The 72,089-nt window shown below is 44.1% G+C and overlaps 2 protein-coding genes across 3 annotated transcripts; one reads left to right on the top strand and one right to left on the bottom strand.

Annotated features, from left to right (window-relative positions):
• The first annotated feature begins 15,975 nt into the window (after nucleotides 1-15,975).
• Nucleotides 15,976-32,009, top strand: LOC308677233 (claudin-4-like). 2 transcript variants are annotated; one of them, XM_081343451.1, is made up of 3 exons: nucleotides 16,066-16,098; nucleotides 18,259-18,334; nucleotides 30,758-32,009. In XM_081343451.1, exon 3 carries the CDS (start codon nucleotides 30,776-30,778, stop codon nucleotides 31,418-31,420), a length of 645 nt encoding a protein of 214 aa, XP_081199577.1. In that variant the 5' UTR covers nucleotides 16,066-16,098; nucleotides 18,259-18,334; nucleotides 30,758-30,775; the 3' UTR covers nucleotides 31,421-32,009. The 2 variants fall into 2 exon arrangements, with proteins under 2 accessions (XP_081199576.1, XP_081199577.1); XM_081343450.1 differs by lacking the exon at nucleotides 18,259-18,334 and having other exon boundaries at nucleotides 15,976-16,098.
• An 18,147-nt stretch (nucleotides 32,010-50,156) lies between these two features.
• LOC308676963 (claudin-9-like) lies at nucleotides 50,157-50,877 on the bottom strand (the record flags this gene model as incomplete). Its single annotated transcript, XM_081343038.1, has 1 exon — nucleotides 50,157-50,877. Exon 1 carries the CDS (start codon nucleotides 50,811-50,813, stop codon nucleotides 50,157-50,159), a length of 657 nt encoding a protein of 218 aa, XP_081199164.1. The 5' UTR covers nucleotides 50,814-50,877.
• Between the last annotated feature and the right edge of the window lie 21,212 nt (nucleotides 50,878-72,089).

The following is a 72,089-nucleotide window of genomic DNA, read 5'->3' as shown; positions in this document are numbered from 1 at the left end:
AGTCTTTTCCCGCCCCCCTCCCTAACCCGACAAAGAACTTAGCTAGGAACTTAACCAGGGGCCTCTTGTTGGACTTGTGCTGGAGGCCCCTGACCCTGCCTGGCCATCTCTCAGAGGCCCAATGGTTGGGTCCGTCATCGAGATTCGATGTATTGTAGGCGGGACGCACCCAGGAGAGGGGGGAACTCCTGAGGGTGTGTAGGTCTGTGCTCGAATATTGGAGAAGCATAGAGTCACAGGTTTTTTTTTGGGAAGGCGGTCCCCTGGGTGGAGAATTGGAAGGAGGGTCGAGTTGGGTAGGTGGGTATCTGGACCGTCACCCAGCCACTGCCACTTGGCTGGGTGAACCCCAGAAGCAGGCCACTCCCCATCCTCTCACGATGGGTTGTGACTCTGTTTCCGGGGGTGGTCCAGGACCCACTCTGGGTGAAGCATACCCCATAGAGCTCTCACCTCTATGGGGCTGCAGGTGTAAGGTCAAGCCACTCTGCCACCATGGCTTGCACCCAGGCCCATCATGTCCTGTGGGGCGAGGGTGGGCAGGGGGGTTGAGAATTGGTAGAGGCAAGATGATGATGGCCTCGGTGGTCCAGTCGCCGCTGTCTCCACTGATCAGCTGCATCGTGGCGTCTTTTGGTTGAAGATCGGCACGGAGACATCGTCGGCACCCAGGGTGCGGGCCGGAGATGCCACGCCGCGTCTAGTAGTGCTGCCGTCGAGGGTTCTTGGCAAAGGTGGTCGACCGGGGTCTGGAGAAGCTTTCGCTGATGACGCTTTCGCTGCTGTTCCGTTGCATAGCTGCTCCCCTGATCCGGTGGTCCGCGGCGTCTCCTTGGTGTAGATCGGAAGTGCCGCCGCCTAGGGCTAGGTCAAGGTGGTCGAGGAAGGATGAGGCGCTGGCCCTCACTCAAGACGGCTGCAGCGGTTCAGGGGGTGGGCCGGAGACGCCAGGCCGTTGCTGCTAGCGCCGCTGTCAAAGGCCGCTCGGAGGTGGTCGATCGGGCCCGCATAGCCGGTCTGCGGCGTCTCCTTGATCCCATGGAGACGCCGCCGCTATTCAGGAGCAGGCCGGGAGGCCGAGGCAGAGCAGCGACTCCGGTCCTGCTCAGGGTGGCTGCAACGGCTGCCACTTCCGCCGCCCAGCTGATCCAGCTGATCCGCAGCGCCTTTCTTGATCTTCGGAGATGCCGCCGTTGCCCGGGGGCATATCAGGGAGCCGAGGAAGGGCAGAGATTTCGGCCTCACTCCAGATGGCTGCAGCAGCTGCAGCGGCTCAGGGGCGGGTCGGAGGCGCCACACCGCCACTGCCTCCGCTGGTGTTCAGGCCCGTGGGGAGACGTCCGACTAGGGCCCCGCGGAGCTCTCACCGTCGCCGTTGTTGCCGATGCCGCTGCCTCCGCCACCCAGCTGGTCCGCGGCGCCTCCGTTGATCGCTCGGAGACGCCGTCGTTGCCCGGAGTCGATCAGGGGGCCGGGGCAGAGCAGAGCTGCCGGCCCCTTTCGGATGGCTGCAATGGCTGTAGTGGCTTAGGGGGCGGGCCAGAGATGCCTCGCCACCACTGCCACCATCGCTGTTAGGCTCCTGGGAGAGATGATCCGACTGGGGGCTGGAGAGCTGTCGCCGCCGATGTTGTTGTCCTCGTTGTCGGCGCCTCCGCCGCACAGCTGATCTGCAGAGACGCCGCCCTCGCCTGGCAGTAGATCAAGCGGTTGGGGCAGGGCGGAGGCGTTGGCCCCATTTACAACGGCCGCCAACGGCCCTGTTCTGAACCAGCCCTCTTCTCGCAACCCCTAATTAAAAGAAGAGTCTGGAAAGCGTCCAAGGCTAAAAGGCTTCTGCCAAGATTTAATTACGCAGTTAACAAAAACACAAGAGCTTGTCTTCTCAAGCGGAAAAGTTGCTTTCAGCAACCAGCCCCTCCCCAAACACTTCTTTTATAGAGAGCTCAGGGCGTGGTCTCCCTGTGCCTCCTCCCGAGGAGTCCCATAGTCTTTCTTTGTTTGTCCCTGCTCGTCTGCCTCCTGCGTCGGGCGTCCTTGAACAGGGCCAGCTGTGGGTCATCATCCTCCGCACTCTCGGGCTCACACAGCTGAGAAGAGGTCCCCGGCTGAGGACTCTGCAAAGCCTCCAAATCATCATCAGCCGGTTCGTTTCCCTCCTCCCCCACATCTGAGTCCTCCGATACATCGGACCCGGCTGTCGGACCCACAGGCTGGCCCTGAGTCACAACAGGCCCAGGCGGTGGGGCAGAGATGTCCCGGAGCCCCTACAGCTGATTCGGGAGGCAGCGGGCGGCACAATTGCCCAGCTCATCTGCCCAAACTTCTGACCCCACCCCAGGGGTCCAATGACATCCCTGGGGGGCTCCTGGGGGGACGCCTTATCACTGGGGGCTACGGAGCTCTCCTCAGCACGTCCGCCATCTTTGGAGCCGGCAAAAAAAAAAAATTAGGGATATGATTTGCCAAATCAAACCCAAACAACATGACAGAGAAGAAAGTACACACACACACACACACACACACACACACGTATGTATATCAGTGAACTTTATTTCTAATTTTTTAGAGTGGCCACTATAACCAGAAAAGGATTGGCTTGACTTATTTTTGTGGTTTTAGTAGACATTCTGATATGCAGAAACTAACACATGCTTTTCATGAAAAGAAGATAAGCAGAATGATCACCTACAAATGCCTAGGACAGACCTAAGTGACAAACGTGCTCCAAAGTTAAAATATTGGGAATCCGATCAGAAATATTCAGGAATAGAGGAGGTAGATCATCATTTCAAAATTTCCTCAGGAAGTTTCCCACAAGCTACTGTCCCTCAGTTGTGTTGGATTTCAGCTCCAATTGTTTTTTCCAGGACGCATATTAATGGATGACGCTGGGAATCTGAAGTAAAAATAACCTTGTGGAGAACAGATTAGTAAAAGAATAATGAGCTTTGTTGTTGTATTATCCGCCTTGCTCTGGTTCACACATGCCCATTCATGTCACTTTCAATAATCTGATCCAATTCAGAAAAACTATGGCTTGTTTAATGTATTAAATAAGCTGAAACTGGTGGGTTTCATACAACTGACTATTAAACGTATTGTGCAAGACTGCCCACGATGTGGGTTCCTTAGAAGATCTGCATGAAGCAACACCAGAGGCAACAGCCTGGACAGCTGAATTGGACATCCAGTTATAAGACCACTGCTGTATCCTCATAGAAGTTACAGATATAATTACGTGGATTGTGTGCATACGTTTACTTCTCTTTGTCAAAATCTCACCATACACTAAATAAATAATACAACTCACGATTTTTTTAAACATGGTGTAGGGCACGGGTGTCAAACTCGCCATATCATGTGACGTGTCGTGACGTATCGCGACTCTTTTTGCATTGCTGGCAATGGGGTGGGTGCGGCTTCGGTATGATGAAACCGGCCCGCGGGCCAGCAGTTTGACACCCCTGGTTTAGGGTGACTGGCTTTCCCCCCACATATTTAAGGAAACAAAGCACATGATTGCTTAAGAATGTTTTGTGAAGCTATCCTATATTTTATATGGTTTCTTACGTCTGGTTTAGCATATTGTGCAATAGACACCACAGTAATTTGTATTTGATTTAATTGTAGGTGTGTTACCAGATCATAAAGAACAAATTTGCCACCAACCATAATTAATGAATGAGATAAGCAGTGTGTGTGTTCATGTTAACCAGCCAGAGTGCTTACTGTGATGTCAAACCTTGAGGAACCAAATCTATGAAGGGCAACCGGAGATAATTTTTATTTTATTTTAATCCCATTTATATCCCGCCCTTCTCCGAAGACTCAGGGCGGCTTACAATCTAAATCACAAATCAACGTGCTTAGCAATAGCCTTCATTCTATGCATATGCCTGCTTATTAAGGCTTTCGGGGGGCCCCCAAGCGGCATTATTACAAAGTCAGCTTATTGCCCCCAACAATCTGGGTCCTCATTTTACCTACCTCGGAAGGATGGAAGGCTGAGTCAACCTTGAGCCTGGTGGGACGTGAACCTGCACTAATTGCAGGCAGCTGGTGTTACTTAAGGAGGCATTAGCCCACTGCTCCACCAAGGCTCTTGGTGCTCCACCAAGGCTCTATCTAGAGGCTCAAGAGGAGAGGGTATAAGAGAGACTGTAACTTGAAATATCCAAGATGAAGAAATACAAATATTCCTGGATTTCCAGAATTGCTCAACTAGTCTGATCTACTATCCAGTTCTTGGTCGAAAATTTGTATTTCTCAAAGGACTGGATTTACTCTAGAGCAGACACAGATTTCTCATCTCTGCTGTTCTTCTCAAGTGGTCTTCTATAGGACTCTGTTACAGGTAGTCCTCGACTTATGACCAAAATTGACCCAACATTTTGGTTGCTAAGTGAGACATTTGTTAAGTGAGTTTTGCCCCATTTTACGACCTTTCTTGCCACAGTTGTTAAGTGAATCACTGCAATTGTTAAGTTAGTAACATGGTTGTTAAGTGACTCTGGTTTCCCTATTAATTTGGGGCACAGCAACCATCCTAAATGAGTCAGTTGCCAAGTGTCTGAATTTTGATCACCTGACTACAGGGATGCTACAACGGTTGTAAGTGTGAAAAATGGTCCTAATGGTCACTTTTATCAGTGTCGTCGTAACTTCAAATGGCCACTAAATGAACTCTTGTAAGTTGAGGACTACCTGTACTAAAGGACACGAATTAACCTGTGAAATGAAAGAGAGCTATGCTGTGTGTCTATGAAATGAAGAGGAGGAGAAAGGATGTAATTAGTGTGGTGTCCTTGTGTGAAAAAAAGGTTGAGGGATGCAGGCATGAAAGTGAAGTTGTATTTTTCATTATAAATGAAAGAGTTAAAATAGTTTTGTAGATCAGGGGTCTCCAACCCCCAGTCCATGGACAGGCACCAGTCCGCGCCATGCCAGCAAGCAGGCGGCACAAACAAGCAAAGCTCCATCCTCAGGATACCTGCAGTATTGAAAATCGCACCCCCTCTGGTCTGCAGAAAAACTTTTCTCCATGGCACTGGTCCCTGATACCCAAAAGGTTGGGAAACTCCGTTGTAGATTGTTTTCAATATTAATGAAAGTAGGAATTAACTGATGGCTGATGGTTTCCTGTTGTGCTGTAGGGTAGGGGCCCTAAACCCACGGCCCACTAACGGGCAGTGACTTATTCGGAACCGAGCCACATGAGAGGCGGGCCGGTGCGCACACATATGCAACTCCATTCGCACAAGCAGCAGGTCCACCACTCGCACGAGTGCTGCTCATGTGGCCCACTTTCCCTCTCCCTGCCCCAGCCAGGTTGCCAGGCCACAAAGTTTGCAGGCCGCTGCTTTAGGGAAAGGTAATAACAGAAGAACCAGGGATCAGTCTGAAGACAAAAACGTACAAGGTGATTGCTGGGGAGGAAACCTTCAGTTACATGATACGAATGGATCAGCGAGAACAAGATGAAAGAATACAAAAAGTGATCAAGAATGATATTTGTTTGAAGGGCCTCTGTTTAGGAAAAGATCTATTTCAAATATTCCATTTAAGCATGAGCCCATTCATAAGCATATGTGGAAAATTAATCAAAAAGCATAATTAGATTTTCTGCAATGAGAGGTTCTGGATGAAAATCATGGCTTTTTTATATTATTTAGTGCCGATCTAAAGAAAAAATAAATATGGAAATAGCGTGAGGATATGCACAAGGTGGATTGGTGTAGTAATGCTTCAAGCATCAAACTAGAAAACTGTCAGTTCCAGTTCTTCTTTAGGCACAAAGCCAGGTGGGTGATCTTGGGCCAGTCTCTCGCTCTCTCGCTCACTCTCAACTCTAGGAAGGAGGCAATGGCAAACTATTTCTGAAATCTCACCAAGATAACTTCAGGGACTTGCCTGACTTCAAGATACAAGAATCACTCACTCAAAAGAAACAAAAACAAAACTGAAAATCTGTTTTATTTTGGACCTGAAACCAGCACATTGTTTTCTGGAAATTCTGACAAACCATTCCAGATAGATTGCAGCTCGGCAGAAAGGAGACAAATCTTTGTCCCAGTTAATTAAATGGCTCGATTACTTTGTGATATGTATACCTATCATACAAATGTATTTAATTTTTAGGCATCATGGTATCACCTCTGGCTTATGGAAGGCTACATGTCTTATTTGTTTGTTTGTTTGTTTTAATCAGATTTATATACCGTAGCTGCCCATCTCAAAATACAACTCTCGTTTAAATACACATGCAAACATTGCTACCTGACAACTGAAGGAATGCCATTATTGTTCTCTTAAGCAAAGGGAAAGATCGTAAGAACGAATATAAAATCTACAAAGGAATCAGGTGGTTAAATGTACCTGGAAAGATCTGTGACAGAATGCTGATTGAAAAGATATGAGAGGAAACAGTGAAGAAATTTGAAGAGTGTAGTGGTACCTCGATACTCATCATTAATTGGTTAATTGCTTCTGAGAGGTGTGATGAATACAAAAAACAATGAGTACCAAACAATTTTTTCCCACGTCATAAGGCAGCCAACACTGACAAGTTCTAGCTTGTGCATTGAGTACCAAACAAAGGATGATTACAGGGACAAAATTTTCACTTCAAAATGCTTTGAGTACCAAATTCGATGAGTTTCAAACCAGTTGAGTATCAAGGTACCACTGTATGTATTTATACCAGGCAGGCTTTGCAGAACAATTGGTTCCAGGAGACACAAGGAGTATCAAAAACAATGAGTGAAAAACTCAATCTCCTGCTTGAGCAGGGGGCTTGGACTGGAAGATTTTCAGCCTCCCTTCCAGCTCTGTTCTCACTGAGGTCAGTAAAATGAGGACCCAGATTGTTGGGGGCGATATACAAACAATGCTTACATTGTAAACCACCCTGAGATTGCTATAAAGCTCTATGGGGCAACATATAAGTCTAAATGCTATTGTTATAGAGAAAAGGGTGGAGCTTAAATGGTGAAGCCATACCCAGCATCTTGCAGATTTGGATCCCCACTTGAAGATGCCACTTAATCACAAAGCAAAGATACGAATAGCTCAGGATGAAGGGGAAGACTAGCAAGAACATTGTCTGAAGGGAGTTTAAAGAATAAAAGGCATTCTTTTTTTATTGAAAAGTTTTACAATACATTTTATCAAAACAAAACCCCTCCCAACCCTCTCCCCTCCCACCCCCTTCCCACTCCCCAGCCCTCCCCAGCCCCTCCCTCCATTTCCCCTCCCCCCCCCCCCGACTTCCCAGAGCTGAGTACAGGGTATAAAAATACAAACAATCATAATCTACCTTATGCAAACAATCCTAGACTATTAAAACTATCGCACTTTAACTCATATAGATAAACTCCAAATGTATAAATATCAGATCAATAATTATTCAAATGCTGAATAATACTTTTTAATCCCATATTTACTCCGTAGTATCTTTCTGTTGCAAATAGTCTTTCAGGTGCACTAAAGTCTTTACCATATCCTCGATATTAAAAACTTTACAGTCCATTCTTCTATAATCAGTAGTTCTACCTCTTTACTAGAAATCTTACTGCCATAATTAAATTCAACATCCACTTGATATCCGCCACAATAGTGTCAATAAAAATACCCAATAAAAACAATTACAGGCAAAACAATTTTACATCAATCATTAAAAACTATTCTTCTTTCCAGCTGGGCTTTAAATTTCCATACTAAAACCAAGTTTATGCAATCTTTCCTTCTCCTAATATATTATACAGCTTCAAGTACCATACATTACTTTCCAAACTTAAATTTTTTTTTATATAGTCACCTCATTCTTATGTTTTCTATTACGTGTTTCATTAATGCCCATAAAAATATTACAAGTTAGAATAAAAGGCATTCTATGAGGAGCATATAGATGTGACGAAAGCAAACATGATTTGCAAGAATAGAAAAGGCCTGATGAGATACAATGGTGCTACTGTTTACTATTTCCCTTTCTTTTACTTATCTCATGCCTCTAGTTCCTTAGGCATACTTTTTATTGCTACTTCTGCTTATTACTACGTTTGCTTATCCCCCCAAAACAGTGCATTGTACATGGAACCTTGGTACTCATCGTCAATTGGTTCCAGGAGACACAATGAGTATTAAAAACAATGAGTGAAAAACTATTTTTTTCCCTTAAGGAATAATGTAGTTTAGCTTGTGTATCAACTACCAAACAAATGATGAGTACCAGGACAAAAATTTGGTGTCAAAATGCATTGAGCTCTAAATTCAATGAGTTTCAAAGCAGTTGAGTATCAAGGTATCACTGCATTTATCTTGTGTGTTTGTATAATTTAGATAGCACTTGGTATTAGTTTATTTATTTAACTCTGATTACCAGTTATACAAATTACTTTAAGTTTGCTGTGTTTGTAAGTGCTTAATTAGGATGGAAATACATTGCTTAAATGATAACAAGAACTTAGTATTACAATATTATAATACTCTTTAACTGTATGGTGCCAATATTTTTAATTAACATTCCAATTAAAAACAAAATGATGACATTATAATAGCACACCCATCACAGAATGTTTTGAATAGTGGTCAGCTCATCTGCCCCATATGTTTAGGACTGTGTACTTTTAAAAACTGAGAACAGCATTCAGGATATCTATGCCTAAAGAAATTGCACTATTTTGAGATGTTTGCAAGCAAGTAAGAGTTCATCGGCATGAAAAAAAACACAGAGAAGAATGACAGATACGCAAATTGTGGGTAAAGGTAAATAATCCAGGTAAAGCAATTCCATATTTTAAAATATAATAGCATACAACAGGGGTTTCAGGCTGCTGAATCTGATACAGATAGTACTTGACTTATGTCCATAATGCAGCCTGTCAATTACAGTCATGAGTCATAAAGGTCCTAAAACAGGTCACCAAGTAAATGCCAATTTCCAGCAAAAATGTCATAAATTGTAATCACGTGACCGTGGGTACTGCAAATGGCTATAAATTATCTAGACCCGTACCAATCGGGCTTCAGGCCTGGGTACAGCACGGAGATGGCATTGGTCGCGCTGGTGAATGATCTCTGGAGGGCTCGGGACAGAGGATACTCCTCTGTTCTAGTCCTATTAGACCTCTCAGCGGCTTTCGATACCATCGACCATGGTATCTTGCTGCGGCGTCTCAGGGGATTGGGAGTGGGAGGCACGGTTCTTCAGTGGTTCTCCTCCTATCTCCTGGGACGCTCGCAGTCGGTGTTGACAGGGGGGCAGAGGTCGACCGCGAGGCCTCTCGCTTGTGGAGTCCCTCAGGGGTCGGTCCTCTCGCCCCTTCTGTTCAACATCTACATGAAACCGCTGGGTGAGATCATTCGTGGTTTTGGAGTTGGGTATCATCAGTATGCTGATGATACCCAACTTTTCATTTCGACCCCAAACCACCCCAGTGATGCCCTCGACGTGATGTCCCCGTGCCTGGAGGCGGTCCGGGTCTGGATGGGGAGGAACAGGCTTCGTCTCAACCCTGACAAGACGGAGTGGCTGTGCGTACCGGCATCTCGGGATATTCAGGATATCCCACCCCTCATTATGGGGGGTGAGTCATTACCTCCTGTAGATAGGGCTCGCAACTTGGGAGTCCTCCTAGATTCACAGCTCTCTTTAGAAGACCATATTGTAGCTGTAACTAGGGGGGCGTTCGCCCAGGTTCGCCTGGTGCGCCAGTTGCGGCCCTATCTAGACCGGGATGCCTTGCGCACGGTCACTCATGCGCTCGTGACCTCTCGTCTTGATTACTGCAACGCTCTCTACATGGGGCTACCCTTGAAGACCACTCGGAGGCTCCAACTGGTACAGAATGCAGCCGCGAGAGTTGTATCGGGGGTTTCCCGATACTCCCGTGTTACACCTTTGCTCCGCGAGCTGCATTGGTTACCAGTTGTCTTCCGGGTGAGGTTCAAGGTGTTGGTAATGACCTACAAAGCCCTCCATGGCATGGGTCCAGAATACCTTGGGGAGCACCTGCAGCCGGCGTCAACTTCCCTCCGCCCAGTACGCTCCCACAGAGAGGGCCTCCTCAGGGTGCCGCCGGTCAAAGAATGCTGACTGGTGACCCCCAGGGGGAGAGCGTTCTCTGTGGGTGCACCGGATTTATGGAACCATCTTCCGGTAGAGCTCCGGATGGCACCCGATCTCCGCTCCTTCCGGCGCGACCTTAAAACCCATCTCTTTAAGGAAGCGGGCCTGGCCTGATGGGACGGGGTGGGATTGTTATTATGACTTTAATTTTAAATTTGTATTATCATGGGCATTGTTTAATCATGTTTTAATAATTTTAATTTTTGTATCTGTTTTTATGTACTGCCCTGTTAACCGCCCTGAGTCTCTTGAGAGAAGGGCGGTATATAAATTAAATTAATAAATAATAAATAAATAAATAAATAAATAAATAAATAAATAAATAAATAAATGCTGGCCAGTTTCCAAGCAGCCAAAATGCAGCCATATGACTGCAGGGGCGGGGGGGGAGGGGTGACATTGGAACTTTGGAACTGGGTCTTAAGTAGTTTTTTGGGGTCTGTTGTAATCTCTAAAGATTGCTAAGCAACTTTAGACTACCTATAGTTTTTTTTAAAAAAAAACTGCAGATCCCCTGACCTCTAGAGCAGTTTTTCTCAACTTTGGCAACTTGAAGGTGTGTGGACTTTCAACTTCATTCTGGCTGGGGGATTCTGGGAGCTGAAGTCCATCCATCTTCAAGTTGCCAAGGTTTAAAAAATACCACCTCTCTAGGGATAAAAAATTGTTTGCCTTTGAGTGAACTTTTTTTTTTGCCCTTATTCTCTCACAGAACCCATCAAATTTGTTTTCAGTTTTATGAAAACCAGTTTGAAAAACCCTGGGGTAGAAAGCCATTGTGAAGAAAGGATTTGGGTCAGCATTTCAGGACCACCAACCTGGTCAGTTTTCCAGGGAACCCTCCCCGAGGGATCATGATGGCTTTGTTTGTGATGCAAACTCAGGGGTATTATTTTTGCTATGGCAATTAATATGGACACATTCCACATGACCTTTTCTTCACAAACAAAATTTGATGTACTTAAAAATCTTGCCACAAAACAGAAAATAAAACTTGGTCTCAGGAACAATAGAAAAGCTGAAGTTAGCTACAGTATACCACAGTTCATGAGAAAAACAAAGTGTAGAGTTAAGGCAATGAACAGTTTAGGACTAACAACACATTACAAAAGAACATAATTCTCCTGTCATCTTTTATTACCCTTGATGGTGAACTATGAAAAAAATGCAAGTTATTTCAGTATCCTGAGGAACTTTAGTTGGTTTTTACCATTGCCCAAACGTACTGCGGGTGTTAGGAAATTTCCCTTTGTTGATTTTCTTTAGGATGCTGTTGTTAAACCACCAGACATACCACAGCTCATTCTCTGAACAGCTTTCACTTTTCTGTTCCTCCTCCTCATCCTCCTCCCTTTTCCCATCCCAGAAATGAAAGGGCAGGATCTCTTAGATGTATCCATTTGCAGCATCCATTGTCATGCCCCCAAAGGGGGCAGTTTTACACCCACCAGGGGGTTATTCAACTCCTCTGTGTGCATGCATGCTCTTGTGTATGTATGTGCACACTTATATGCACCCTTCCTTGTTCTTCAGATATCTAACCCCCAAGAAATTGACAGACTGGCTTGCATCCCGATCAAAGCCACAGTGCTACCTTTAACAAACCTAACTTTACCACAGATACCACAAATAAATTCATAAATAAAGGATCCAGTGTTGAATCAACATAACATTAAGACAGGATTTGCACATTCATTCCATGCTAAAGCCAAACAAAACCACGTTGTGGTTCAGCCGAATGAGGAAACACAATCACAATTGGTACCCCTAAAGTCCTTAGGCACTTCTCAAAGGAAGGGATACGTAATGTCACTCCCACGTCAAGAAAAGGAGCTTCACGTATGCTCAAAAGCATTTGAGTCATCAAGTGTCCACGTGTGTTTTAACCTGCATATAGCTCCTTGATCTGTTGTTTGTTCCTCCTGAAAAGGATTTGGACTCCCAGCCCCCAACCTTCTTGTTCACTTCCTTGTTGTCCCAGAAACTCAGGAATGTAGATCTCCAGTGGTCTCCAGGTTAACTCTTCTTTGTGTTCCTAAGCACACTTGAAGAATGAAGTCCCTTTGCAGTTCAAAAGAGCAAACTGCTGGGAACACAGCTATAGGATTGCTCTCATATTTTCAGAATCTGCTGCCTCAAATGAAGGCTTTACCTGCTTTGATGCCTTTTAAAGTTGGGGGGGCGGGGGGCTTCCAGCTACTTAAGGTAAAACTCCAGGTTTGAACTTCTAAGCACAAGTTTTTTTTAGGAACTATGGAGCCTTCCGGAAGGGCTTGATTGGCCATGGATGTTGGGTCAGATGGATTTTTGCCTGGTTTGGCAGAAGTTGTTTTTAGGTTCTTATAAAAGAGAAGGCGGAAGGGAAATTTCTTTCCCCCCCCCCAGAGGTTGCATTCCTTTGTGCAAACCTATGGAAAATGGCATACCAATAGGAGGGAGGAGTTACTGACACTGACCATTCACTTACCCCTTCATACTTCAGCACACATCCAGGCAAGACCTGCAAAAGATATTTTGCTGCCTGAAGCAAAAGCAAAGCACCCACTCACCCAACTCATACATAAAAGCTGACACCAACAGTCAAATCTTACTTTGACATAACAAGTGGGCTGCCCACGAGAAATCAGCTGGCTACCTGAGGGGACATTGAGAGGGCACAGGAGAGGCAGGCTACATTGCTTTGTCCCCCAATTTCTTATTCCAGGTCCCTGAACCCCCATTACAGGCAGTCCTCAACTTACGACAGTTCATTTACTGACTGTTCAAAGTTGCGACGACACTGAAGAAAGGTGACTTAGGAGCATTTTCCACAGTTACGACACTTGCAGCATCCCCGTGGTCATGTGACCCAAATTCAGATGCTTGGCAACTGGCTCATATTTATGACCATGGCTGTGTCCCAAGGAGATGGGATCAACTTTTGCGACCTTCTGACAAGCAGAGTCAGTGGGGAAGCCAGATTCACTTAACAGCTGGGAGACTAACTTCTCAACTGCAAGTGATTCACTTAACACCTGTGGCAAGAGAAAGTTGTAAAACCGGGCAAAACCCACTTAGCAAATGTCTCACTCAACAACAGAAATGCTGGGCTTAGTTGTGGTCGTAAGTTGAGGACCACCTGTATCGGTCAGTAAAAATAACTGTCCCACTTTGTCCAATGGTAAGGCCGGCACTGATGACTTTCATGCAAACATTGTTATTATAGAGAGTTTGAATTTGAAACACAAATCCATACCGTTGAAAACCGCCCCCCCCCCCGGCAACTCTCATATATACCTCTGTTCAGTCCTACCATGACTGAATAACAGTTCCTCTGAGCGCATGAAGAGAACAGGAACTATTAGAAATGCTGAATTCCAAATCTTTTCTGTGCGATGTTAACCTGAGATACAGCAGTAGCAATAATGTAGTGCCGTTTCTGGGCGGGAGTTGCTGGAGCCTTCAGATTAATTTTTGAGTCTGGGCAACTGCCTGGACAAAACTCTGCAGTTTTTCTTGGCAAGGCTTTTCAGAAGGGTTTCCCACTGGCTCCTTCCTAAATCTGAGAGAGATTGACTGGTCCAATGTCATCTCACTGGTTTTCTACTTAAGGCAGGACTTGAACTCACAGTCCCCCAGTTTCTATATCCTGATGTCTTAACTACTACATCAGTGATGGAGAACCTTTTAGAGACCCAGCGCCCAAACTGCAACCCAAAACCCACTTATTTATCACCGGGTGCCAGATGGGTGTGGCCACGGTGGTCATGGCAGACTGGGTGGGCAGGGCCAGGACGGCGGGGACCAGTCCCTCGCCATCTCTGGGACATGGCATGCATGCCCACAGAGAGGGCTCTGAGTGCCGCCTGTGGCACACATGCCATAGGTTCGCCACCACTGTACTACATCAAACTAGCTCTCTCCTTTTCTTTAATTCTTCTTTCTAAATGTTCTATCTGCGTTATCAAGGTTTTTTTGTTTGTTTTTCCCCCACAACCAGGACTTTTTTTCTCATAGAACGCTCAGAATGGAGTTCCGGCACCTTTTTTGGATGGAACCTTGTAGGGTAGGCAAGGCGGGTTGTATGACATGTGTAAGTTCCGGCACCTTTTTCTTTTACAAAAAAAGCACTGCCCACAACCATCCTGTAAAACAGGCCAATACTAGTACCCTCATACCGCAGACTGGAGAAACTGAGGCTGGAACAGTGACTTGCTTGTCTGTGTATTCAGGAACCTAATTTGAAGCCTTGGATAAGGGGGCAGAAGTCCTTCTCTCATCAGGTGTAGAAAGCAGTTTACCAAAACTCAATCCAAGGTCCTCTGACTGAAGGTCTCTTTGTCACTTTGTAAAAAAAATATACAGAAAGCTTTGCAAATAAATCAATGAAATAACAGGACAAAGTCCTGAGTGCCATTTATGGAATGAGTAAGGAGGAGAGGCATGTTAGTCTATGGTGACAAAAAGACAAAAAATATCAGGAGGTGCCAGTAGTACTTTTTTTCCAGCCAATAAACTTTATTAAGTGGTATTATAAGGGACGCGGCGTCTCAGTGGGTTAGGACGCTGAGCTTGTCGATCAGAAGATTGGCAGTTTGGCGGGTCGAATCCCAAGTGCCGCGTAACAGAGTGAGCGCCTGTTACTCGTCCCAGCTTCTGCCCACCTAGCAGTTCGAAAGTACGTAAAAATGCAAGTAGAAAAATAGGGACCACTACGGTGGGAAGGTAACAGCGTTCCATGCTCCTTTGGCGTCTAGTCATGCCGGCCACATGACCACGGAGACGTCCTCGGACAAGCGCTGGCTCTTCGGCTTTGAAACGGAGATGAGCACCGGTCCTTAGAGTCGGAAATGACTAGCACACACGTGCGGGGGAACCTTTACCTTTACCTTATAAGGTATTATGAGCTGCAATTCACATAAAGCTATACCTTTTATTAGCATTTGCTAGTTAGAAAAGGTGCTGCCGGACTTCTGATTTTATGGAGAGAAACACCCCTTCTGATTTAATGGGTAGATGATTAGATAGGTAGGTAGGTAGGTAGGTAGATAGATAGATAGATAGATAGATAGATAGATAGATAGATAGATAGATAGATAGATAGATAGATATGGGATGGGATGGGATGGGATGGGATAGACCGATGGCTGGGGTTGGACGGACGGATGGACAGAAAGACAAAGAGCAGAGGTCATCTCAAAGGAAGAGGAGCACTTCAAACCATTTTTAAATTTGTTGTTGTTGTTACTTGGGAAGTTGTGTCCGACCCATGGCGACCCCATGGACAACGTTCCTCCAGGCCTTCCTGTCCTCTACCATCTTCTGGAGTCCATTTAAGCTCACGCCTACTGCCTCAGTGACTCCATCCAGCCACCTCATTCTCTGTCGTCCCCTTCTTCTATTGCCCTCAATCTTTCCCATTTTTAAATGAGGACCATCAGAACCCCGGATCTTCAGAGTGGCCATATTAACCTCGTGCGTCCAGTCGTGGTTTGCTTAACCTCAGCTTATAAATAAAGGGAACTCGCTATGTTCCTGCAAAGAAAACAGAGGAAGTTCTGATTCAAGTGCGGATTCAGTTCCTAGAAACGTCCCTGCTGACTATTCACTTCTCCCTTTTAAATCTCTTCCTGCTAGGTTTTGACAAGTCACACTGAAACCCGGGATCTCGTCCTTCGACCCCAGTCAACATGAGAAAGCGCAATATTAGTCAAAGCGTGTTTGGATCTGGTTTCTCTCCAAACTGCCGGTCCTCCCCCTCCCCGCTCGCTTTGGGGTCTTTTTTTCTCCTCCCGCGTCCTGTCCCAAGTCGCCAGTTTCACCTGTCGGTGACGTCATCACGGGATGGGAGGGGTGTGGTCTGGGGAGGGATGAGGGGGACGAGAGGGATATATAGCCGGCCCCATATGGAAAACTGCGTGCCTTTTGTCCTTTGCAGCGTCGTATCCGGCTGTGGAAGCTAACCTGCAAGTTTACCTCCAACTGAACAGGTAAGAGTCGGGTCTTGATGAGGGAGACGGAATACTTGGCTTTTATGGTATAAACGGATGTATATGTATACACACACACACATACATATATATGAATGCATATATATATATATATATATCAAAGCTGAGTTTTATCAGTCTTGAAAACTTGTGGATCGGGGTGGTGTGTGTGTGTGTGTGTGTGTGTGTGTGTGTAGAAGTGGCGCCAAGACGTCTCTGCCGTGTCCTCAAATTTAAGAGGCTTTAGAGGAGACGGGTGAGACTCGAACCCGACACCTGGTTTTTTTGTTCTAGCTCAGACGAGCCTCGTGTTACTAGCGGAGCGTTTGGAACAACCTGCTGTTTTCAGAGCCAGGGAGCGCTCAGGCGCACCGGCGCCTAATGGACCTGGGTTGGTTTCTACGGATCCCAAATCTACTTTGCGGGATGGGGGGGGGTGCGGATTTAGCCGCAACTTCTAACCAGCTGTACTGATTACAGTGATCATTGATCTGCATTTATTTATTTGCTTCGTTGTCTATTGGATTTATACGACCTCCCACCCATCTCTAAATTCCTGACTTTGGGCGGCTAGCAATATTCAAGATAATAAAAAGTCTGCCGTAAAAAAAAAAAACACGCAGCCGCCGAGATTCGGGAATTGAAACTTGAAAGCGCTCTTCCTTCTATAGGGGGGGGGAACCACACCCGGTTTTAATCCCACCTACTGGATTTCGGACAACAGATCCCGATTATTATTATTTTTTTTCCTCTCTCCTATGCTTGGGTTCCTTTTCTTTCTTTTTCTTTTCTTTTCTTTTTTTCTTTTAAGCGGAACCTACCATAGCGTGGGAATAACGCTAGGAAGAAGAAGAAAACCTTTTTTTTTTGCCCCCTTTCCTTTTTTCCTTCCCGAGTAAGAAACGGCAGGTGTACAATATATATACATATATTCCCCCTTGGGAACCGTGCGGTGGGCAATTGCGTTTAGCCCTGTTCTCAACGCTCTCTTCTCTTTCCTTTTTTTGATGCGGGCGAGGATTGGGTGGCGCCCTGAAGTTTTGACGGCGCGCGTTAGTTTTTGCAGGAACCCCCCCCCTCTCCTCTTTCGCCCTAGAGATGGGGAGGAGGCGGGCGAGTTTCGGTTGAAGGGCACGGGGGGGGGAAAGCCCGCAGGGTGTCCCCGCCCTCTTGCCGTCACCTCCACCTAAGCCCAGCCCGAAATCGTGCGTGAATCACAGGGGGGGGGGACTTTTTGTTCTCTGGAGCGTAGCCGCTCGGTGACCGCGTGGTCCCTTTTGCCTGGAAAGTTGGGTTAGATGAACTGGTGAGATCGGGGTGACGGTTGGCGAAGGTTCCCTTCCCTCCCTAAAAAAAAAGGGAAAAAATGATGCCTAAAGCTAAGGATGAAATTTGAAGTGTTCATTTAGTTGCCTCCACACCACACAAGGCGCCAACAGGCACTCATTCTCATTCTCTTATTCTCATAACGTATTCCGAGTAAGACTATTCTGAGTAAGCAAAGGCCAGGCTCAATCAGCTACCTGCTGTAGTTGCACAACCTATTGGGGAAACCATGTCAGGTAGTTTGTTTGTTTGTTTGTTTGTTTGTTTGTTTAAAAAAAAGGGGGGGTGTTTGTTTAATTGAGTGAATTCTGGCTAAATGCGTCTTGCAACTGCGCTCCCCAGGGCCTGTTTCAAGTGAACTTAAAACATTCCTTTTCCATCAGGCTGACCTGGACTGACGATAGGGATTTTTAAAATCTTTTTAAATTTTAATTTATTAATTTTAATTATTTCATTGGGGCTGTTAGTTTAATTCTTTTTAACTTTTGCATTGCTGTATTTTTATTGTTGTTAGCCGCCCTGATAGGAGATAGGGCGGCATATAAGTCCCATAAATAAATAAATAAATAAATAAATAAATAAATAAATAAATAAATAAATAAATAATAGAACTGTAGACCTGGCTTCAGAAAGTGAATGTCTTTCTGAGACAGGTTGGGGAGGAACGCAAACTGAAACTCCAGGGAACAAATATTTCAGGCTCCTAATCAAAGAATCCAGAGATGTGTTTTGCAGTTATTTATTTATTTAGCGGATGGCAGATCATACATGGACTAAGCAGTGTATGTTAACCTCTCATCTAGATTAATAAAAACATTTTTGTCTGTTTTGCAGTTTCTCTGGTTCCTAGAGGGATTAGAAAAGAGAGGAGGCATAAGCTCTTATATGCTATACAGAAAAATTGCAACAGGTGAATTCCTATACATTCGTAGCTTTAAGCAATGGCACACCTGTCTGAATAGCCATCCTGCCTCTGAACCCTGAGCTAGATGGAAGACTTGGCCCAGGGCAGTAACTGTATAGCAGTAATGGTCTTCCCATCAGAAATATCATAGCCCCTCCTAACTGAACTAGACTTTCTTCTTGGATAAAGAATGGTGACCATCTCTCTTTGTTACAAGCAATGGCTACGAAGATGATTCTGACCAGGACTAGTTAAAACCAACTGAGATGGTTTCATCTGTTGAATGAGCTTTAGCCAATGAATGATATCCCATTCTACTTTTGAATTTTATCTTTTGAATTTTTTAACAATTGACCTTCCTCATAGATACAATGTGGAACTGATCCTGCTACCATGATGTAGAATGATATAATCTTGTAGCCTTAACTGAATTTTGCATTGACTATTAATTTGACTTCCTGAACTTGAGACACAATATGAAACAGCGATTAAGGGACTGGTCCATGGTTCAAGTCTCCATTTAAACACTAAGCACTGAATAACTAGTATGGCTAAGAAAAAGGTCGGGTATAAATATAATACAGTGGCAAAAGCAGTGATTGTGTTGACACAACACACTGAGGCACAAGTTAGCCAACCACTTTGTAGCATAGTATGTTGTGCAAATTGAAACCCATGTGATTAGTTTATGGCACAGTTCATGAATTCAAAAATGAGATTAATTTTGCCTAAATCATTGTTCAGTTAATTGTGAGTATAAGCATATTGTGAGAACACAGCCAGTGAGGAAGCTATCATCTTTTGGATGGACAGTATTCAGTCTCTTCTCAGATTAATAATGGGGAGCCATTTTGAACTCTATAACTTGATGTCTGCTTGCCTTTATACTTCTGTCTCATTTTCCATCTTCTTCGAAGACTACCTGTACATGAATACACAAATATAATTACTAGGAGGAACCACTTCAGTATATAAGCAGCCTGAACAGAAAGCAGAGCACAGTTAAGCAGCAGCATTAGCTCTGCTTAGGACTTGGATGGGGCTGTTAAGTAAACAGAAAAGCTCCTGGAAGAAAACTGAGGCAAATTTAATTTAATTTAATTTAATAATATTTCTATACCGCCCTTCTCCCTGAGGACTCAGGGCGGTTCACAGGGCAAGAGTAAAATACAAAATACAAATATTAAAAAGAAATTAAATGATTGCCCAATTTTAAAACAATTGATATACAATTATAAAACCCCAAAGATAAAATTAAGAATACAAAAAATAAAAAATCGCTTTTGTATCATTGCCCAGAAAACTGCATTTGCATTGCTGTCACAGAGTTGAGCTTGATCAGAGAGAAAACTTGACGATATCTTAATATATAAGAAACTTGTCTCCAGCATAAATTATTTTACAGATTTTAAGGGCTGCTTATGTGCATGGAAGCCTATAAACACTTTAGACCCTTATAGTCAGACCAAAGTATGCAGAAATTGGGAGGAAGACTCCACCACCACCACTTCCGATGAGGTGCAAGATACTGTCGGAGTACAGTGTGTCTCAACTTTGGCGTCTTGAGGTTGTGTGGAGTTCAACTTTTTCGAAATTCTCCAGCCAGCCATGAATTCTGAGAGTTGAATTCCATACATCTTCAAGCCGCCAAGGTTGAGAAATGCTGATCTGGTAAATAAGCAATATCACTGAAATGAAACAGTGCTGTTATTGGTCTTTTCACCCAGGGACTAAAAGCTTCAGTGGGAGCATGAGCCTTCAACGAGGCAATCCATTTGTGTTCTTTTTCTTTACCTCATAAAAAAAACAAACCCTGTTTTTAAAAAAGTCATTCCGCCCGTTTATTTGAGGCAACCTGATCTTGGAGTGCTGTTTGTCCTGCCTATGGATTGCAAAGCCTTGGAACAAAGAAAACAATGAGGAAAATCACCCAAACTAAAAAAAACACCAGGTGATTTTGCTCTAATAAAACATAAACATAGCCTGCTATACAGGGATGAAACAAATGGAGTTGACAATGTAGACGTTTGTTGCTGATAAAGGAGAATATTTGTAGCCGTTTGTTAGTTTAAACATTTCAGGGTTCAAGGATGTCTTATCTGTAGGCTTTCTTTAAATATGTACTGTTTGTCTTCATCCTACAGGAGTTTTATAAAAACAAAAAAGGTGATAACAGGTGGACATTTTAAGGTGGGAGTTATTTTTGTTTTCCAGCCTAAATCTCTCTTTTTTTTCTGTTTTCTCCACCTCACCTGATACTAATTTTACTGCCAAATGAATTAGGAGAACTACAGAAAGTGCTTCAAGCCCAGAATTAACTTGCTTGGATGGGGATGGGGAGCTTCTAGAAACCAACCCCATCCTGGTTCTTTCGCAATTTTATTATTTTAAGCATATGAAGAGTGTACTGTTCCAGATACAGTCCAACATGGCAGCTTTAAAGTAAAATAAAAATCTTCAGTGCTCCACTTCTGGGACCCTCTGTTCTGGACACTTGGACCAATACATTTCTAGGGATGTCATTTGCATAGGTTACCAGGAAGAATTTGCTTGTTATCCACTCTTAATCCCAGAAATTTCATCCATGTCTCTGTGTATTGTTTTCATAAAATCTTGGGTGAGTTTTTTGTTGCACAGGGAAGGGCTTTTGACTTGCAGGATCTTTTTTCTTATTTCTCTACATCCCTGATACCAATGTCAAAAGCAAAGCAAAACTCACAACAGCCAATGTGGAGAAGCAGAACAAAAGTATTCGGAGAACAAGCTCAGCCTTAATCAGGTTTTCCTTCACTTAGTGTCATCCTGAAATGTTCAGGATGATCTTAAGAATTACACCAAACATACACACCTTAAAGAGGTTAGAGGAATTATTCCCTGAAAATTCATATTTCTATATGAAAAATTAAAACCTGAGGCAAATCTAATTCTTTGTCTTCCCCTGCTCTTTGGTCTAGGTTTCAGCAGCCTGCAGTAGGGCAATTTGCCTGGAATTGATGAGGCTGGAGGGCTAAGGCTTGCTTTGTTTAACATTAGTTTTTGAATAAGCCCCCCAGTTGCCTGGATTCACAGTAATTACAGGCCCATCAGCCTGATTGACATTGTAGCAAAAATATATGCTAGGTACCTTTTGAACAGAATTGAAATCTGGGTAGAGGAAAACAATATCCTCACAGAAGAACAAGCAGGTTTTAGACAAAACAGATCTACTATTGATAACTGCTTTGTCTTGAACCATCTAATTGCCAAATATGCCTATAAGAGGAGACCCCTATTTGCTGCTTTCATAGACCTTACAGGAGCATTTGATATGGTAAATAGAGAAGTACTATGGAGTAAATTGACATCTCTTAAAATAGAACCCAGACTCCTGGCTTTGATTAAAGCCCTTTACACAAGTACCTGTTTGAGGGTGCAGTATGGGGTTAATGGGGCCCTGACTAACAGGATTCACACAAATAAAGGGATAAGGCAAGGGTGTATCCTGGCCCCATTATTATTTAATTTATACATCAATGACTTGCCAGGGTTAATGAAGGATACCATGGTACACCTGCCGATGATCCTAAATACTTACTGTAACAGTTTGCTTTATGCTGATATGATTTTATTATCATACTCACAAGTAGGATTACATAGGCTATTAAGAAGATTCAGCTCTTATTGCCAGGATAACTCCCTAATCATTAGCAAATCTAAATCAAAAATAATGGTGTATGGAAGAAACCATCAGAGACATAAGTGGCAATTAGATGGTGAACCAATTGAACAGGTTAACACCTTTGTATATTTGGGCATAACTTTTTCCAAGACTGGATCTTGGGCCTGCCATCATCAACGGAGTACATTTAGAGTAAAAGCCCATTTGAATTTACTGCTCAAACTAAAGAACCATAGTTACCCAGGGTCCCTAGCCCCATTAATCAAGGTTTATAAGGCTAAGGTTACCACAATGCTCTTGTATGGAGCAGAAATTTGGGGTCTTTATTCAACCACAGTCCTAGAACAAACACAGTCCCAGCATTTGAGATGTATTTTGGGTGTAGATTCAAGAACATCTGCTGCAGCAGTTAGAGCTGAATTGGGAATTCATACAATTCATGCATTATCTAAAATTAGAGCTTATAACTACTGGTAAAAAGTTAATGAAATGGAGACTGATAGACTCCCCAAGTTATGCCTACTAGAGCAAATAAAACTACAATCACAAATCTCCTGGATCACCAAACTAACAAATTTTGTAAGAAGCTGTGGCCTTCCTGTCTCTTGCATAACAGGAGAACAATCCAAAAAAGAGCTGCCCAAAGAATTATGGATATAGAAGCACAAAATGATATAGCTATCCTTGGTAAGGTGGGTAACTTGAAATGGCTGAGTAAATACAAACGTACTTTTCAAGTAGACAGTTATTTGAAGTTACAACTGCCAAAACATCTTAGGGAGATATTTACGTGAGTGAGATTCGAACAGCTTGACACAATGGTCAGATATGGGAGATTTCATGCTATACGCTACAATGAGCATCTCTGCATTTGCGGAGTGGCAGAGGTAGAAGACCTGGTTCACATCCTATTTGACTGTTGCCTGTATAAGAGGGTGAGAGACAAGTATCTTGGTCTATATACCAAATGAATGACCCATTGGGATCCCCATATCAAAACAACTTACCTTATGTCCGGCCAGAACTTGAAAATAACATTTAACGTAGCACAGTACTTAAACAAAATGGTTTGGTTGAGATCTGCATATGTGGGACTGATTGGGGTAGATTGCAAGGGTGACTCCAAAATATAATTTTATCAGATTTTATATCTTAAATCATTGTACACTACTCCCATTTCATTTTAAATTGTATTTTATTCTAATTCCATTTTAAATTGTATTTTATCAAATTCCATTTTAAATTGCTTTTATCAAATTTTAGTAACAATTTGTTGCTGGAACTTTGCACTTTGATATGGCCCAAGGGCTAATCATTAAAGACTTATTATTAGTAGTAGTACACTAAACCCAAACCAAGCCAATTATATATCAGGACATTTGGGTGAAAGAGGTTTTAGGGTTGAGGGAGCAGTTTGGAAGTCAAGGGCCAAACTTAAGCAGGATTGACTATTTTTAGGAAAGGAAATGGAGAAAGCTCCCGGCTGGGTGTGTCTCTCTTGTCTAATAGCCAGTTCAACAGTTGACAAATACCTGTTATTTCCTCTGCTTAATGTTGCCAACGAACTCCAGATGACTCCCATACAGCCCTGGGGGCAAGGGATGATGCAGTTACTGAGACAACTCACAATGCAACTATCTTTGACCTGTTGCATACAAAATGTGTACAGGGAAAGAAGCTAATTGCACAAGAGCCATTTATATAGATACCTGACTAATTGGAGGAAGATTTGAAAAGCTCCTATTCAAGATGAGATAAAGGGAAAAAAAGTGACTGGTCTGGTCTTGGAACAATTGTATGAGTGATGAGTGGGGGTAAACCTTGTATTTGAAGCCAAACCACTTCTTTCGCTTCCACCCTTAACCTGAGTCAGGCTTAGGCTGATTTTTTTCTGAGTCAAATGTCAACATCATTTTAAAAAAAAACAACAAATTTTCCTCCTTCAGGAAAAAGAAAGATTCAGCCACCTGACTATCTTCCCTGCCTATGTAAATAAATTATTCCAAGTTTGTTTGGCTTTTGTTTCCTATCACGTATGACTCTTGTCATGGTGATTTATATCATAAACTTAAAAGAAGTCACAATTTGTGTGTAATCCTAGTGATCTCTCCATTTTCTTCCATTAACAATTGCAGCAAGTGTTAATTACTATTTACCACTTGGTCAGTGATGATAGTAAAATATCCAAACGTCATATCTCAAATATTTAATTCTTCCTTTGCAGCAAACCTATGACCTACATAATTTGAGATCCTAATACTGTAGTGAAAAAACATTCCTTTCTGAATTACAATTGACCATGGTCTAGAATGTTGAAATTCTTATATCTAAGGAATTACAATTAATAAAGATGCTGGAGCAGGAGCAGAAAAACCTGAATCCTAATTCTCCCACGGGACGAAACTAATTGTGCAACTATGGGCCAATCACTCTTTGAGCCCTAGGAGGAAGATGATTGGAAACCACTTCTTAGCCAAAAAAAACATCAGATAGTGGGTGGACTTGAAAGACTAGTAAAAAACAGCAAAAATAACTTCTAAGCTCAATCAAAATTAGTAAAAGAAAGTGCATAAGAGAAAGATATTTTACTTTTCCAAAAGAATTCATCAAGCAGGACGTTTTTGAAAATCAGGAGATTCTAAACTCTTGAAAGTATACTTATAGCTATTTGGTAATTTGGACATCATTCTGAGACAGTATGATTCATGGGGAAAGTGTGAGCACAGCCTTGAAGAATTTAACAGATACTTGGCAAAATGACAAAATTAGCTTTTCAAATCATCAGCTGTAGGACATAATGCCAATTCAGAGAAAGGAGAATGATACTGTGATGGGAAACCCTTATATTCACATAACACCCTAAGTCCTTTCACGATCTGGCTTTTAAACACATTTTAGTTTGCAATTGGCCTGGCTGGGTGGTGGAAGAATTTTTAAAAAGCAGCATTTGTGGCTAGGGTGCAATTACAGATTCATTTGCAAATTAAAGAGGAGGTGAATTGTTAAATTGGAGCACAGGGTTTGCTCAAAGAATGGTAGAACAATCACTTTGCATGGCATGTGATCAACCCAACCCCCCCAAATTTTGCAGTCTTACTGTAGAGTGAAAAGTCTAAGCCTTAATTAGTAGTGGTTAAAATGTTGACCTTTAACTGGGAAAACTAAGTTCAAATCCCACTTGACTCAGCCATTAATCTCTGCCATTGTTAGATTTACTTTTGGATCGAGGGCCACAGGAGGTGACTGTTAAATTTTCAGGAATTTTGAGAGCAGTAATTCTGAGCCACAAAGCCTAGAGTGCCAGTCAGCTGTTTGGTGACTTGCAGCCTAGTGGTGGCAATGGAGCCCACTGAGCCAACTGTTATACGTTTCTTAGCACACCACTGTTCATATCCCTCCTTTCCTTTGGCAGCACAAGCAGCATTATGCATAGTGTGCCCTCCCCCAATTTTCTGCATAACAACAACCCAGTGAGGTAGGTTGGGCTGAGTGATGGAGTGAATTTCCATGCTGAGGTGGGAGAACTTGAACCTGGGACTTTCTAATCCATGGTTTGCGAATGCCATTGTGGCTTTATGTGGCTAAGACTATTTATTTACAGTTGCTACCCGAGTGGCTCCAGGTGGTATACTGTACACATCTACCCCCAAGCCCCAATAACACAATTAACATAAATAAACACCCAGAAACAATGATGAAACACATGCACAACTAACAACATGGGGGTCGAATGCAGCCGCTGGATATTCCAACATGGTCTTGTCTCACTTAACATCTTTTCTTAAGTTACAGATGCCAGAAACTGCATCTTGAGGTCTTTTACATATAAAATGTACTCCCTGTGAATGAGAATGGTTCCTCTCTCGAGGGCATATTGTTCGAATGGGACTTCTTCTACTAATGCTGAGAAAAATTCATTTAATGGTTCGGTTGCCATAGAAAAGTTTATCAAGTATGTTTTCCAGGCTTGCTAAATGCCTACATTTAGGCATTTAAAAGCTATCCAGCTTTTAACCAGAAGTGACTGGATCTTGAGTTGATCTCCAGAGAGCAAGGCAAGAACTCTCCAGTTCCTTATTTAATTTAGATGTCCTATTCCACAGGAGGAAAAACCAATCTGCAATTTGGTGAACAAAATGCAATCTGAAATTTGGTGAATACAGGTAGTCCTCAGCTTACAACAGTTTATTTAATGACCATTGTTACAGCACTGAAAAAAAGTGACCTATGACCATTTTAGACACACATGACCATTGCAGTCACGTGACTTGCATTCGGATGCTTGACAACCGGTTCATATTTATGACCGTTGCAGTGTCCCAAAGTCACGTGATCATCATTTGCAGCCTTCTGACAAGCAAAATCAGTGGGGAAGGCCAGATTCACTTCACAACCGTTATTACGTGGTTCACTCAACAAATGTGGCAAGAAAGGTGGTAAAATGGGACAAGACTCACTTAACAAATTTCTCACTTAGCAACATAAATTCCGGGCTCAGTTGTGGTTGTAAGTTGAGGACAACCTGTAAATACTATTTTTTTTTAAAAAAAAAGAGAGTGCCTCCCCCTCCCTCTAATTACTTAAGCCCCTGTCAAGGGTAAGCAACCGGATGAGTGAGAGATTCTTAGTTTGCTTGGGAAACAGGTTATATAATGCACCCAGCTAATCCTTAACCAACTGGGGGTGGGGGCTTGGCCAGGGAAAACCTGCTCTGCAAGAGGGAGCCTGTAACCTCAGCACAATGGGCTCTGTAACTTCCACACCGGTTGGCTCTGATGATCTCATCCGTACCTTTTTGTTTGTCTGTTGTCTGTTCGTGTTTGCTTCCATTCGAGGACGTGTATTGACAGTCTGAAGTATAGATTTGCTGTCTTCAGTTTTACTATGTTTGTATAGAGCAGTGTTTTTCAACCTCAGCCATTTTAAAATTAGGTGGACTTCACCTCCCAGAAACTACCACCACCACCACCCCAGCATACATTTATTTATTTATTTATTTATTTAATTAGTTTTATATACCGCCCTATTCCCGAAGGACTCAGGGCGGTTTACAGGGCAAAATTTAAAAGACAATATAAAAGTTAAAATAGAGATAGAATTAAAATGAATTAAATTAATTAATAGCCCAACGAATTAAAACAAAGTTTAAAAACTTAAGTCCAGGCCAGATAGATAAAAAAACCAGGTTTTCAGGTCCCGGCGAAACGAACGAAGGTTGGGGGCGGTCCGGAGTTCCACAGGCAGATCATTCCATAGGGCAGGTGTGCCCACAGAGAACGCCCTCCCTCTGGGGATCACCCGCTGGCACTCCCTGACCGGCGGCACCCTAAGGAGGCCCTCCCTATGGGAGCGCACAGGACGATGGGAAGTTGATGCTGGCAGCAGGTGCTCCCTAAGATAATCCAGGCCCATGCCATTTAGGGCTTTATAGGTCATCACCAGCACCTTGAATCTCATCCTGGGGAATAGAATAAAGTAGAGCTGGAAGGGGCCCCTACTCAAGCAGGAGACCCTATACCATTTCAGACAAGTTATTGTCCAGTCCTGTCTTAAAAACCTCCAGTGATGAATCACCCATAATGTCTCAAGGCAAGTTGTTCCACTGGTTAACTGTCCTCACTGTCAGCAAGTTTCTCTTTTAATTCCAGGTGGCTTCTCTCCTTGATTAGTTTCCATCCATTGTTTCTTGTCTTGCCTTTTGGTGCTTTGGAAAGTAGGTTTACCCCCTCCTCTTTGTGGCAGCCCCTCAGATACTGGAATACTGGTGTCATGTCCCCCCCTAGTCCTTCTTTTCTCTAGACTGGCGAAACCCAAATCCTGCAACCATTCTTTATATGTTTTGGTCTCCAGGCCTTTAATCATCATAGTTGCTCTTCTTTGCACTTTTTCCAAAGTCTCAACATCTTTTTTATAATGTAGCGACCAAAACTGGATGCAGTATTCCAGATATGGTCTTTGTTGTTGTTAGCTGCGAAGTCGTGTCCGACCCATCGCGACCCTATGGACAACGTTCCTCCAGGCCTTCCTGTCCTCTACCATCTTCTGGAGTCCATTTAAGCTCACGCCTACTGCTTCAGTGACTCCATCCAGCCACCTCATTCTCTGTCGTCCCCTTCTTCTATTGCCCTCAATCTTTCCCAGCATTAGGCTCTTCTCCAGTGAGTCCTTTCTTCTCATTAGATGGCCAAAGTATTTGAGTTTTAGCTTCAGGATCTCGCCTTCTAAAGAGCAGTCAGGGTCCTCTAGGACTGACCGGTTTGATCGCCTTGCAGTCCAAGGGACTCGCAGGAGTCTTCTACAGCACCATAGTTCAAAGGCTTCAATTCTTTGGCGCTCAGCCTTTCTTATGGTCCAGCTTTCACTGCCATACATTGCACCTGGGAAGACCATAGCCTTGACTATACGCACTTTTGTTGACAGGGTGATGTCTTTGCTTTTTAGTGTGCTGTCTAGATTTGCCATGGCTTTCCTCCCCAGGAGCAAGCGTCTTTTAATTTCTTGGCTACAGTCCCCATCTGCAGTGATCTTGGAGCCCAGTAAAATAAAATCTGTCACTACCTCCATTTCTTCCCCATCTATTTGCCAGGAATTGAGAGGGCCAGATGCCATGATCTTCGTTTTCTTAATGTTTACTTTCAACCCAAGTTTTGCACTCTCCTTCTTCACCCGCAACAAGAGGCTCTTTAGTTCCTCTTCACTTTCTGCCATTAGAGTGGTATCATCTGCATATCTTAGGTTGTTGATGTTTCTTCTGGCAATCTTAATTCCAGCTTTTGATTCATCTAGCCCTGCCTTTCTCATGATGTGTTCTGCATATAAATTAAATAGGCAAGGCGACAGTATACAGCCTTGCCGGACTCCTTTCCCAATTTTGAACCAATCAGTGGTTCCGTGTCCAGTTCTCACTGTTGCTTCTTGACCCGCATATAGGTTTCTCAAGAGACAAATAAGATGGTCTGGTATGCCCATCTCTTTAAGGACTTGCCACAGTTTGTTATGATCCACACAATCAAAGGCTTTAGCATAGTCAATGAAGCAGAAGTAGATGTTTTTCTGGAACTCTCTAGCTTTCTCCATGATCCAGCGTATGTTAGCAATTTGATCTCTAGTTCCTCTGCCTCTTCGAAATCCTGCCTGTACTTCTGGTAGTTCTCGATCCACATACTGCTGGAGTCTAGCTTGTAGAATTTTAAGCATAACTTTACTAGCATGAGAAATGAGTGCAATAGTGCGATAGTTTGAACATTCTTTGGCACTGCCTTTCTTACTGAGGCTTTATAATAATATAATATAATAAATATAATATAATATAATAAATATATTATAATAATATAATATAATATAATATAATATAATATAATATAATATAATATAATATAATATAATATAATATAATATAATATAATATAATATAATATAATATAATATAATATAATATAATATAATATAATATAATAATATAATAATATAATATACAATACAATACAATACAATACAATACAATAATATAATATACAATACAATACAATACTTTACTCTCCTACCATCGGGCAGGAGATACAGGAGTGTAGCCAGCCGTACCAACAGGCTGAAGAACAGCTTTTATCCACGGGCTGTCAGGCTCTTGAATGGGAAATAATTTTATAAACTTTATGTATGATTGACTTGCGAGGCCAGTGTGTTGTGCAATTAGCTCACATAGTGTAACAAGATGGTGGGTTTGTTGTCACTGTGAGTTGTGGTATGGGGGGTCATGAAGGGAGGCTCAGCCAATCTCAATGTATACATGATTGTACTTTGACAATAAAGGTTCATTCATTTTAATACAATACAATACAATAAATACTGTGAGATGGTCCACCTATCTTAAACCTTCTCAACCTTCACAATTGAGAAACACTACTCTAGCCTCTCAAAGGTTTGCCACAAAGAAACTTTAATGGATTAGAACAAGGATTTATTTTTTTTAACCTGGATTTAGGTCTGCCTCCTCTATCTCATGCCCTCCAAATATATCTAGAAGCCAAATCCTCCTTTCTCTCTAGCAGCAAAAAAAGTGGAACTGTCCTCCTGCTTAACACAAAGTTTTGGTCTTACCTCTTGCAGTTCATAGTAATTGTGGACTTGGATCCTCAGATGAATCCATGCTAACTTGCATTATTCTGACCTTTGACCCTGCTGCTGGGAAGTATAGTAATGGGAGTTACTGTATACTCCAGTAACGCCTGTTACAGGATTACTTGATCTAATCCCCCTCCAAAACTCTTGCTAAATTAGCATCCATCAGCAAATCTGGGATTTTTTTTATTAAATCAGGTACTGTATAGAGAAATCTGTAGGTACCAAAGGAAATGTGTCTTGGTCTCTACAGCAGAACTAAATGACTTTATGGGGGCTAACACTTAACAAACTACAAGAGGCAATGTTCACAAATAACAGCACTTCCAGACTGGGAAAGTCAGTGACATTAAAATGACAGGTTTGACTGGGCCACTGAAACACAACCCTTGCACTAGATGCAAAATAGGTGGGTTACATTCTGAAAATAAATATGAACAAGTTTTCTTGTGTTTTTTTTCACCCTTTGTTTGCCTAAGATTATTTTGGATTCCTGTTAAGGGCTTTATGTGTTTCCTGTTTCAAAATGGCAGGAAATCAATCGATAGTTCTGGCTGCATCCTTGGCAAATATCAAATGTAGTGATCTGATGCACTGTTACATTAGAATAACTTTTCACAAAATTCTAATCCCACACTGTTATTTCTCTCCAGGACTGCCTACCCTGAAACATGGTCTCCGTTGCTTTTCAAATCATGGGCATGGCCCTGTCTCTAGTGGGATGGATTGGGGCCATCATCACATGTGCCTTGCCTATGTGGAAAGTGACAGCTTTCATTGGTAACAACATTGTGACAGCCCAGATCACCTGGGAGGGGCTGTGGATGAGCTGTGTGGTGCAGAGCACTGGCCAGATGCAATGCAAGGTCTATGACTCCATGCTGGCTCTGCCTCAGGATATACAAACTGCCCGGGCTCTCATGGTCATCTCCGTGCTCCTGGCTCTCTTAGGCCTGATGGTTGGCACTGTGGGCGCCAAATGCACCAACTGTGTGGAGGAGGAAGACGTCAAGGCACGTATTGTCATTGTCGCCGGGGCCATCTTTGTGGTATCAGGAATTCTTTGCCTCATCCCAGTCTGTTGGACAGCCAACACTACAATCCGGGAGTTCTACAGCCCATTAGTTGTGGAGGCTCAGAAGAGAGAGCTGGGCTCGTCCCTCTACATTGGCTGGGCAGCGGCTGCTTTGATGATCCTTGGAGGAGCATTGCTGTGTTGCACTTGCCCCAAGAAAGAGAGCAACAACTACAGTGCTCGATACACAGCTGCTGTCTCTCAACCCCGCAGCGATTACCCCAGCAAGAACTATGTTTAAGCGAATCACATCGTGATGATGCTGTTGCCATCCTGAAAGCTCATTACTGGTGGAGTCCCTGAGAGCAGCAGAACTGTATAATGAACATCCCTATGGAGAGCATCCTGCTCCACCACAACTTCTCAACATTTCTGGCCCATCAGTATTTTTTCTCACTATTACCACTAGATAGATTTATTCTTACCTGTTTCAGCTCTTCTTTTGAAGAGAATCCTTGATTTGTGGTAGAAGAATTCAGTATAGGTAGATAGGTATTGAATCAATGTCCTATTTTCAAGTGGTTTGTGATAAATGCCTTTGTGTGTTCTTGCCCTCTCCTCTCCATTACACAATCCCATAATAGCCCGTAATGGCTCAGAGATCACATCCTGTTCAATGGGATGATGTGGGGTGGGGGTGGAAATAGTTACTCTACATTTTTGAAGCTGTGATATGTTGTACAGTATTTTATGAAGAAAGGGGATGTGGCCTTTTAGACCTGTTGTCGTTTTTAATTATTTTGCAATTGCTCTTGCATGCATTTCATACTGGAAGCCAGTTTTTTCCTCTCTTTTTTTTTAAAAAAAATATAACCTGAATAAAATGAATGCTTTTGTATATAGCAGCTTGCCTTAGTCGTTTGTGTACGTGTGTACGTGTGTCTGTAACTGTGGTGTTAACCTGAGAATCTACTACTGGGGGGAAAAAGTCTTTTTTCGGGGTCATGGACTCAAAGCTTTCATCGTGTAGTTCTTTCTATTTTATTGAAGCTGAATGCAAGGGTGGATGGTTTTTCACAATAGGGCATTCCCAAAGTAGCAAGACATGCACAGCAGAAGGGCAGAATAGAAAGAATGATCTGTGTGGGAGGATTACACTCATAATAACTACATTTCTTTGTAGAAAAGAAGGCAGGAAACCATGATGGTGAATGGTTGAATGGGGACACCCCCCCACACACAAACTTTGTTGTGGTTATTATTGCTGGGTTCACAGATAAGTCATAATGTAATTTACAGGGTTTCGATTTAGAACAATATTCCTCAACCGTGACAACTTAGGTTGCCAGGGCTGACTAGGGAATTCTGCAATCCACATATCTAAGTTGCCAAGGTTGAGAAACACTGATCTAGAGTGCTGTAGGAACTTATGATAGCTGAAGCTTATTCACTCACCATCCCAGCCCAGTTAGGTGCAGCACCCAACCAACTTCAGTTTAGCTCAAAGAGCTAAATGAGATTGATTCTGATCAGTAGAACTCTACACTAGATTGGAATGAGTTTCTCTACTATGGTCAATAAAAGAACTAGTGGTTTATGAATATACCCCGAGCTCAGACTAACATAACCTTTACAGTATGTGCCTAGTCTTCCTCAAATATGGGGTTATTTAGAAATGGTGATTCGAACTCCCAGAATTTGTTAAGCAATATGGCCATTCCTGAGAATTATGGGAATTTTAAATCCATAATATGGAGGGTGCTCAAATGGGAGATAGCTGCAATATATCATAATTAGGCAAGCTGTTACTACTACATATGAACCCGGTTTGAATCTGTTTATATGTTTATCCATTGTTTGTTTACTCAGTAAACTACAACTAACTAGGTTCATATCTGCTGTACTCTGTGCTGAGTTTGCACAACACATTGCCACAAAGCCAAATAAACCACCATGATGCTAAAATACCGATGTGTAATGATATCGTTGTGAAAATGTATATTTTACATTAGATATCACGTATGGTATTTGCCTTTCTTTATTCCCTTGAACTCATTCATGACCATGGATGTCTACAAAGTGGCATCCCATTCATCATGATATTAACCAAGCAATTCAAACTGTAGAATTTGTGGGGTGGCACTGTGATGCCATGGCATCATCGTCTCTTCTACCAGTTTGCCCATGGCTACAGCTCTACTCATCCAGCACAATCATTGAAGGTCTGGAGGTGATGGAAAGTATATAATGAAGACCCACTGTGTTGGAGAAAGACATTTGTAGGTTACATTATCAGCTCTGACTGAAAGATGCATTTTTTTGTAAAGGTAAATGTTTCTGCTGTCCAGTCTTTTCTGACTCTAGTGGGCAGTGCTCATCTCCATTTTTTAGCTGAGGGAGCCAGCATTGTCCAAAGATACTTCCATGGTCAAGTGGCCAGCATGGCTACATGCCGAGGTGCACGGAATGCTATTATCTTCCCACCAAAGTGATACCTATTTATTTACTTGGATTTGTATGCTTTTGAACTGTTAGCTATGCAGGAGCTAGGACCAGTAATGGGTGGTCACCTCATCATGCAGCACTTCGATCTCAAACCTGGACAATGAACTTTCCAACCGACAAGCCCAGCCTCTTTAACTGCTGAGTCCTCGCACCCTCTTTTTTTCGTACATGGCACCCATTTTTTGTTCTGTCTCCATCAAAGTAATATTGGGTTTTCAGAACTTTTTACAAAACTCCTTCCAGAATAGCTAAATATTATCTATCAGGGGCATCTAGAGAGATTCAGGTTGAAAAAGGCTGATGGAGACTCCAAATGAGGCAAAGCTTCTCTCGTGCTTCAATCCCAAGTCTCATATCTCTGCAAGAGAAATGGGATGAGCAAAAATCTGTTCTAAACTGTATAACATGAGTTTCCAACCTTTTGGCTTGCCTGGGCTATATTGAGTGAAGAGCATAATATTGCTAAAGTATGGAAACATCTCTAAAAATCACAGCAATGTTAAAAGTTTACAATCTTGTAAAGCATTAAAAGCTGCCAAGGGCGCATGCAGGCCATGGGCCATGGGCTGGATATGTCTGCTGTATAACTTAGGATATCTGAAAATCATCATGTTGCAGGAAGTTGAATTATAGTAGTGGCCAAAATTGTGGAAAACTTTTGGGAAAAGTGTACAGTAGAAATGCCACCTTTGGTTAAGTTTCCACCAATTTTTCTTCTAATTTCTTTATAACTGTAGCCTTGTTCACTTAATAATACTATTTTACATCACTTTCTGGGCAACCAGTCAAGTGTTTGCACCATTACTTTAATTTTATTACGTTTTACAAGCTCACTAAATGAAAGAGAGAGAAAAAACCCAACCAACTTGATAGCGATCACATAACACACTGACAAATGTCCTCCTCTCATCTTCAATACATGACATCAATAACTGAATCCTACTGCGATCTGATTGGCTCATTGCCAAAACAAGATGACACCTGATTGGCTCTCTAAACACTCATGCTCATTGGCTACAATCAGTTGAAGGAAAGCTACCTGATATCATCAACCTCAGCAAGTTGTGCTTCCTTTTTCTGGTTATTTGGCTATAACTTTTCATAGAATAAAAAGGGACACTGTCAGAATCCATTTATATCACATTCATAAATGTATGTTTAAAACATTATTTCCCCCCCCCTATGGATTCTGCCATCTCCTGAGGAAGGAGGAGCGCATGTGGATTCAGCCTGCCTTAGGTTATTTCAAAGGCCAAGGGAACCTTTTGAACTGGGGGGAACAAAAGGGAGGGTTAGAGAAGAAGGCATCTGGACTGTGTCTTTTAATTCTGGAGAGGAAGAAAGCAATAACCATAAAGATTCGAAGTTCCTTTTTTTCCCCCACGAAAGGGATGACACGAAGTAGAAGGATGGGGGCTGACCAAATGGGGTTGAGGGAAGGGGGGTTGAACCAGGTACCCTTTATAAAATTTCAATTTGTAAAACAATACTAAGTCCTGTCTTGTATTCCCACAACCAAGCATGTCCTAGTAAAGATTCCTTTTGGACTAGAACTGACTCCAAGAGTTTTTGTTTTCCTAAGACATGGATTGGGGTGGGTCCTGACAGACACAGTGGCTCAGTGGGTTAGGATGCTGAACTTGTCGATCAGAAGGTCAGCAGTTTGGCAGGTTGAATCCCGAGTGCCGCGTAACAGAGTGAGCGCCTGTTACTCATCCCAGCTTCTGCCAACCTAGCAGTTCAAAAGCACGTAAAAATGCAAGTAGAAGAATAGGGACCACTATGGTGGGAAGGTAACAGCGTTCCATCCACCTTTGGCATCTAGTCATGCCAGCCACATGACCACGGAGATGTCCTCGGACAAGCGCTGGCTCTTCGTCTTTGAAACGGAGATGAGCACCGGCCCCTAGAGTTGGAAACGACTAGCACGCATGTGCGGGGGAACCTTTACCTATACCTTTTTCATAAAATACAGTACAGACAATTGAACAAACTATGTTGCATTACATTCTTGATTAAATTATCTTTTCATTGATATATAATTTTATGGTACTACTGCAAAAAAAAGTGGTGTTATTAGCTATCAAACCTCAGAAATACACTTTTCCCAAAATGTTTCCACAATTTTGGCCACTACTGTAATTATTTTTTTTAGTTCCGTCCACTAGTTTTAATGGAAGGAGCTTGCAAATTAGTAGAATAGATCCTAGGGCTGGGAATTGTCCAGAATCAATTCCCTAGATAATTGTGGTTTAATTAATTATTTAATAATTAATTATTAATGAATGAATTTTGATTAAACAGTTATATACTAGGACAGGATGTTAACCCAAGAGAGCTTGGGTTTGGTGTAGTGGTTAACTCAGCAGGTTAGAAACAAGAGATTGTGAGTTCTAGTTTTGCCAAAGGCACGAAATCAACTATATGATCCTGGGACAGTCACTCTCTCTCAACCCTAGGAAGGAGGCAATGGCAAAACCACCTCCCAAAAATCTTGCTGTGGAAGCTGCAGAGAGTAGTTCAGGCAGTCAGCAGGAATCAACACTGCCTTGTAGGCACAATTCAAAAAAAAATTAACCCAATCATTGTGTACAAGCTTTGGGCAACAAGGAGTTATGGCCGGTTGCTTACATGAAAAGAAGATCTTTATCTTTAGGCTTCAAACATTCAAGTTTAGGGTAATGATTCCATTTCTCCTCCCATCTGCCCCAGGCTACGAATTTGGAAAGCAATTTTTTGAAACAGTAAACAAGGTCTCCACACAAGGGAATAAGAGAAGGGCAAATTTGGAAAAGGATACATAAGAGTTACACTTGCATGCTCAGTCAACATGAAATCACCTGCCCAATATTTTATTTTCCATCCGGTAACTTCTAAACTTTTTCTCTCAGATCCATTGACAAATTCCCAAGTTTACAGGTTTTTCCTTTATCTTGCAAAACAGTCCCATAGCGTTAATACTAGACTCCCCAAGGAGATATCCTTACTTCTTATTCTTTAATTCTCAGCAATCAATATCCCAAGGAGATATTGTTCTATAGAAGAAGGCGTTACTCTTTAAATTCTCAGCATGTGGTGATGGAGATAGTAAAGCCCTTTACACATATTCAGAAGTTCCTGTGGTATAGGTTTGGGTTCAAATGAAGCTGTGCACAGCATCTCACCCAGATGTTTCATTCAACAAGCCTTTCTCAAAGAGATAATTCTACCAATTAGGGCTTCAGAACTGTAGTATGGAGGAAGCAGGAGCAAAAGAAGATAAGCAATCACATTGCCCCAAGGAACTATGTACATTCCTAATGAAGATACTAAAGTACAGTATGTACCAAAACCACAGGAATCCATTGCCTGGAGGCAAGGCTAGTTCTTGGAAGAATTTAGGTTTTCCCCCAACATATTTTCACTAAAGTCATACTACTGACCAAGCAGAGGTACCAGCATAAAGTGATGATACGCAGGAATAGCAATAGAGCTAGCATGCACAAAATAGTTTGATTCTCAGGAAATTGCTGATCCTGCAAGTGCAAAGCAAATTCAAGGAGCAAAGTCAAGCTAGAGAACTAGGAATTGGCTAAAGTTGAGGATAGGCAGGAAGGGACACACCAGAAGCAACTTGAAGGAAAGAAGTTGGCAACAGTGATGGGGTTAAAGTAGGAACTTAAGTGTTGAAGACAGCAGTCCTGCACATACATATCACAGAACTGGGTGATTGCTGAGAGAAGATGAGAGAAAGATTAAATACCGAGAAAAGGAAAATATAGTACAGAACTGAATAGTTGGGGGCTTGTGGGGAGAGATTTTAAGCCATGCTAAAACTACCACTAATGCAGCAGTTTTAAGCAACTGATTTTAGATGCCAAGAAAGGGCAGCACACGGTTAATTGTTTAACTAGCGGTTGTGTTTTTACTGCCAGGGAAGTGAAGCACTTAGAGATTTCTTGCCTCAAATCCCACAATGCCACAAGTGCTACACACTTGAATTAGTAGAGATTGAATTTTCTAGTCTGCTTCCAGCAATAAAATGACTTGGTCTAACCCCATGCTTTGGAATTGGAGAAGATAAAGAAAATGGCTTTTAACTTTTGATGTGAACCTTCTCTTCTGCCAAAAAACGTGAGGTTCAGTGCCTCTCGTTTTATCCTCAAAGAAATGCTATAAAGTAGATGAGGCTGAAAGAGAGATCTTGCCAGGTTGCCCAGTAGGTTGGGTGGAGTTACAGACTTGGGATGTTCAAATACTTCATTGTTGTTGTGCTTTCGAGTCAGTCTGACTCCTGGCGACCGCCTGGACGGGTCCCTGCTGTTTTCTTGGCAAGATTTCAGAAGCAGTTTGCCATTGCCTCCTTCCTTGGGCTCAGCGAGTGAGCAACTGGCTCAAAGTCACCCAGCTGCTTTCATGCCTAAGGTGGGACTGGAGCTCACAATCTCCCAATTTCTAGCCTGATACCTTAACCCAGGGGTAGGCAACCTCGGCTCTTTTATGACTCATGGACTTCAACTCCCAGAATTCCTGAGCCTGCTGGCTCAGGAATTCTGGGAGTTGAAGTCCATGAGTCATAAAAGAGCCGAGGTTGCCTACCCCTGCTTAACCACTACACCAAACCGGGTCTCAGGCTAACATTGAGCATTGTTGCCATTGCCCATCATGAGAAAATTGTTTGGGTTTCAGCAGGTAAATTTAGGATGTAAATGTGACAAACGTCTTAGCCCAGCACCCCCAACCTGAGCACTCTCCAGAATGTGGACTTGAACTCCCAGAATAAGCAGCAGCTGGGGATACACAAGTACAGGTACTCCTTGACTTAGGACCACAGTTGAGCACAAAATTTCTGTTGCTAAGTGAAACATTTTTTAAGCGAATTTTGCCTCGCTTTATGGCCCTTCTTGCCACAGTTCTTAAGTGAATCACTGCACTTGTTCAATTAGTAACAAGGTTGTGAAGTGAATCTGGCTTCCCCATTGTGAGAAGGCTGCAAGAGCTGATCGCCTGGCCCTGGGACACTGCGACCGTCATAAATATGAGTCAGTTGCCAAGCCTCTGAATTTTGACCATGAGGATGCTGCAATGGCTGTAAGCGTGGAAAATGGTCATAAGTCGCTTTTTTCAATGACGTTGTAACTTTGAATGGTCACTAAATGAACTGTTGTAAGTGGAGGACTACCTGTATTAGTCTTGGGATTTGGCAAGCATAGGAGGTTTTCAACCTGCTACTACGTGCGGGACTTAGCGTAGCAGAAGAGGAAGACGGAATTAGAGGCAGTAATCCAACCATTGGTGTCTTGGGTGTAAACAACTAAGATGACATGGGATTTGCATTCCATCCCTCCCCCCCTGCCACCCTCCCCCCACCACCACACACAATTGTTTCTTGCTAGAGTTCCTCCCCTGGCAGTACCTTGTGCCTCAGAAACCAACATAGATGGAGGAAGCTGTACTTCATGCCAGGGGGGCTGGCTTGTCCCTGACTGTGGAAAGCTCAGCCTGGCACTGGAATGTACTGGTACCACTCCAAGAAGCCAGGCAGGGATCTCGTCTTAAAAGGGTTGACTTCTGGGCCCACAGCCAAGAAACCTGAAGTATTCTGGCAGGGAGGGGGGGGAGCAAAACTATAGGTCTGCACTCCTGCATTCTACTTAAAGCAAAGAGAAGCCAGTTAGCCAGGTTTTCTCCTCACGGCCCGGATTCCTAGCATTTGAGTTTCTTTGGCAGAAATACTTCCAACTTCCCATCCCGGGGACAGGTTTGAGCAGGAGAATGTTTGGTAGAAAAGAACCAGTCATTTGAACTGTGGTATGGTTGGATCTGGTTCTTCCTTGTATGTTTCTATTGCTTTCTCTACATTAGCTTTTTTTCATTTTGCCAACAAAGTGGAGGAGGAAATGGATCAAACTTTATAGGTAGCCCGCGACTTAGGGGCCACAACCGAACCTATTTTTTTTTTGTTGCTAAGCAAGGCAGTTGTTCAGTTGAGTTTTGCCTCATTTGATGACTTTTTTGCCACAGTTGTTAAACGAATCACTGCAGTTGCTACATGAATCATGTGGTCACTAAGCGAATCTGGCTTCCCTCATTGACATTGTTTGTTGGAAGCCATTTGGGAATGTTACAAATGGTAATCACACCATCCCGGGACAGTGGAACTGTCATGAATATATCCCAGTTGACAAATGCCAGAATTTTGATCAGGTGACCATGGGGATATTGTAATGGTCGCTTGTTGAAAAACAGTCATAAGACACTTTTTTCAATGCCAATTGTAACTTCAGACAGTCACTAAACGAATGGTTATAAGTCGAGGACTACCCGTACTTATTTACTTCAGGAACCATAACCTGACTTGCTGTTTGTTTCGTCATATGTCCTTTATTACAACAAAAAGGAAAAGGGTGAAGTGGAAGGCTAGGGAATTCTGGGAAGTGAAGTCCATACATTTTAAAGCTGTTGAAGTTGAGAAACACTGTTTTAACTAAGGGATGTCTCATTTCTCAGTCCTGGCAATGGAAACTGAAGAAAAAATTCAGTCCTGATTTGTGGGAAATGCAAATGTTCCTATAATTTACCACACTCTCCCTCCAGGATTTGAGGCTTACAAGATTTAGTTCAGACTCTATTTAGATTCCCATGTTGTGTGCTCTATACTCCAACTTGCTTGGTTTGGTTTAGACCATATGAACCACCCCTGTGTAAGTTAGTCATCCAACCAGGATTATACAAACCATGGCTAAGAGTGATGGAAAACCTGGCCACTCCCTATAAAGGAAACATTGCATTCTTTCATGCACATTTAATTTTTGATACTAGATTTAAATCTTTTTTTTTACGAAGAACACAGGAGTTTGGCTGGATTTTCTCTCAATGGGGAAAACTATAGATGGATTCTTTTCCCTCTGTCATATATCAGGGAAATCCTTGGAATTCCCCAGTGTCTGATGCTAAAGAATAGGGTCTGCTTGTACCCCGGCTACTGGATGTATGAGAAAGCCATATAGAGACCAAGAGGCTTTGTGCCCCTTGGGAATTTGTGGAACAGGGAAGAGGTCGCTAACTGTCTACAAGTAATCTTCACTTAATGACTGGTCACTTAGCAACCATTCAAAGTTACAACGGACCCTGCCAAAAGTTAGTTATGACCTGGTTCTAGAGTTCTGATGGCTGCATTCCCCCACAGTTCAATGAGCACACGTTGAGTGCTTGGCAACTAGTTCACCTTTATAGCTGGTTGCATCATTCCACAGTCACACGTCCATAATTTACAACATTATTTTGCCAGTTTATGGCCTTTTCAGATAGTTTTCAGCAAAAAAAACTCCCATAGGAATACATCGATTCTCTTAACAGTCACAAAATGTCATAAAATGGCGTTAGGTCATGTAGGTGGCTTGACTTACAACTGTCATGAGTTACAATAGAAATTACAGGCTCCCTTATGGCTGTACTGTAAGTTGTGGAGTAGGAAATGGCAAGATAAATGCTTTGATCTTAATTGCTGTGCCTTAGAACCAGCTTCAAATTTGAGCAAAATGCCTTTTGGTGAGCTCTTACCTCTGTTAACCCGTGCTATCAAATGTGACAAGCATCAGTTATGGTCTACACAATGCCCTGTGGCTCTTTGGTAAGTACCTGCACACATACACACATATACACTCCATTATAATTTTCTATAATTATAATATAAGAGGACTCTCTTTTCAGGATTGTAGGGAACTGAAAGAGATGGAAAAGAAAGTGAAACATCCTAGGTAAGTATTAATGGGCAATTTTGTTTGAGGGGGTCATTGACAGCTATTCCAGTTGTTATTTATGGTATATCATATATGGACTAGCAACATATATTAATATTTCACCTAGATTAGTAAAACATAATAAAAATATACATTTTAAAAAGATCTATATTCAAATCCAATGGCTAGGTCATCTAACCATTGAAGCGCAGCATCATTTATGTGAAAATAAAAATCAGATACTAAACCGGTACATGCCCTCAGCTTACACAGCCAATTATGATGTGATCTACAGTTTAATATAAAAAGGTAAAGGTTCCCCCGCACATGCGTGCTAGTCATTTCCAACTCTAGGGGCCGGTGCTCATCTCCGTTTCAAAACCGAAGAGCCAGCGCTTGTCCAAGGATGTCTCCATGGTCATGTGGCCGGCATGACAAGTCGCCAAAGGCGCACGGAACGCTGTTACCTTCCCACCGGAGTGGTCCCTATTTTTCTACTTGCATTTTTACGAGCTTTCAAACTGCTAGGTTGGCAGAAGCTGGGATGAGTAACAGGCGCTCACTCTGTTATGCGGCACTCGGGGTTCGACCCGCCAAATTGCCGACCTTCTGATCGACAAGCTCAGCGTCCTAACCCACTGAGCCACCGCGTCCCTATACAGTTTGATATAGGAGCCCGCAATCACACTGAGGGGAAGATACTATGCCCCATTTATTCAGAGAGTCCCTGAAGACTCCATGTGAGGTGAGAATCCTATTCAGGATTGCCCATTGCTGACGTGGTAGTTCAAAGCCTGGCACCTTTTTTGTGGAGTCATTTATATGTCCTCGTATGTCTGGGCATTCAGCAACCCATTTGGCTTTCCATTGGAAATCAATGTTAAAGTTGTTGGGCAGATGTTGTGCATGTGCCAGCAGGGCCTTCCTGGATTCGAGTCTATTTGAGCTATTCCAATATGGCCATTCTGATGCCATCCATGACTTATTGAGGTGCTCTTGTGAAGGACCAACTGGGAACACCACACACTTCACACTGTATATCTTTTGCCTGTATTTTACACCTTGAACACAGATGTAATTTGAGCTGGGGCTCAATCTCAAAAACCTGATATTTGATTAGCTCTACCACCCTTTTCCTTTGATAGCAGGGCTTTGGGCCAAAATATGTAAAGAATCAAAACGAATGAAGTGTGCCTAAGTATGCTTGAAATGTATACCTGCATTTTCCCCAAACTACCAGCCTCACTTTCTCTCTGTGGAATATAATATTTCTGTCTCCCTTTGCACCTGGGACCTTGTTGTTGTTGTTGTTGTTAGCTGCGAAGTCGTGTCCGACCCATCGCGACCCTATGGACAACATTCCTCCAGGCCTTCCTGTCCTCTACCATCTTCTGGAGTCCATTTAAGCTCGCGCCTACTGCTTCAGTGACTCCATCCAGCCACCTCATTCTCTGTCGTCCCCTTCTTCTATTGCCCTCGATCTTTCCCAGCATTAGGCTCTTCTCCAGTGAGTCCTTCCTTCTCATTAGGTGGCCAAAGTACTTGAGTTTTAGCTTCAGAATCTGGCCTTCTAAAGAGCAGTCAGGATTGATCTCCTCTAGGACTGACCGGTTTGATCGCCTTGCAGTCCAAGGGACTCGCAGGAGTCTTCTCCAGCACCACAGTTCAAAGGCCTCAATTCTTTGGCGCTCAGCCTTTCTTATGGTCCAACTTTCACTGCCATACATTGCAACTGGAAAGACCATAGCCTTGACTATACGCACTTTTGTTGACAGGGTGATGTCTCTGCTTTTTAGTGTGCTGTCTAGATTTGCCATGGCTTTCCTCCCCAGGAGCAAGCGTCTTTTAATTTCTTGGCTACAGTCCCCGTCTGCAGTGATCTTGGAGCCCAGGAAAATAAAATCTGTCACTACCTCCATTTCTTCCCCATCTATTTGCCAGGAATTGAGAGGGCCAGATGCCATGATCTTGGTTTTCTTAATGTTAAGTTTCAACCCAAGTTTTGCACTCTCCTTCTTCACCTGCAACAAGAGGCTCTTTAGTTCTTCTTCACTTTCTGCCATTAGAGTGGTATCATCTGCGTATCTTAGGTTGTTGATATTTCTTCCGGCAATCTTAATTCCAACTTTTGATTCATCTAGCCCTGCCTTTCTCATGATGTGCTCTGCATATAAGTTAAATAGGCAGGGCGACAGTATACAGCCTTGCCGGACTCCTTTCCCAATTTTGAACCAATCAGTGGTTCCGTGTCCAGTTCTCACTGTTGCTTCTTGACCCGCATATAGGTTTCTCAAGAGACAAATAAGATGGTCTGGTACTCCCATCTCTTTAAGAACTTGCCACAGTTTGTTGTGATCCACACAATCAAAGGCTTTAGCATAGTCAATGAAGCAGAAGTAGATGTTTTTCTGGAACTCCCTAGCTTTCTCCATGATCCAGCGTATGTTGGCAATTTGATCTCTAGTTCCTCTGCCTCTTCGAAATCCTGCCTGTACTTCTGGTAGTTCTCGATCCACATACTGCTGAAGTCTAGCTTGTAGGATTTTAAGCATGACTTTACTAGCATGAGAAATGAGTGCAATGGTGCGATAGTTTGAACATTCTTTGGCACTGCCTTTCTTTGGAATTGGAATGTAAACTGATCTTTTCCAATCCTGTGGCCACTGTTGAGTTTTCCAAATTTGCTGGCAAATTGAGTGTAGCACTTTTACTGCATTGTCTTTTAAGATTTTGAATAGCTCAGCTGGAATACTGTCACTTCCACTAGCTTTGTTGTTGCTCAGTTTTTCTAAGGCCCACTTCACTTCACATTCTAGGATGTCTGGCTCGAGGTCAGTGACCACCTCATTGTGATTATCAGGGACGTTAAGCTCATTCTTGTATAGTTCTTCTGTGTAATTTTGCCACCTCTTCTTAATCTCTTCTGCCTCTGTTAGGTCCCTGCCATTTTGGTCCTTTATCATGCCCATTTTTGCATTAAACGTTCCCTTCATCTCTCCAATTTTCTTGAAAAGATCTCTGGTCCTCCCTATTCTATTGTTTTCTTCTATTTCTTTGCACTGTTCATTTAAGAAGGCATTCTTATCTCTTCTAGCTATTCTCTGGAATTCTGCATTCAATTGGGCGTATCTTTCTTTTTCTCCCTTGCCTTTCGCTTCCCTCCTTTCCTCAGCTATTTGCAAAGCTTCCTCAGACAGCCATTTTGCTTTCTTGCATTTCTTTTTCTTTGGGATGGTTTTGGTTGCTACCTCTTGTACAATGTCGCGAACCTCTGTCCATAGTTCTTCAGGCACTCTGTCTATCAGATCTAATTCCTTAAATCTATTTGTCACCTCTACTGTATATTCAACAGGGATATGATTTAATTCATACCTGAGTGGCCTAGTGCTTTTCCCTACTTTCTTCAGTTTAAGCCTAAACTTTGCAAGGAGAAGCTCATGGTCTGAGCCACAGTCAGCTCCTGGTCTTGTTTTTACTGACTGTATAGAGCTTCTCCATCTTTGGCTGCAGAGCATATAGTCAATCTGATTTCTGTGTTGACCATCTGGTGATGTCCATGTGTAGAGCCGTCTCTTGGGTTGTTGGAAAAGAGTGTTTGCTATGACCATCGCATTCTCTTGACAGAATTCTATCAGCCTGTGCCCTGCTTCATTTTGCACTCCAAGGCCAAACTTGCCTGTTATTCCAGTTATCTTTTGGCTTCCTACTTTAGCATTCCAATCCCCCATGATGATAAGAACATCATTTTTTGGTGTTAGTTCTATAAGGTGCTGTAGTGCTTCATAGAACTGGTCAATTTCATCCTCTTCAGCACTGGTGGTTGGGGCATAGACTTGGACTACTGTGATATTGAATGGTTTGCCTTGGATTCGAACTGAGATCATTCTGTCATTTTGAGGATTGTATCCCAGTATTGCTTTTCCTACTCTTTTATTGACTATGAAGGCTACTCCATTTCTTCTGAAGGATTCTTGCCCACAGTAGTATACCTGATGGTCATCTGAATTAAATTCACCCATTCCTGTCCATTTTAGTTCGCTGATACCTAAGATGTCAATGTTCAGTCTTGTCATCTCTTGTTTGACCACGTCCAGCTTTCCTTGATTCATGGATCTTACATTCCAGGTTCCTATGGAGAAAAAATCTTTACAGCATTGGACTTTCCTTTCACCACCAGACACATCCACAGCTGAGCGTCCTTTCGGCTTTGGCCCAGTCGCTTCATTCTTTCTGGCGCTACTAGTACTAGCCCTCTGCTCTTCCCCAGTAGCATATTGGACGCCTTCCGACCTGAGGGGCTCATCTTCCAGCGTCATATCGTTTTGCCTTTTGGTACTGTCCATAGGGTTTTCATGGCAAAGATACTGGAGTGGGTTGCCATTTCCTTCTCCAGTGGATCACGTTTTGTCAGAACTCTCTGCTATGACCTGTCCGTCTTGGGTGGCCCTGCACGGCATAGCTCATAGCTTCATTGAATTACGCAAGCCCCTTCGCCACGACAAGGCAGTAATCCATGAAGTCCCCCTCAAAGCACATGCTGGGAAGAAATGTGTTAGTTTTCAGGTGCCAAGGTTCTTCAGGTGCTTCACACTACCTACTCTGTACTTTCCCTCCTATATGCCAACTGACAAGGATACTATTCTCTGCACTCGCACAGTTTGGTTTGGACAAATTGCTTGCATATTTTTGTATATCACAGAGTGCAATCAATAATCTTGGCAATTTGATATCCTCTCATTATGATGCTTAATTTGAGGCTTGTTGCATTCTCTCTCTCTCTCTCTCTCTCCCTCATGCTCAAGGAGCGTGTTTTTTTTCTCCCCTTTTTTAACACTTTCAATTCAGCTGAAAAGAAGAGTGCTTCTGCGTAGCTCCAGACTGGATCCAATTCTACTGAACAGTTTCAACAGATTCAGGATTAAGAATAGAGCCAGTTTCAAAACCAGACACAAGCTCCTGTATCTCTGTTGTTTTTAAAACACTTAAATGATTTTTACTTCCGATTACAAATGTGCAATTGCATTAGTGCATTAGCCTTACTGTACATCTCTGTTTTGACTCAAAACATTTGAGGTTGAAACTGTAGGAAAGCTTAACTGTAGATCCATTGTAGATACTCAAGATCAGGAACTACTGAGTCAAACAAGATTTGCCATGAAATAGTATTGTATTCTTATCAGTTGCACAACATCAGTTCTGTGTAAATGAAACACTGGAGAAAATTCTTAACATTGGATGATGCACTGCATTCTCATGACATACCTATGTCAAATATAGCCTTAAGGAGTTGCGTTGCCCAACATGTAATACTTGGCTAAATTTAATCTTGTTTTATTTTGTTTTGCTGTGGCTATCTTGTGCAGACTGGCCCATTTGATTCAATGACCTACTGTATGTGACTCTTAAACATGAGCTGATATAAGTTAGCAAAATTTAGTGTATTCTGCAAAGACTACCCCCCCCCAACCTTTGACAGTTAGACATTTCCATTGATACTGCTTTTCAGAAATCCTTTACTCTCCTTCCCCACTTCAAAAAAAAAGTCAGGCACAAATCAGGTTACAGTTTTTTAAAAATTATCTGAATAACATAGTTGTCAGTTAACACTATACAAAACTCTGAGTGGGAGACCATGAAAAGGATCCCCACGATGTTACTTCCAGCTTAAGGGAATTACAATAGTTCAGGACATCTTTGAAAAACAAAACACAGAGAGCAAAACAAAAGAGAAATAAGAATCTTTTTTTCCAGGGAAAAGTCAAATAGATTTACAAGCCAGAATATCTCTGTAAAAGGAATGGGGCTTAATGCATTTGTTCAAAGTCCTATTTCTTTCTGATGAATTTCTTTCTATCCCTGTCTGAGGCAGGTGGTTGTAATAGGTAAAGATCAATGGTCAGGGAAGAAACAGACCCCTTTGTTTACCCAGGCCCCTGAGAATAGCCAAAACCTCCACTAATTATTAACCAGAGAGCAAATAGCTCCAGTCCAAGGCAATTGTAGGGTCAGGGTTCTTTCCCACCCCCACCCCCCATCCACTCCAAACAACTTTTTTTACTAAATCCAAACTAGCTTCTTTGCTCCCTTCAGACTTTTTCCCCCCCTGCATTATCTTTGCAGGTAATTCTGGCCTTTGTCCAATATTCACATCTTTCATAAAACATGTGTTATTTATGCAGGTTTGGGTTGGTTACCTTTTCTCTTTCCAAGTCTCCTTGCATTCATTCAGTCCCCAATTTTTTCAGTCAGACATGCATTCCATTCCTCTTGCGTTCCTTGCAGAATGAAATTCACCTCTTTCTTTTTTTCCCCCCAACTCTGTCTCTCTCCTTATTCTGTAAGTTCAGATTTTGACCAAAAAATGGCTTTCGTTTCAGAGGAGCCAAAAGGATTTATACAACAGCCAGTTCTCTGTGCCATTTTCTGTTCCTCTCATTATTTTTAATTTGTCTGCTTCTTGGTCTATTCTCATAGCCCCCTGCTCGTGGTACATTTGCTGATTGAGATAAAGGATGTTAGTTTGTTTGTTTGCTTATATAAGGGGGACATCTGAGCAGTTTACATTTTTTTTAAAAAAGAAAACCATATAACAAAAAATAACCATGTACATTCAGGAAAAAAAAATACCAAGGAAACAACTGTTGGGGCTCCACACCCATCCTGCCCCAAAGACTTCGAAATATTTTGGAACCTCATCAGAATGAGAGCCTTGTCCCAAAGGTGCTTTTTTCACGAGGCAACTGGCCTTTGTTGTTTTTCTTGCAAATGACCAGCTGTCTTCAAGAAGTATAAATCCTGCCATCCAGTCAGAGCTGAAGAAGCTTCTTGGATGAGAAGCCAACCGTCTTCAAAGAAAAACAAGAAAGTCCAGTTGCCTCATGAAAAAAGCACCTTTGGGACAACCATGACTTGGATGACTGAGAACCTCCATAGACAATGAGACCCTTAGAGATTTCTGGATGGGATGCTGTTCCAGTGGACAGATACTGCAACAGAGAAGACATACTTCCTATTTTTCCATACTGCTTATTTAAAGGGATTTAGAATGCATCTCTTTGCCTAATCTTACCAGGTGGATAGAAAATATTAGAACAGGCAATTCTCAAATAAACAGGCCAATGAAGGGCTTCATAGGTAATAATCAGCACCTTAAATTACACCTGGAAACAGACTGGACACCAGTGCAGCTCCCCCAGCAGCAATGATAAATGACCAAACTAGAGCATGAACATCATTGCCTGCACTTACTGCATTCTGGAACATAAGTTCCAAGAGGTCTTCAAAGGCAGACCCATCTGCATCATATTGTAGTAGTCCATTCAAAAGCTCTCTAGGCATTGGTGACTATCTAAAGGGCCTCCCAATCTAGGTACAGCTGCAACTTGTGCAACAGGCAAATCTGTGCAAAGACCCTCCTGGCCACAGCTTGCTACCTGCTCTTTGAATAAGAGCTATGTATCCAGAATAATCCTCAGGTTGCCTACAGCCTAAAGTGGGGGAGTAATGTCTCATATAAAACTAAATATGGAAAGTCCCCAGATCAAGGGTGTGTGTGGGGGGGGACATACATATAGTCCATTTTGTCTTGTCAGGATAGAATCCACTTTTTCCTCCCCATCGAGACCTGAACAACCTCTAGACACTGTGACAGGACATTGACAGCATCATCTGGACCGTCTGGGATCAACATGGGTATCATCTGATACTGGTGATATTGACAGATGACCTTATCTAACAGTTTCATGTAGTTGCTGAATAAGAGGCGAAAGCATCAGGCCATCAAGCCCTGATGCACCTCATAAACAAAGAGCTCTGGGTGCAACATCCTCTCCCCCAAAACTGACTGGAATGAACCACTGGAGCAAGAGGAGAACCACTATAAAATGAGGGCTCCCATCCCCAAACCCTGCAGCTGGTCTAAAAGGTTACTACGATCATTGGTACTGAAAGCCACTGAAAGATCAAGAGCACCACTCCTATCCCAGCTTCACCAAAGATCATCAGCAAGTACAACCAATGCTGTCTCTGGATTGTTCTGTACTATACTACACTGTACAGCCTGAAAGCCAACTTAAATGGATCCAGATAATCTCTTTCCTCCAAGACCCTCTGCAGCAGTTGCCTGACCACTTTTCATTATGGCAACGTTCTGTTTAAAAGTCAACCGGTTGGAAACTTAACTCATACTTCATCATTGCTGACAGGGCTGCTTTTGAGGACATCCAACTGGCTTAGAAGCCCAAGCCACATCTTGTGCCTCACAGTGCAGTCTTCCAAGAGAAGGAACAGCCTGAAGTCTTTGAAGGGGCAACAGGAAAAAGGAGAAGACCACTACTTTGGCCCGAGATAGCTACAATACTTCATTTTCCATATGGCAAAGCCATTGCTATCATGCTGTTTCTATTCTTCTTCATCTAACTTATTTTTCACCTCCACGCCCATGTTATGCACTGTTAACCTATCCATAGACTTTTCCTAAAGCTGCCTTTGTTTGTTCAGCTGCCCCATTTGTTCCTGCATTTCACTTTTGTTTGCTGATGTATTCATCTCATTGAAAAAGATTTGTTCATTCTCTCACATATCCCTTTATTTGTTCACATTTCCTCAGTCACTCCACATCATTCATTATACTTGTATAGCCACACATACACTCATATATACATGCACCAACATTCCAGTGTTGCCAGAGTTCACAGCTGAACCCAAACTGATAAGGTTGTCCTATCTTCTGGTTCCAGAGGTCCTTGGGCCAATAATGCCTGTCCTAGTTTGGGTCTTCCAATATCTGGCACATTTCACCACCACAACTGCTCATACATAGTCCCTCTTGTCAATGGTACTGCCTGGTGGAGCAGTAGATCTGGCTGGAACAGAATAGGCAATACGGCCTGGATAACGGTTGTCCCGTGGTGGGCAGGAGCAGCATAGGAGTGATCCTCCAAGGAGCAGTAAGGCAGAAGCTGACCAACCAACATAGAGAGCAGCCCCCAGTTCCCTTTTGAGGGGTTCAGCCACAATTGGATTGTAAAAGTCACGGATGATGGAGTTGGCAGACCAGCAGACAGGAATAAGTGCAAGAAGTCCTGAGACGATAAAGAAGGCACCTGAGGTAATGACAATACGTGCCTTGGCACCTTCTTCCTCCACGCAGTTGGTACACTTGGCTCCAACAATACCCACCAACAATGCCAGGACAGCAAGCACCACAGAGATAACCATGAGGGCCCGGGCAGCTTGGACATCTTGAGGCAGGGCTAGCATGGAATCATAGATCTTGCACTGCATCTGGCCAGTACTCTGTACCACACAATTCATCCACAGTCCCTCCCAGATCACCTGTGCCACAACAATGTTGTTTCCGATGAATGCTGAAACCTTCCACATGGGCAATGCACAGGAAAGGATAGTCCCCACCCAGCCAAAGATGCACAGAGACAGAGCCATGATCTCTAGCCCCGCAGATGCCATTATGGCTATCCTTCACTTTGGCTATAAAATGCCCACCTCTTTTTTTTTCCTTTCTTCTTCTGCCCTCTGGGAAGGTCAAGGATGATGGATTATGGACAGAAACCCCAAGAGACAAGTTGTTTTCGGTAGAAATCAATGAAGACGAGAATTCAGAAAATACTCCCTCTCAATGGTGGTAGGGGACATCAGAAGTCTTATGTTTTCACCCTGAAAAAAAAACACTAATAAATCAATCCCAAAAGAACGTTGCACTCATGTGGCTGTCCAAGACAAAGAAAACGTACGGAGCTTTTCGTTAAAATTAACTCTCTCTAGTAGATCAGCGAGCAGAACTGTTACAGAAGAAGCCTTCTTGGGTTACCTGCATAAGGAAAGCAGCTTCGAAGATGGCAATCTATAGCTTCTGAGAGTCGGTTTTTGATGTAGGGTCATCCAGAAATAACTGTCTGTGAGGTGTCACTTTAGGAGCTGGGTTGGAGAAGGACAGGCCAAAGTCTGAAAGGTGAAGAACCCCTAAAGGGGAAATAAGGATTAATCCAGTGCTATCTTTTCTCGGTGGCTCCGACAACCTGTTTGTTATTGCATTGTTCTCCTTCACAGGTACCTGTTTGTCTAGAAGGATCCCAAGGGAGCCTCAGCTTAGGGACAGTGAGGGGCGGGTTATATGAACCCCCAACAGGTGGATGGGAGGGGCAGAAGACCAATCCAAGAAGGGCATTGGGGGATCCATGGTAACCAAGGCCTGGGTGGTGGTGGTGTTATGGAGAGAGTTTGAATATTTCTTTATTTTCTGCTGGCGAGTTGGGAAGCTGCCCATTCCAGAGGAGAACAAGGGGGGGAGAGGAAGAGGCCGAGAAAAACAAGCAAGGGTGGAAAGGGAGGGAGGGAGGGAGGAAGAAAGACAGAAAGACATAGAGGGAGTTATTGTGGTCAAATTCTTCTAGAAGAGAAATTTAAAAAATGGAAACGATTAGATAGTCATTATGCCAACCAGGCATAACTCCAAAGTTACATAGAAGGGTCACATCTACTATTTAAATTAACTGAACACTTATTAACACAGGGGTCCACATGCATACATGTCCACACAAGCGCATGCACAAACATCCCTTTATTTTCATTACACAAATGCAACTCTCTCTAATAAATGCACAACAGGAGGCTTTTGTAAAGTTCATTTCGATAAGATAAAAGTTTTTCCTGAGTTGCATTTAAAGAATTGACAGCACAACTACTGTTAACAGTGGTTGATCACAAAACATTTATTGGGAGCAGCATAATGTGACATTAGTATTTTCCATTAATGTGCATAATATGATTAATAACACTCAACTTTCTCCCAATTCAAACCAAAGAAGACGGAATTAAACTTTGTTCTGATTTTCTGCATTTTAGTGGATTCAGTCCTGTTGCTAACTGTATGTTAGACTAAGGCACTTTTGGCTCAGTGTGTTGGGAGAACCCAGTCAATTTTGGTTGACTTAAAAAGACATTATAAAGCATAGAGTACTGTGGCTGAACGTTATGTGCTAATCCAGTCATTGGGACTTAATTTACAGATGTGCCTATAGATGTTGTGATTAGGGTTATTTTAACACCCAAACCCTGTTAAAGAATTGTGATTCTGGATGAGTTCCTTAACTGCAGTTTGAAACCAGGATAACAATTGATCTAAACCTTGGTCTGGCATAGTGTTTCTCAACGTTACCCATTTTAGGATGTATGGATTTCACTTCCCACAATTCCCCAGTCAGAATTCTGAGAGTTGTGAAGTTCAAGTGTTTGTTTATGCACATGTGTGTCTGCATACACGTGAGAGAGAGGGAAGTTGGAACAGGTATCAATTTTAACTCCTTCTTTCAGCCTCAGGATGCAAAGCTAAGACACTAGAGTGGTCTCAAAAGAATGCCACTCTACCCATTGCTCTTTTTTTCTTCCCCACAAATATGCAGAGAGGAGAAAGAGGGGCACCAATAGGATAAATGGAGATTAACTAGTTGAAAAGTCCATTTCCAGATGTCAACCCTTTTCTTCTCTTTGGCCTGGCATTGTACACTTACTAAGAGATTCCTCTGGTTCTTTACCTCTTCTACTTGTTCTGGGAAAGCAAGTGTTAATTCCTTTCTTTTTGTGGGTAGGTCTCTCAGGACATGTAGACTTTAATCCACATCTCTATTGACTTTCTCTCATACATCACTCTTTTCTATCCAGTGAATCTATTGGTTAAAAAAAGAAATCAGATCAGACTAGAACACTATTTTTCTATTCTTTTTGTCCCTTGGGCTTTAAGAAACTAGCAATATTCTTGGGCTTGGACTACAAGAAATTGGCAATATTCTTTCAAGTAAAAAGCCCAGCATCTTTTCTGACCAACAAATTTTATTGAGAGGCACTGACTTTCAAGAGCTGCAACTCATTTTAATCAGATGCACTGAACGCTAGACTGATTTTAAATTGGGATAAGGCATGGTAGGGGATGGGAGTGAGGGGACAACAAGTTAGCTATGCAGAGGCAGGTTGTTTGTGAGACAAAGTATACATATCTTATCAACTAACACTTATAATGTGTTAAAAACCCCTTGGTGTTTGTTGAGATTGTCTGAAACCTCTGAGTCAGCAGTCTTTTGCTGACTGGTGCTGTTAGTCTCTCCCACCCACCCCCCATCCCCCAAGATGATCATTGTAAGGTCTGGCACAGAGATTGAAATGCTGTGATATAACTTTGTCCTTGTTTTGACTCCTGATGTCAAAGTTGTGTCCATTCATTCTTTTGCAGAAAGTGTGTGCCATTTGTTCCACATAGAATCTGTATCACATTATGTATCACATGTATCACATTAGAAGAAGTGCACATGAAGGCATGTCTCATCTTAGGTGTGTATGTGCAGGAGCCTGCACAGTGCTGCTGAAATTGATGTGGGGACAAAATAAACATCTGGGTCACTGGCAAATTCTGTTTCCCATGCTAGCGTCACTATTCTGTTGTTTCTTGTTCTTTGTGAAAATCTGAATGCCAACTGCCACCTGAGAAAATGCAGTGTCGTTGTCTAATGTTCTGATGTGAATGTTCCAACACTGGAAGTTTTTAAGAAGAGATTGGACAGCCATTTGTCTGAAATGGTATAGGGCAGGGGTAGGCAACCTTGGCTCTTTTATGACTCGTGCATTGCTGGCTCCAGAATTCTGGGAGTTGAAGTCTACGAGTCATAAAAGAGCCAAGGTTGCCTACCCCTGGTATAGGGCTTCCTGTCTGAGCAGAGGGTTGGACTAGATGACCTCCAAGGTCCCTTCCAACTCTGTTATTCTGTATTCTGTAATATGGATTGTAGCTTATTAATAATGCATTTGAATATTTTCAGCTGTGAGCTGTAAGAACTTGCAGCAGTCTGGCAGAACTCTTGTCCATTCCACCATTTAAAACCCACCATTTCATCAATGAACCTGGCAAGGAAGAGGGGGAAGGGAAGGAATGCCTGCTAAAAGGTAAAGGTAAAGGTTCCCCCGCACATGCGTGCTAGTCGTTTCCAACTCTAGGGGCCGGTGCTCATCTCCGTTTCAAAGCCGAAGAGCTTGTCCGAGGACGTCTCCGTGGTCATGTGGCCAGCATGACTAGATGCCAAAGGCGCATGGAGCGCTGTTACCTTCCCACTGTAGTGGTCCCTATTTTTCTACTTGCATTTTTACATGCTTTTGAACTGCTAGGTTGGCAGAAACTGGGACGAGTAACAGGCGCTCACTCTGTTATGCAGCACTCGGGATTCGACCCGCCAAACTGCCGACCATCTGATCGACAAGCTCAGCGTCCTAACCCACTGAGCCAACTCGTCCCTGGAATGCCTGCTAGTGAACATTAAAAAAAAAGTTTCCTACATTTCACTGATCAAAATCTCTTCAGAAGAGAGCAGAGCCTAACAGCCCAGGATAAGGGGGAAAACAACAACAACCAGTGACCAGAGAGAGGGGCTATCCTTGCCATAGCACAAAGTAGTGGCTTGGAAGGGAGAAAATAAAATGTAATGCAGCAGGCAATGTGGGAAGTGCCACTTGTCTTGGAACAAGCAGATAAAAAATTTCATATGTAGCAAAACAAAGTTGACAGAGGTGGATGTGGGAGGCGGAAGCAGAGGCTGACACCATGCACTCCTGTCCTTGCAGGAGCAATTGGTCACACAGATCAACCCTAATCCTAAATCTCATTGAACACAAAGGGATTGTTTCTGAGTTAAGCGTGTACCAGACTGTGCGGTATGTAAACTGTCACATCCCCAGATATGACTCTCATAAGGCAAGCCTAAGACAGTCAAATAAAGTAATCAGGTAGTCTAACGGGAGTTTCTATCTCCAGTTCAAAATGAGTCATGTTGCCCAAGACTGATAAGACGCTGACCACACATAACTCTGAAAAGAGTTGATAAGGTGGCAACCGCAGTTGATAAACAGGAGATTAATTTTTGCCAGGCATAACTGTAGAAGGAGTTGCCTTCTAACCCCCAGATGGCCTTTTATTTTTTACTTGTGGAACAAGTGGAAAAAAAATGGGGTTCCCTACAGTTAGCCCATAGTACTTATCTGTACTATATAAAGAGGCATCTGGATTTTTGCACTGGAAAATTCAAGAGATAGATAGATAGATAGATAGATAGATAGATAGATAGATAGATAGATAGATAGATAGATAGATAGATAGATAGACAGACAGACAGACAGACAGACAGACAGACAGACAGACAGACAGACAGACAGACAGACAGACAACTTTTATTGTCATTTTTTTTACTGTGGGCACAATGGCACACATTGAAAATGAAATTTACTTGCTTGCTCTCAAGTGTACACATATATAACACACATTTAAACATACTATAAACAACATACATATAGACCTACACTCTTACACAGGGGTCTTCAAACTTGGCCCTTTTATGACTTGTGGACTTCAACTCCCAGAATTCCTCAGCCAGCCAAGCTGGCTGAGGAATTCTGGGAGTTGAAGTCCACAAGTCATAAAAGGGCCAAGTTTGAAGACCCCTGCTCTTACATATAAATAACATAAAAATATTAATCACTGACCATCTTGAATACGTTATGGAAAGAGGAAGCTTTAGAGTTAACACTGTATGGAACGAAACTGTGACCGAATCTAGATGTTCTGCTTGAGATACCATGAAGCCTCCTCCCAGAAAGTAACAAGGAAAACAGATCGTGAAGAGGATGTGTAGTGTCCCAGACAATCTTGCAGACCCTGCTCAAGCAATGCTTATGTGCTATGTCCTGGAAGGGAGGGAATTGCCAATAAATTTTTCAGCCATCCTCACCACTCTCTGCACCGCCTTCCTGTCTGAAGCAGTGATACTTCTAAACCAGTCTGTGATGCTGTATGACAGGATGCTCTCGATTGTCCCTCTGTAGAAAGTGGTAAGGACGGGAGAAGGAAGATGTGCTTTTCTCATGCGATGCAGAAATTGCAGGCGCTGCATTTTGTTGGGGTTACGGAGGGGAATGAGCGATCAAAGTAACGGAGGAAATCTCAAAGGAAGAGATCAATATTTCAAGCATGAAAGCGATAAATATTTTTGTAACATTTTAAAACTAAAATGCTTAATTATTTTCACCCTCATTATTATTCATATCAGTAGTCTCTTTGTTCACTAAATTTGAGCTAATATACTTGGCTCAGTTATTCTGAGTTATCAGAAAGTGACAATCTGAAGTCTCTTCTGTACTTTATAGCAAAGAAGATGGGGTTTTAATTTTGACTTGCCTACCAGAGCTGACCATTGCAGTATAGTCTTCACAATTTGCTAACTCCCAAAATTCCTTTATCCCAACAACAGCCATACTGGCTGGGAGATTACAGAATTACAGAAGATTACAGGTTACAGAAGTATTCTAAGCATAAATTACTACTGAAAATATCTTGCTCTGTCATTATTCACTGCAGGAAGCTATTCTGCCTTTCTACTGCAAAGTTTTAGAGCACTAGGAAAATATTGATTACTTGATTGTCTAGTACTCTATCGCTCTCTGGTAAATCCTCTTTTCATCTTGTCTTACCATTTGAAGATGCCCAGTCGAAATGCCATTTATCACAGCTGCTAAAATTATAATCCTGTGGAAAAATCTGGATCAGGGCTTTCTCACCGGCTACATAATAGTAGGAGAAAAACTGTCATTCCTGGCAATGGAATAGCTTTTTTCCCATGCAGTGGCAATCTTCCATTAGGCTGGAATCAAGGCGTAAAAATATCTGTGCTAGGGTTTGAATCCTCTACTAGGGTTTGAACATGAGTGTCTGCTCATCACTATTCACATGCTTATTTTCTCAGTTTTAAAAAAAACTAATACCTTCACCTTAATCCTATTGACAGCTGTTAAATACATTCTGCAAATGCACAGGCAGTATAGTGCTGTGTAGTGCACTGGATTTGATCTCCAAAAGGTGTTTTGGAGCATGTATGAGAAAAAACCCAGTTTTTTGGGTATAACAACAAAAGTGCTCTAGTGCTGAGCAGCAGTTGCTGGTCAAGGGGAAACAGCTGTGTGATCCAGCAGACTAGATGGCTTGCCAGTTTAACCTATGAGCTGTTTTATATGTGTTATAATAGAGGACTTGCCCTCTGATCTGCTAATCCAGTTATGTAGGATTCAACACCAGCTATAGTGTGAAGGAAATGTCACTTTTTATATAGTTTTAACTGGGGTTGGCATTTTCCAGTATCAAGCCCCTTTTTTATGGATCAGGGAGCCCCCTCTTGCTGAAAATCAACAGTGCAACTTCTACCATTTTTAGGTAAAAAGTGCAAAAACACCATGTAAACTAAACAGGCTTCATACAATTAAAATGAACAAAGTCCTCCAAAAATAAAAGCTAAAAATATAGCCCACAAAATTTTGCCTGCTTTTATTTTATGCATGTTCTTCTTTGAAACTGACCCAATTACAAACTTAAATTAGCTAATGAAGACACTGGAAAAGACGATGTCTCTTTGAACAAATCTGCTTGTTTCCTCCTCAGTCACTGCTTGATTTCCCTTTAAAAATGTTTTCAAGGCTATTATTTGCTTCATTTTTTAAATTATTGCATTTTCAACACATTTTGATTATCTTTACAGTCATTCAGAGGTATATAGATAGTATTTAGCATATGCAGAGTTTTTAAGAATATGCATGTATTATAGCATTGGCATATCCTTCATCTTCAGACAAATGGCAACAGTCTATGACTGGATTAATACAGTATAATGAACCACAAATGAGCCATTCATATATTAACTTAGCATACTGTGTCACCTAAAGTCTATCAAATTAGTTTTGTGGTTTAAATGCTGTGGCAATCCAGCTATTGTGTTGGTATGTTGTATGAGAGGGAGCATTTTATTAAGCCATAATGATTCTGTTTCATTGAACAAAGCTTATTATACAAACATGGCAATTGTGTTTCTGATTTAAATTAATTAGCTTGCTTTTCCATAAATTGATGTGACCAACCATGTTATCTTCTGCAGCTATTTTGTCTATAGTAGCCATTTTGTGAGCATGCCCACAACATGCTGTCAAATGCCAGATGTTCTCATTATATCTGAGCATGCCCAAGATGGCGGACGTGCTCGACTGAGCTCCGTGCGGAGCTCCGGCAATGTGGCGACCTTTGGGAGCCTCACAGGATTTTCCCCTGTGATGGACATGGGATGGGGGACGAGGTGAGCTTCTGGATTATCATCTTTTGGCCCCGTGAACGCCCCGCGAGCCCCGGAACGCGCCGCGAGCCCCGCGAGCCCCGCGAGCCCCGGACTCTCCGAGGTTTTCCATCTGAGCCCGGAAGAGTTGCTGGAGGCCCTAGAGGACGCGGAGGAGCTGAGTAGTTCCCCGTGTCGCACGACCAGCTGTTTGTCGGACCGCGGGGGATCGGCGGACTCGGCAAATCTTAGCGGAGGCGGCTGGAGTGCCGGGAAGATCTAGATATTTTTCGGAGCTCTGCTCTACGCGGCGCCGACCAGTGAACGTTGATGCCGGGGGAGTTTGAGAATTTTAAGAGCCTGACTAAGAACTCGTTGGAGCCGGGCGGAGGATTTTGGAGGCCTACGCTCCGCCGACCAGCTGATTGTCGGCCCCTGATGGACCAGCTGATTGTCGGCCAGCTGATTGTCGGCCCCCGCTGGAGTCTGCGGATCCTGGTGGTGTTCTGAAGCCTGCGGAGCCCGGGACAACTTTCTAGAGCTTGGTGGTGTTCCGGAGCGCCTTTCAGCTGCTTGGGAGAGCCGCGTGTTGACTGACTAACTATGAATCGCGGCTTGGAGCAGCGTTGGCGTAGAAGTGTTCAAGTGGTGGAGATATTGCCTGGCTGGTGTCTGAGATGGCTGGCGGCGAGGAGAGTGGAGTACCGCGGCCTCTCTGGTATGGTGACCTGGCCTGGTGGGGGAATGCGGACGCTGATGCCTCGGACGTTAATGAGACATAATTTTAACCTCTGCGCCGCCAGAAACTGACTAGACCATGTTTTGTGGTTCGGTTGAACTACCATGGTCTTGGTTTCCCTTCCTGGCCGACTATTATCTGGTCCTCTTACAACATGACTTTGAACTGTAACCGGAGTTCTCCTACCATTCTGTATCTCTACAGGCTTATCAGCCCTGATGTATTCCGCTGACTCCCTTGCTCTAATTCCCTCTTCTCTCCTCCCCTCCCCTATAATTTTGGAAGGTCCGGGGTACAACCACTGTGGGAGAGTGGTTAAGTTTTTACATCTGCTGCCTCCCAGAGGTGAGAGCTCTGGGGGGTATTGCTCCCCCGGTTTGTATGTACCAGGTTGCCCCCCGGCTTTGACCGCCGTGAGAGGGCGGGATTCGATCTGTTCCGGGATTTCCCAGCTCTAGTGGCAGTGGAGCTGGGCTGGCTCTCTGGTCATTTGTCTTCGATTTATTTATTTTGAGACCCTCCCATGTTGATCTGGTCTGCCTTGCTGTTTTTTGTCGGACTTGTTAAGATCATGCGTCTGACTTATTCTAGCACGACCTTATACGCTCTCAGGGGGGCCCCCCCATCCTGGGAGCGACCCGCCTTACTTTTTACACCTCCTCTTGATGAAGGGCCCGAGTGTTGGGACCCTGAGAGATGGCTGGGCATGGGTAGGGGCCTCCGATATAAGCCAAATAGGAGGCCCCTGGTTAGTTTTTTGGTTAATTTTTTTAGGAGGTTAGGGAGGGGGGTGGGAACTTCTTTTGGTTGTTCGGATATGGGGGGCAGTCCAGCAACCATTGTTCAGGCCAGGGCCGGGATTGATCGCGAGGGGAGGAGCGGGGGTCGGTTGCCCCCAGGGCTCCAGGGCAAGTCGTGGGAATGCCTATTCCCACGACGTTAGGGAATGGCAGCAGGTGCAGGAACAGAGGGCCGTATCGATCTCAGGGAAGGCCTCTCCGCTACTTGCAAGCGGTGAGGCGTTCCGACCCTCTTGTTCTAACCCGAGGTCCCGGGAGTGAGGATGTGCAGCCGCCTGAGCTCCGGCTGGTGTACCTGAATGCCAGGTCTGTCGTTAATAAAGCTCCTCTCATCCGTGACTTGGTTGCGGACCTGGCTTGCATCACGGAGACTTGGTTGGGCCCAGAGGGCGGTATTCCTCTGGCTGATCTTTGCCCACCAGGTTTCTGGGTGCTACACCGGCCTCGGGCTCAGGGTAGGGGTGGGGGAGTGGCTGTTGTTATGAGGGAGACCTTAGCTCCGCGGGAGGCCACCGTTCCGCAGATAGTCGGGTGTGAGTCTCTCTTCTTGAGATGCGGCCCTGGTGCGCAGTTGGGCTTGCTGCTGGTGTACCTTTCGCCTAGTCACGCAGCAGCAGCCCTGCCTGAGCTTCTCGATGTCCTCTCTGGGTTGGTGGTTGAGTTCCCGAAACTTATAGTTTTGGGGGACTTCAATCTACCATCTCTGGGAGGATCATCTGAGTTGGCTCGGGAGTTCATGGCTTCCATGACGGCCATGGACCTGACGCAAGTAATTTCAGGACCGACTCATGAGGGAGGCCACACCCTTGACCTAGTTTTCTTATCTGGTCGGTGGTTAGATGACCTTGGTGGGGGCTCTCCAATTATTATGCCCCTGTCATGGACCGATCATCATCTCCTGCGGCTGGTCTTCCGTTTTGCCACCCCCCGCCGTGGGTGTGTGGAACCAGTTAGATGGTACCGCCCCAGACGCTTAATGGATTCCGCGAGATTCCAGGCAGCGCTGGGGTCCCCACCTGCCTCCTCCACTCACAGCTCGGCAGATGCCTTAGTGGAAGCTTGGGAAAGGGCAGCCACTGAGGCTCTTGACCGAGTTGTACCCTTGCGGCCCCTGACCCGATGCAGATCCCGTCGAGCTCCATGGTTCTCCGCGGAGCTCCGGGAGATGAAGCGCCGGAGACGGGGCCTAGAGAGCGGTTGGAGGTCCAGCCGATCCGAATCCAACCGATTGCGACTAAGAACCCATTTTAGGTCTTATCTCGCTGCGATAAGGGTGGCGAGGTCTAATCACTTCGCTACCCTTATCGCGTCCGCAGATAATCGCCCGGCCGCTCTGTTTAGGGTGACTCGCTCCCTCCTTAATCAGGAGGTGAGGGAGGAACCCTTGCAGGGTCGTGCCGAGGAGTTTAACAATTATCTGTCGGACAAAATCACTCGGATTCGGACCGGTCTGGACTCTGACTGGGCAGAGTCTGGCGATCAGGACGCGGGTGGTCTTGTCGATATCACTTGGGAGGAGTTTGATTCTGTAACTCCGGAGGAAGTGGACAGGATTATGGGGAGACTGAGCTCCACCACATGTTTATTGGACCCGTGCCCTTCCTGGCTGGTTTATGCAGCCCGGGAGAGGACACGCAGCTGGTTCCAGGCAGTTATATCAGCTTCTTTGAGTGAGGGCAGCTTCCCTGCCGTCTTGAAAGAGGCGGTGGTGAGGCCCCTCCTCAAGAAGCCTGCCTTGGACCCAGCTGTATTGAACAACTTTCGTCCGGTCTCCAACCTTCGCTTTCTTGCGAAGGTTGTTGAGAGTGTGGTGGCGCATCAGCTCCCTTTGGTCCTGGATGAGGCGGATTATCTAGACCCGTACCAATCGGGTTTCAGGCCCGGGCACAGCACGGAGACGGCATTGGTCGCGCTGGTGAATGATCTCTGGAGGGCTCGGGACAGGGGTCATTCCTCTGTTCTAGTCCTATTAGACCTCTCAGCGGCTTTCGATACCATCGACCATGGTATCCTGCTGCGGCGTCTCAGGGGATTGGGAGTGGGAGGCACGGTTTTACAGTGGTTCTCCTCCTATCTCCAGGGACGCTCGCAGTCGGTGTTGACAGGAGGGCAGAGGTCGACCGCGAGGTCTCTCGTTTGTGGAGTTCCTCAGGGGTCGGTCCTCTCGCCTCTCCTGTTCAACATCTATATGAAACCGCTGGGTGAGATCATTCGTGGCTTTGGAGTTGGGTATCATCAGTACGCTGATGATACCCAGCTTTTTCTTTCTACCCCAAACCACCCCAGTGATGCCCTCAACGTGATGTCCCGTTGCCTGGAGGCGGTTCGGGTCTGGATGGGGAGGAACAGACTTCAACTCAACCCCGACAAGACCGAGTGGCTTTGCATACCTTCATCCCGGGTCTATTCGGATATTCCATCTCTTTCTATGGGGGGTGAATTATTACCCCCCGTAGATAGGGCTCGCAACTTGGGAGTCCTCCTAGATTCGCGGCTTACCTTGGAAGATCACATGGTGGCTGTGACTAGGGGGGCTTTCGCCCAGGTCCGCCTGGTGCGCCAGTTGCGGCCCTATCTAAGCCGGGATGATTTATGCACGGTCACTCACGCGCTCGTGACCTCTCGTCTAGACTACTGCAACGCTCTCTACATGGGGCTTCCCTTGAGGACCACCCGGAGGCTCCAACTGGTACAGAATGCAGCCGCGAGGGTTGTGTTGGGAGTCTCCCGATACTCCCAGGTGACACCTCTGCTCCGTGAGCTGCATTGGTTGCCAGTTGTCTTCCGGGTGAGATTCAAGGTGCTAGTAATGGTGTTTAAAGCCCTCCATGGCATGGGGCCGGAGTACCTCAGGGAACATCTGCTGCCGGCATCAAGCTCCCTGCGCCCTGTGCGTTCCCACAGAGAGGGCCTCCTCAGGGTGCCACCGGTCAGAGAATGCTGACTGGTGGCCCCCAGGGGGAGATCCTTCTCTGTGGGCGCCCCGGAGCTATGGAACCAGTTACCGGTTGAGCTCCGGACGGCACCCGATCTGCGCTCCTTTCGCCACGATCTGAAAACATACTTGTTCGAGCAAGCCGGCCTGGCCTGAGGGGGGATTGGTGGGGTTGGTTTTTTTTATCATTTTTATTGGGGTTTTTACTATGTATCAATTGTATTTTAATCGGGCATGCATTTAATTATCTTTTAGTTTTTGTAAATTTCTGTGTTTTATTCTTGCCCTGTACACCGCCCTGAGTCCCCCGGGAGAAGGGCGGTATAGAAATATTAATAAATTAAATTAAATTAATTATCCCTGTACAACAGCTGTGCAGTAGGGAGATAAAGTAGTTTATACAGTAAATGCACTGATTTGAGTTAGTATTTGGGTCTCAGTCCAAGCAACCTCACAAAGTTGTTGTGGGAAACAACCGGAGGATAAACTACGTATATCACCTTGAGGGCCTAAAAATAATGTCCTCATTTATTATTAGAAGAAATAATAAATAAATCAACAACAAATAAATAATAAAATATTTTTCCTGAAAATCTCTCTAACACCGGTTATATAAAACATGGGTGAATTGAATGCAGTACAGGTAGTCCTTGATTTATGAACACAATGGAGCCCAAAATTTCTGTTGCTAAGCAAGACAGTTGTTACGTGAGTTTTGTCCCATTTTCACAGTTAAGTGAATCACTGCAGTTGTTAGGTTAGCATAATACGGTTGTTAAGTAAATCTGGCTTCCCCGTTGTCTTTGCTTGTCGGGAGATCGCAAAAAGTGATCACAAGCCCAGGACACAGCAACCTTAATAAATATGAGTCAACTGACAAGCGTTTGAATTTTGATCACATGACCATGGGAATACTGCAACAGGCAAAAGTCCCTTTTTTCAGTGTCATTGTCACTAAACAAACTGTTGTAAGTCGAGGACTACCTGCATTTACATGTCACTCTTGCTTTTGTACGTTTGCTGGATTATGTTTGAAATTATAATCAGAGCAATAAGAGTAAAGATCTTCGTTATCATTCTCCAGAGTGCTCATGGAACAGCAGAAGGTTTCCCATCCCTTCATTTGTCCTCACAACGCTCCTGCGAGGTAGGTTAGCTAGAAAAAAGGGTAGCTCCTCCAATTCACTTCACTTCGGAGTTGAACTGAGAAAATCCAAATTTGGCATTGCTCCTTGCTGAGTCCAACACTCCAGCCCAGCTGCTCCACACAGCATCTCTGAAGCCCTGCCAAACCAAGACAGTAGTCCTGGGTGAATCACCCAGGTTGACAGGGAGGCCGGGGTGACCTGGGTCAGTTCCCAGACGGAGGTTACTTCAAACCACCACTGGCTGAAAGGGGCGAAAGAAGGAGGCCGCTGGGATGCACGGGCCAAGCTGGCTTTCTAGGTCATTGCTGTCTGCAACCAGTGCCCACGTTCCCGCTTTGCAGAAGATAGGATCGCGTTGCCAAGGGAGACGAACTGGCCCGGGGAACAAAGGCAGGCAGTGAAGGGAGACCAGGGCCAGCTCACCTGGGAGAGATCAAGTGTCCAACCGGCTTGTTTCCCCGCCGACCAGATTTCAGGGGCGCCATCTGGCGGCCAACAAAGGGGAGCGCGCCTTCCAAAAATGTCTTTCCCCAAATTGCGACTCGCCTTCTCTCCCATCTTCACCCCAGGAGCGCGGGGTGGGCCCGGTTTGCTCGGAGCAAAAATGATGATCGCAAGAATTGAGCGTCTGCTTTAAGCGGGAAACACTTCTCCCTTGTTAGGCCAGAGGCAGTTTGAACACAAGAGTCGATCTGAAGTGTGTAGCCGCCAAATGTAAATAGAGCAGGTGCTTCCCCCCCACCCCACCCCGCTTCGGTTATTTTTTACTTTGTTTTCCGCGCATCGGGTTTGTAGCTTCCAGGCCTTCTTTGTGGAGATCCTTACTGTGTTCAGCCGGGTAACTCCGCTTTGGGCTTGCTTGCAAAGGTGGATTAGGAATCACATGTGAGGCTGCCTTTGGGACGTATTCAAAAGCTTTATGTCAGAAGAGTAAAAAACTCTTATCAGAGAGTGATGGATTGTGGTTCATTTTGATGCATGATAAACAAAGAAAACCCGAAGCATATATTCTACTATTTAACCTTTTAATTACAAAGAAACTTGCAAAGGTGGATTGGGAATCACATATGTTCGTCAACAGCCACCCCGAAGGAACGGCCCATTGCTATGCCGCGCCACGATTCTAGGGCCGAAAATTGATCTCTGCCCCTTGCCATTACTTCATGCTGCTGGGAGCTCGCTTCCCTTCGCTGCATTTTTATTTTGCATTTTCTGGTTAGCTGTTTTTTCCACCCATGTAAAATCCAAGGAAGGTGAATTCTTCTCTTTTTTTTTTTTAAAAAAAAGAAGCTCTTACAATACAGGTACTTCTCGACTTACAATGTTTTGCTTAGTGACCTTTCAAAGCTACAATGGCACTGAAAAAAGTGACACGACCATTCTTCACACTTATGACCTTTGCAGCATCCCCATTATCATGTGATTTACATTCTGATGCTTAACAACTGGTTCATATTTATAACAGTTGCAGTGTCCTGGGGTCATGTGATCATATTTTGCGACCTTCTGCCAAGCAAAGTTAATAGGGAAGCCAGATTCACTTAACAACCCTGTTGCTAATTTAACCACTGCAGTGATTCACTGAACAAATGTGGCAAGAAAGGTTGTACAATGGAGCAAAACTCGCTTAACACGTTTCTTACTTAGCAACATAAATTTTGGGCTCAGTTATGGTCGTAAGTCGAGGACTACCTGTACACCAACTACCATTGGGATGGTATAAATTTCTAACCATTTAGAGCAGAACACCATTTGTAACTTGGAGGTATTGCATTTTGACAGCAGGTGCTGGGCTCATTCACAAAATGGCTGCCAGAAGACACTTGTTTACTCTAAAAGTGACTGTGGCAGTGGCACCATCAGTCACAACATGCACATTAACCAGAAAGTGAATAGTATCCAAGATAAACCAGAAATCGTAATAATTTGTACAAATGGAAGTTTACATTCACAACCTAGCACTTTCCTATTTATTCCCTTTTAATTTAAAATCTCTTCCCAAAACCACTCAGAGCCTAGTAAACACCAAGGGAGATATCTGAGAGTGCTCTGTTGTTATTACTTACCTCTGTCCTGTTTATAATTTATGCCAAAGCTAATAACTTTGGTTTAAGATGCTACACACGTGTGTTTTACCCAGGGGATAATGCTAAAACTGGAACAGTCCAGTTAGTGACAAATGAGGAAGATTTAAGAGTTGAAACCCATCCAATATTAAACATTGATTAACACATTGACACTCAGCAGCCATCAGGAGCAGAACAGAATGGCTCCAGCATAAAAGGTCAGGGTAAGCCAAGTTAAATGCATTTGTCACACATGGCTAGATAATGGATTATGCAAAAATCACAACACTCAGGAAAGAACTCACATTCCAAGGCCAGTTCAGGGCAAGAAGTGTCACTCCCCAAGGAAGATGTCAAACAGAGCAGAATATTCAGGGATCTGAGTGGCACCTGGGCTGGGTTTGAGGCCAGAGGCTAATGCTTAGCAATACTGTGGATCTCAGGACACACATTTTTCAAATAAGTATTGCCTATTCATAACAATCTCCTGTATAAAGGATGCACAGGTTAAATGTGCAGCCTGGATGTATGAGGAGTCTTATCTCTTTTGAAATGAAGCTCCCCAAATTAATGCTTCTCTGTTTCTTTCTGGATACTTGAACAAAAAAGGGGAAGGGGAGCAGAAAGTCTACCAATGTTTCCTCTATTTATAAATGAGGACCCAATTCATATATAATTGAGGGTAGTCCTCGACCCCTGACCATAACTTGAGTCTAGAATTACAGTCATAAGTCTTTCAGTAATACAGTTAGTGCAGCGTCATGTGACCAGACCCAATTTTTCAGCATTTTTTTGTGGCAATCATTAAGCAAATCCATTTTACCTATTGGATATATATATATTTTTTTGCCAGAAACTAAGTAAACTCTGGAAAGCAGTAAAAAATGTAAAAAAATCACAGTCATATGACAGCGGGACACTGCAACTGGTTATAAAGATGGGTGGGTTGCCAAGGGCTTGAAATGTCATTAGGATTAGAGCTGTGAAAATTGTTGGCCAACTTACGGATGCTTTACAATCAGTATCATAAAACATTTTAGAATTAAACCAATATACCGTAGCTTAGATTAGTTTTGAATGAAAACAGAAAAGGCAGATTAGGTCTTATGGTAAACATTTTATCACATTCTTAAAACCTTCCTTATGTTGGCTGGGGAGTTCTGGGCATTGAAGTCCTTATATCTGTTCTGTACCAGCCTGCTACCGGCCCTGCAGAAAAGGCAGGGACAACCCCTTTACAAACGGCAAGAGGCTGGAATTAAGCCTGCCAAATTTATTAACATAAAATAGAGCAAAACAAGACACCAACTGTTGTGTATTTACTAATTGTTATTATATTGAGTTAAACAGAAGTTACAAGGGCTGAGGTAAAACCGCGGCAGCTTTTGACAGCTGTCAAAAGCTGCCGGGCGAAACCGCGCAAGCGCCAACAATTGACAGTTCAACACGCGCTACAGATGACAGCTCCGAGCTGTCAAAACCGGACGGCTCCGATTGGCGGAGACTACGGCGCGGGAACAGACTCACCCCTGATTGGTCAAGCCGCCGGCAGCTGTCAGTATAAATAGATGTCTTGTTCCCTTGTTCTTTGCCTGGTTCAGAATAAAAAGTTAAACTGTTAACTTGCTGTCTCGCCCGCTTCTTAAGCAAAGCACTGGCGACGAAGGTGGGATGCTGCTTGCTTAGCTGAAGTCACTACCTAAGGGGAGAAGAGATTTTTTCCCTTAGCCGAGCTGGTCACTTGCTGAAGTCACTGGAAGTCAAACTTCCATTCAACGCAAGCAGCGGCACCTCAATTACAGACAGCATGACGAACCACGGCCACATTCGAGAATTCGATACCCGCCACCCAGAAGGCTGGGAATCGCATCTGGGCCAGGTAGAAGGGTACCTGGTAGTCAAGAAGATCACGGATGACCGGGCCAAGGCGGCCGCCCTCCTCTGGCTCAGCGGCCCCGCCGTTTATGATGCCGCTGTGGGGATCTTCACCCCGGAGCCGGTCGCCACCATCTCCTATGCAGACCTCACTGAGGGGCTGAGTAAATACTTCATGCCCCTCAAGTCAGAACTCTACTGGAGAGTGAACTTCGCTCGGAAACTCCAGCTTCCTGACGAGCCAGCAAATGACTTCATAACCAGGGTCAGGCATGCCGCACGTCGGTGCCGGTTCCCGGATTTGGAAGACCGAATCCGGGACCAGATTGTCATAGGGCTCAAGGACGGACGGCTGAGGAAGAAGCTGATCGCCAAGCCTGAAATGACAATGACCGATGTGGCTAGGGAAGTCATCGCATACGAAGACTGCCACGGAGACGACCGACGGGTACCGGACAGCGGACCACGGGGGTCCGTGCACCAGGAAGACGGCAGGTTCAGCGGGTCTGAGGACGACGACGGCCCCACAGATATAGACGCGGTGCAACGGCGGTTCGAGAAACTGAGGATGCAACGCAACTACAGGGGGGGCCCTGCCAACAATCAGAGGGGGCCCAACTTCCCGACAAACAGGGCGAAGTGTGCCAGTTGCGGCGGAAGCCACCCTAGGGCAACGTGCCGGTTCCGCAGTGCCAAATGCCACGGGTGCGGGAAGACAGGCCACCTCAAAGCCGTGTGCCGCAGCCGGAGCCGGGAAAACCTGCACGACCTGGAGGTGACAGCCGAAGGTATGGCCCCATATACACTCAGAGCTAGGCACAGCCCCAGAACCCCAGTGTCTAATGTAAGGGGGAGGGCGGAGAAACATACAGTCCACAGCATTCTTAAGCCCAAAATCAAGGTGGACGTCCGGATTCAAGGAATTCCCTGTGAGATGGAGGTGGACTCTGGGTCCTCCGTCTCACTAATCTCATGGCAAACGTACAGGGACATTTGTAACCGAAGTAGGAAAAGGCCCGCCCTTAGACCCACCAAACTCCGCCTAGCCGACTTCCAGAAAACGCCCATTAAACTCCGGGGAAAAGCTTCCGTCCCCGTAGAGTTCAAAAAATTTAAAGGATCCCTTCCTATTTTGGTGACCCAAGAAAACAGAATAAGCCTGCTAGGATTAGACTGGTTTGAGGCACTAGGAATAGCGTTGACAGGTGTCAACGCCATTCAGCTGTCAAAAGTGGAATCCGTCTGCTGTCAATTCGCGGACGTTTTTGACAGCTCACTAGGGAAATACACGGGACCGCCCGTATCACTTAAACTGAACCCAAATGTGATGCCTGTCAGAATCAAGGCCAGAAGGGTTCCCTTCGCCTTGAGGGAAAAAATAGAAGCGGAGCTTGACAGATTAACAAACTTAGGGGTCCTCGAACCGGTAGAAGGGGCCGAGTGGGAGACACCCATAGTGACCCCAGTTAAGCCAAACGGCCAAATTAGATTATGTGCCGATTATAAAGCGACCCTCAACCTCGCTTTAAACGCACATGCCTACCCGGTCCCGGCTGTCAAAGACATCCTCGCGGCCATTAAGTCAGGCGCCATATTTGCCAAGTTAGACTTGGCGCAGGCGTATTTACAGTTGCCTGTCACCCCTGACACCGCTTTGGCTCAAACAATAGTCACCCACAAGGGAGCATTCAAAATTAACCGCCTTCAATTCGGCATCTCTGCAGCCCCGGGAATCTTCCAGGAAATCATGGAGAAAACACTTAAGGGAATTCCCGGGGTCTGCCCATATTTTGACGACGTCCTAATTGCAGGGGAATCAGAAAATGACCTGGCTGACAAACTAACTAAGGTACTCCTAAGGTTCAGGAAGGCCGGTCTCAAATTAAAAAGAGACAAATGCTCCATCGGGGTGCCCTCAACAGAGTTCTTAGGTTTTAAAATAGACGCTAAGGGAATTCACCCCACGGACACAAAAATTAAAGCTATCAAAACAGCACCGACCCCCAAAAACAAACAAGAACTTCAGGCTTTCTTAGGGTTAGTCAACTTTTACCACACCTTCCTACCGCATAAAGCCTCCATTGCAGAACCCTTACATAGATTATTAGACAAGGGCAAACCCTGGACGTGGACCCCTGAGCATGATAAAAGTTTTAACCTCCTAAAAAACTTACTCTCCAGCAGCACAACGGTAGCCCTGTTTAACGATCAGCTGCCCTTATGTCTCGCCTGCGATGCCTCCCCGTACGGCATCGGAGCGGTCCTAAGCCATTTAACTAAAGAAGGAATACAGACCCCTGTAGCGTTCTATTCGAGAACGCTGTCAAAACCTGAGCGGAATTACGCTCAAATCGACAAAGAGGCTCTAGCTATAGTGGCCAGCGTAAAAAAATTTCATGATTACCTGTATGGTCGACCATTTACTATTTATACTGATCATAAACCCCTGTTAGGACTCTTTACAGTAAACAGGCTAACACCACAAATATTATCTCCCCGCATCCTGAGATGGTCTACATTTCTATCAGCCTATTCGTACAAACTAGAATACAGACCAGGGAAAACCATGGGCCATGCAGACGGCCTGAGCAGACTGCCGCAACCAATTGTTGACCCAGACCCAGCACCAGCTGGAAGAATACTGGCTATCTCAGAGCTGCCAGAATGCCCCTTATCTGTCAAAGATATCTCCGCAGCTACCGCGGCAGACAAAATCCTAGGCAGAGTCCTAGGCTATGTCACAACGGGCTGGCAATATTCACCCCAGGAACCACAATTCCAACCTTACTTCTTAAAACAAAAGGAATTATCCACCCATCAGGGATGCCTCTTATGGGGCAGCAGAGTAATCATCCCTGACAAACACAGACTTAAAGTACTAGAGAGCCTCCACGAAGGGCACCCGGGCACCGTCAAAATGAAGGCTCTGGCCAGGAGCTATGTTTGGTGGCCGGGTATAGACAAACACATTGAGGCACACGTAGCTGGCTGCTATTCCTGCCAGCTAGTTAGAGCAGCCCAGCCACAGGCGTCCATACATAGATGGGAAACGACAAAGTCACCTTGGTCTCGCATTCATATAGATTATGCAGGTCCGTTCCAGGGACAATCATTCCTAATTGTCGTAGACAGCTTTTCAAAATGGCTAGAAGTGGCGCCAGTAGCCAATACAACTTCCTCGGCCACTATACAAGTTTTAAGGGGATTATTCGCCACACATGGCCTCCCTGATGTTATAGTTTCCGATAACGGCCCCCAATTTACCTCCTACGAATTCCAGAGTTTCACAACGGCGAACTCTATTAGGCACACCACCTCGGCTCCCTTTCACCCATCGTCGAACGGCTTGGCAGAGGTGATGGTAAAATCAACCAAGGAGGCACTGCGCAAGATCATCTCCGGCAACTGGCACCAAAGACTGGCACAATTTCTTCTCTCCCAACACACCACGCCTTGCACAACTACCGGAAAGTCCCCAGCAGAGCTTCGCTGGGGCAAAAGATTGACCACCAGACTGGACCGTCTCCACCCAGACAGATCCCCTCCAGACCCAGAACTACCCCTCCATCATAGAACTCTCAACACTGGGCAAGCTGTCTGGGCTAGAAACTATGGGGGAGGGAACAAATGGACACAAGGGGTGGTCATCGAACAAACAGGCCCCTTGTCATACATCATTGACATTGGACAAAATATACATATCCGCCGACACATAGACCAACTACGCCAACGCAGTCCTCAAAACATAGGGGGTAGGGGGGACGACGAAATACCGACGGAAGCACCGGCGCAAAGACTGGCACGTCAAGACTCCCCTGACCGGAACATACCATTTCAACACCCCACTCCAATCAACGCAGATCCAGCAGAGCCAAACCCCCCACCCCCGGAGCCAACCCAAGAAGCGCCAAAAGAACCAGAACATACTACCGAGACTACCCCCCGGCGCTCCGAGAGATTAAAGAAACCTCCCACATACCTGAAAGACTACGAATGGGGAAACCCAAAAAAGAAACAGTTGGGGTAAATTCAACTCA

This window comes from Vipera berus, assembly GCF_964194415.1.
Source record: "Vipera berus genome assembly, chromosome: Z".
Lineage (NCBI taxonomy): Eukaryota > Metazoa > Chordata > Lepidosauria > Squamata > Viperidae > Vipera > Vipera berus.
The sequence above is the reverse complement of the archived record's forward strand: the minus strand, read 5'-3'. Positions and strand labels throughout refer to the sequence as shown.

Coding starts and splice junctions, on each gene's coding strand:
- LOC308677233 (XM_081343450.1), top strand. CDS start 30,776: ATGGTCTCCGTTGCTTTTCAAATCATGGGCATGGCCCTGTCTCTAGTG.